The sequence below is a fragment of the Leptonychotes weddellii genome, chromosome 16 (assembly GCF_054177405.1).
Source record: "Leptonychotes weddellii isolate Sample4059 chromosome 16, ASM5417740v2, whole genome shotgun sequence".
Lineage (NCBI taxonomy): Eukaryota > Metazoa > Chordata > Mammalia > Carnivora > Phocidae > Leptonychotes > Leptonychotes weddellii.
In genome coordinates, this window is record NC_138384.1 from 24,067,093 (window position 1) to 24,123,062 (window position 55,970).

General features: G+C 43.9%; 1 protein-coding gene across 5 annotated transcripts; it reads left to right on the forward strand.

The window, feature by feature from the left end:
* Positions 1-10,406: 10,406 nt before the first annotated feature.
* On the forward strand, positions 10,407-48,866 carry CSNK2A2 (casein kinase 2 alpha 2). Of its 5 annotated transcripts, none has more exons than XM_081806515.1 (12): positions 10,407-10,611; positions 11,391-11,502; positions 20,905-21,006; positions 23,343-23,393; positions 32,428-32,487; positions 37,491-37,574; positions 38,384-38,494; positions 38,748-38,849; positions 39,382-39,482; positions 40,314-40,462; positions 42,574-42,668; positions 46,994-48,477. In XM_081806515.1, the coding sequence occupies exons 1-11, from the start codon at positions 10,508-10,510 to the stop codon at positions 42,648-42,650; spliced, it is 1,053 nt and encodes a 350-aa protein (XP_081662641.1). In that variant the 5' UTR covers positions 10,407-10,507; the 3' UTR covers positions 42,651-42,668; positions 46,994-48,477. The 5 variants fall into 5 exon arrangements, with proteins under 5 accessions (XP_081662641.1, XP_081662643.1, XP_081662642.1 ...); XM_081806517.1 differs by lacking the exon at positions 46,994-48,477 and adding an exon at positions 45,653-46,871; XM_081806516.1 differs by lacking the exon at positions 46,994-48,477 and adding an exon at positions 43,296-44,169.
* Positions 48,867-55,970: the final 7,104 nt, after the last annotated feature.

Here is a 55,970-nt window from a genome sequence, read left to right on the forward strand (position 1 = left end):
TTGCAGTCAGAGCAATCCTTTACCAAAGGACATCCCTCCTATATTTGAAATGCTCTGTTGGCTTCCTATCTTTGTCACTATCAAAACCAAAGTCCTTACAGTGGTCTACAAAGCGCTACCTGAACTACCTTCTCTTACCTGGCTGACCTCATCTGCCCACTGGCTCAGCCACAGGAGTCCGGCTGCTCAGGGTCACCGCAGTGACTGCAGTGCTTTGCCTAGAACACCGTTCTCCCGGAATCTGCATGGCTTCTGCCCTCATTTCCTTCCAGTCTCAGCTTAAATGTCACCTCCTCAGAGAGACCTTTCTTAGCACACCCTCCTCCACCTAAAAGAGCCCTGCATGCGCCAGATTGCCCACGGTCAGAAAAGAGAGTTAGGAATATAGAAAGGGAGAAGACGAGAATGAATTTTATGGCGATAGATTGGAATCAGAGATATGGAGTGAACTCACGGTTTTCAATAGACATGGATATATATAGAAATAAATACAGATGGAAATGGGTGTGTGTGTGTGTGCACGCACGCGCGCATACGTATGTTCTCTAGCTCAGGCCACTGGAGAAGGCCTGGGAGCAACAGTCCAATAACAGTGAACACACCTCATGTCCAGATCTTCACTTCCAAATATTATTCTCCACTAAAAGGAATCAGGACCCCCTTGGAGAAATGGTTGATTCCAGGCCTGGGGCAGGGAAAGTTCAAGAAAAGCCTGGAACATTCTTTGTGCCAAAAACTAAGAAAGTGCTGGGGTGCCTGGGGGGCTCATTTGGTTGCATGTCTGCCTTCAGCTCGGGTCATGATCCCAGGGTCCTGGGATCGAGTCCCGCATCAGGCTCCCTGCTCAGCAGGGATCCTGCTTCTCCCTCTCTCCACTCATGCTCTCTCTGTCTCTCTCAAACAAATAAATATCAAAAAAACAAAAACAAAAACAAAAACCCGCTAAGAAAGCGCTCAAAGGATGGTGTGGCACATCAAAAGGATACAGGATCTAGCTTGAAGGGTCTCCCACTAGCCAAATAAAGGACAGCTTGAACATCAACATAACTAATGACAAGAATCGATTCTAACTCACTGAATAAACTAGAAATCCGAGAGTCCCTGTCAACACGAATAAATAAAAAGTTTGATGAAGACCAGGATAATTACACAGTTTTCAAAATAGCTCCCCATAAAATAGTTCCCTGTAAAATAGTTCTTAAAAAGGTAAAAAGAGTAACTTTACAATGGAGAAATCTGGCAGATGCTAGTCAAGTGATTGAAGTTAATACCCCAAGTAATGGAACAAATAGAAATTGTCCACCATCTGATAGGAGGCAATGAGAAGTACACAGCATTATTTCCATGATTATATATATATATATAATATAATATATATAACATATATATATCTGTATGTATTTTTCTGTGACATATATGTTATTTTGGTGATTATATACATATTTTTCCTGTGATATGTATTATTTCTATGATTTCTGCCAAAGATATATAACCTAAATCAAATCATGAAAAAACACTGGATAACCCCAAATTGAGGAACAGATTACAAAATAACTGATAATCATCTTCGACAAGAAATGGAGGAACTGCTCTAAACCGAGATGAATGAGCGAGGACTCCGTAGCTATGTGTGGCACTGGATGTTAATTAGACTTCATACAATCATTGTTTCATGGTACATACATGTATTGAATCATTATGTCGTACGCCTGAAACTAATACTAATAATATGTCAATATATCTCGATTTAAAAAAAAACAAACATGCCAACTAACTGTGGTTCCGTGGTTCTGGAGGGGGATGTTTTGGCTCTAAAGGACATTATTGGGGCAAATGGCAAAATTAGAACACGGTCTAAGGATTAGGGTGTTGCAGAATAACATGATTCTTGTTCGAATTAGGGGGAGTCCCTGCTTGACTCCACGATGGTTCCACAATGCCACCGATGTCTTATGGGCAGGGCCTCCTTATCCCAACCATCTGTGCCACTGTCATCTATGTCCCCTCCTCTACTTTCTCGGTGAAGGGATTGATCCCCACCTTAGGGGTGTGGAGTTTGGATTCTCTTCTTGGGCTTGGATGGTGCTTTCTGGGGCTGGCAGTTCCTCTGTGCAGACTTCTTTTGTCCTCTGTGCCCACGTGGGCATCTGAGCTGCCAGGCTTGCACATTCCCAGGGCCCATTGCTAGCATCTGGGCTTCCCAGGTCATCTTCCAGTCAAACAGGAAGACTTCTGCAAGTACCCAGAAATGATGCGTTTCCTAAAACAAAAAGTAGAGCCTGTAGGTGCAACATCTTTTAGTTTTGTTGTTGTTGTTGTTTGTGTGTGTGTTTTTAAATCCTTGATAGAGTCACTAGTATCTACTGGGGAAATAAAAAGCTATGAAATCTCAGGCTCAGAATCTTCTAAACAGATACCCTAAGACGGGGAAGAGTGGGGGTTAGAACCTAGGGGGGAAAGCCCAATGTCAGGAGGTTCCTTCATATTCTTTTGCCTCCAACAATTAGAGCAGCTGGTCCTTTTGGAGAGCAAATTTTTCTACTTTAAAATAACACCAACTGCAAAGTGATAAGCAAATATCTGTGATTTCTAGTGGTGACAGACTCTCAGGTACAGCTCGTGTGCTTGGCTTTTATTTTTGTTTTTGAGTGTTTACTATATCCATCATGGAAAGAAATGCGAAATTTCATTTAAAGGTTTGTGAATAAAGATGAAATTATTTTCATCTAAGTTTATGAACACACTGAGTCCTAGCCACTGACCCAGGTTAAGGATCCTGAGTTATCACGTGGTGAGTCTGACAGCCCAGAAATCCCTTCAGAAAATGGGCTTAAATCAGGGCAAAGGCTATGGGCGCCCAGACAGGAGGCTAGAAGGGAGCTGTCATCTGGACAGAAAGCCAACTGGCTTGGTGACAGAAGGGGCATGAAAGGTGATGGTTGATTCTGGACAATTTGGAAGAGCAGTTGGGCAGGAAGCAGATGAATGTCTGCGAAGTACAATGGCCTTACCGTAGGCTAGGGGCCTGCTACCTTAGAGGTTAGCCCACTTCCCTCCAAATGCTTCCCACTACCTCCCAGACCAGGTGTGGCCCCCAGGGAAAGTACCATCTACCCTCCAAAATACCCCTCCCCCATCCAGGATTAAGGACCCATTCTGCAAGACCTCTTAGTCCTGACCCTCTTGAAATACAAATCCCTTTTAGAGAGCTGTTATTCACAGTTTAGCCCAAATGAGTTTATCCATCCTTCCCTGAGAGTATTAGGAGAATTTGAGTTCACTGAGCTTCTGAGAATAGGTGGGTATTGAGGGATGGGGGCTAAAAGTGTGCCCTCTTTCCCAGTCTGGCAACGTTGAATAAAAGGGGACCTCACTGGAGCACCAGCCAAAAATTTCTGTTTCTATCACTTCTAGCCTGGGCAGGCTCTGCCCTATCCTCCCCGTTCCCCCACCCCAGTCCCCTCAGAGGCACTTTCTGGGTGGAGAGCTGAGTGGGTCACCCTTTAAGGATAATCAGGAGAAAAAAAAGAATCAAAAAGTGATAGCTCTAAGTAAATTGCATATAAATGTACCCAGGTGAAGTGCAGCCAGTGGGGGCCTAATTAACCTATTTTATTCACCTGTCTGGAGCCTCAAAGACCTTGACATGAGGATCCAGCATTCCCTGTAGACTCCTTGGTTACAGAGAGAATTTAAGACCCTACTGCCCTACCCTCTATTCCCTTCCCAACTGGCGAAAAGCCCCCATTAACTCACAAGTTGTTGGGAGAAAGGCTAGGATAGTCAACAACCTGTAAACATTGGTTATTTTTTCTGATTATAAAAGACTCAAAGGCACTTTAGTGTATTTCCTTCCAGTTCTTTTCCTATGCATTTGTTACATGCCCGAGAACTTACCTGCTAAATCTATACATACACTCCAGTAATCCTGCTTTTGAAACTAAGCGAAGCAATACAAAAGAACATGCATGTAGTCTCTGTCCTTACTGAACAGCAAAGGGCCTTGAAAGATACACGCCAACTTGTGGGAATGTGAAAGGCAAAGAAGAGCAACTCTCGGGTCATGGACTTGTGCACTTACCGGTAAATGTTTAGTAACCACATACTACTGAGTGAGTTTCCTATTGCTGCCATGACAAATCACTGCACTTAGTGGCATAAAACAACACAAATTTATAATCTTAGCGTTCAAGAGCTCAGAAGTCCGAAATGGATCTCGTTCGACTAAAATCAGTGTTGGCCGGGCTGGATTCCTTCTGGAGGCTCTAGGTGAGATTTTCATGTCTTTGCCTTTTCCCAGCTTCTAAAGGCTGCCCACAATCCTTGGCCCATGGCCCCCTTCCTTCTTTAAAGCCAGCAGGCCCACCCTCCTGACCTCTGTTTCCATCACCACATCTACCTCTGATGCTTCTGCCTCCCTCTTCCCTTTAAGGATCCCTACAACATTAAACCTACCTGGATATAATGCAGGATAATTTCTCCATCTCAAAATCCTGCATTTATTTTTTTTAAGATTTTTTTTTTATTCGACAGAGAGAGAGAGAGAGCACAAGCAGGGGGAGCAGCAGACAGAGGGAGAGGGAGAAGGAGGCTCCCCGCTGAGCAGAGAACCCCACGTGGGGCTCTATCCCAGGACCCTGGGATCATGACCTGAGCTGAAGGCAGACGCTTAACCGAATGAGCCACACAGGTGCCCCTCAAAATCCTGCATTTAATCACATCTGCAAAGTCTCTTTTTCTGAGTAAGGTAACATAGTCACATATTCACAGGCTACAGAGATTTGGAAGCAGATTATCTTTGGGGAACAAGGTGGGGAAGGTGGCATTATTCTGTTTACCACCATTACTTATGTAACTTTTATAAAACCTTTTTCGGGGTGCCTGGATGGCTCAGTCAGTTAAGCGTCTGACTCTGGATTTCAGCTCATGTCATGATCTCAGGGTTGTGGGATCAAGCGCCGAGTCAGGCTCCAACCTTGGCGTGGAGTCTTCTTGTCCTTCTCCCTCTACTCCTTCCCCCCTATTTGTGCTCGTGCTCGTGCGTGCATGCACTCTCTCTCTCAAATAAATAAATAAAATCTTTTTAAAAAATAAATAAACCTTATTAAAAAGCCTTATATAATAAAATTTTTCTCATCACTAAAAGTTCAGGATAATCATAATTTTTCATGGTGCCTAATATTGTACTGCAAGAGATATAACACAATTTATTTAAGTGGTCCTGCAATTTGGGATATTTGGGTTGTTTTGTCTTTCATGATTTTCATGATGAATGTCTTTGGTTCTTTCGGGAGGGGGATATATAGAATTAGAAAAGGGTTACAGAAATGGAGTTGGTGGTCAGAAAAGTCTTGGTTCAGATCCAGACTCTGCCTCAATTCTCCATGTCATTAGAGTCTTGGTTTCCTCGACTGTAAAAACAGGATCCTTACAACTTCAACCTCAGCATTTTTTTAACAGCTTTCTTGAGCTATAATTCACATACCATATAATTCAACCATTTAAAGTACAAATTCAGTGGGTTTTAGTCTCAGGGTTTTTGCAGGATTCAGTGATATTGAACACATGAATTGTCACCACTCTTAATATTTCTTTGATCGTAATTTATATTATTTTCTTGGACTAAGTTCTTAGAACTAGCCCTATGAGATAAAAGCCTGTAACTCTCTCAAATGTTCTAGAAATAGACCTTGTGAAGATAGATGTTCTTCTGAGGGTTTTATATTTTTGTGGTGTGTGTGTGTGTGTGTGTGTGTGTGTTTACATAGAATTTGGGAGCATAAGAGTTGGTATGAAATTGTTGGCCTATTTGACCCAAGATGCTCTCTTTCATTCTCCCTTGTGTAATCCTGGATTGTACTCACCCCTAAACCCACACACACGGTAATTAGGAGAAGTCGATTATGGTTTACTGTCACCCAACCCTGCAGAGCCACCGGCCTGTCCCTCTTCATATCCTGGTGAGACTTACTCCAGTGAGGACTGCATTGGTACCATCCCCAACTGCCAATCTTAATTCACACCAAGCACACCGTATGGTGGGCTGGCAGGAAGGAGAGGTGGTTGGTCTCCACCAAGGCCATGGGGAACCCAACCTACCTACCACCAACACATCATAAAAACATACTCAGTGCTGCCGTGGGAGGACTGGCTGCAGGTTTCAGGGCTGAGTTAGCGAAGTGTTAGCCAAATCCAGGAGCATATTGCACCAGAGTGATGTGTGGGTGAATCCTCGGCATCCCAGCACGTGTGAGAGCAGGTTACGTGAGAAGGGTGTGGGTTAGGTGGTGAGGGAAGAGAGGAAGGTGCAGAGAGGGTGTGTGGGGTCAGAGGTGGGAGGGGGTGGGGGCAAGGAATGGGGCCCCCACTGGGGTTGGACCTTGGACCTAGTAGTCAGACCAGGGGTTTGGAACCATTTTTGGGTCACAGCTTCTTTTGAGAATCTGATGGATGCTAAGGAAAGAATGCACACACATACACACACCCACGCATGCGCAGTTACCCACACATTTTGCCTACTGTGTCAGGGATTCCTGGAACCCAGGAAGCCCATCCAGAGGCTCAGGATTAAGAACCTCTGGCCTAAACTAGTTCACAGGGACTTGTCAGAAAAAAATCCAAACGCTGCGTTAAGAGCTGGAGAATGTTTGTGCCTTCTTGCGTGGAAGACATTTAGAGAGGTTTGCCGGTTTGGGACTTAAATTCCAAAGTCTACTTACTCCATAAATGCTTTATTTATCTTCTTCCAGCTTTTGTTTTGAAAATTTTCAAATCTACCGAAAAGTTGTGACCTCATGCAGTCTTCAACTATATTCTACAATTGTCAACATCTTTGCCTAATTGCACTCCTCTTCCCATGTATGCTTGTGCTCTAGGGAACCCACGTTTTTCTGGAGAACCATTTGAGAATAAATTGCAGATATTATGATACTTCATTCTAAACACTTGGCATGTAACTCTTAAGATCAAGAGACTCTCCTGCATAACCACAAGATAATCCTCACACTCACAAAATTTAACATTGATGCAACGCTATTATGTAACGTACATCCTATATTCAAATTGCCCCAGTAGTCCCATTCATTAGGGTCCTTTTTGCTGTATTTCTCCTTCCTCCCCTCCCTCCCTCCCTCCCTCCTTTCCTTCTTACCTTTTTCATTCAGGATTGAATCCAGAATTACACAGTTCTCTCTCTCAGGCTCCTTTAGTCAAGAGCACTACTCCAAAGTTTTGTTTTCTTTTGTGTTGTTTTCTCTTGTGACATTGACAGTTTTGAAGAGTACCAGACTTCGCTATTTTGCAGAATGTTTCCCAGTTTGGATTTGTCTGTGTCCTCATAACGAGATTCAAGGTAAGCATTTTGGGCAGATGCCATGTCCCTTCTTGGTGCATCACATCACAGGGTCTGTTGATCCCTTACTGATGATGTTAAATTTGACTTGACTTAAATTTGGTTAAAGCAGTGACCTCCACTTCCTAATTAGTTAGTGACCTATGGGGTTACACTGTATTCGTGGAAAGCCTTAAATGTGGCGAATGCTGGTGAGCCAGTGGTGAGCATCCAGATTCAGTTCTTGCTCTCATGCTGTTTTACACTGGAGGAAAAAGAATTACAGGGGCGCCTGGGTGGCTCAGTCATTAAGCGTCTGCCTTCGGCTCAGGTCATGATCCCAGGGTCCTGGGATCGAGCCCTGCATCTGGCTCCCTGCTCGGCGGGAAGCCTGCTTCTTCCTCTCCGGCTCCCCCTGTTTACGTTCCCTCTCTCGCTGTCTCTCTCTCTGTCAAAAAATAAATAAAAATCTTTAAAAAAAAAAAAAAAGAAAAAGAATTACAATTACAAAATAAGCAGTTTTCTGAAGGATAGAGTGCTAAGATAGAGAAGTATCAACTCTACCATTTAAAGTGAACTTAAAGGGGTGCCTGGCTGGCTGGCTCAGTCCATAGAGATGCGACTCTTGATTTTGGGGTTTTGAGTTGAACCCCACGTTGGGTGTAGAGCTTACTTTAAAAAAAAGGTACAGGGCGCCTGGGTGGCTCAGTTGGTTAGGCGACTGCCTTCGGCTCGGGTCATGGTCCTGGAGTCCCGGGATCGAGTCCCGCATCGGGCTCCCTGCTCGGCAGGGAGTCTGCTTCTCCCTCTGGCCCTCCTCCCTCTCATGCTCTCTGTCTCTCATTCTCTCTCTCTCAAATAAATAAAATCTTAAAAAAATAAAAAATAAAAAAAAGGTACAGATTTAAATAAAAAATCCATTAAAATTTTTTTTAATATGGGGCACCTGGGTGGCCCAGTCACTTGAGCGTCCAACTCCTGATTTCAGCTCAGGTCATGGTCTCAGGGTTGCAAGACTGAGCCCCGTGTCAGGCTCCATGCTCAGCCAGGAGTCTGCTTAAGATTCTCCCACTCCCTCTCCCTCTGCCCCACTCAAATAAATAAATAAATAAATAAATCTTTAAAAAAAATTTTTTTTTTAGTAATCTCTACACCCAACGTGGGGCTTGAACTCACAATCCTGAGATTGCGGGCCTGCTCTTCCAATTGAGCCAGCCAGGTGCACCTAAATAAAAAAAAAAATCCATTAAAAAATAATAAAACTTTTTAAAAAAATTATAAAATGAACTTAAAAAGAGTTTGGGAAGATGGCGGAGTAGGAGGACCTTGAGCTCACGCCATTCCATGTTTACAACTAGATATAATCTACATCCAAGGAAATAAAATGAGCCTAAAAGGTGAGACTTGAGGAGGAGAAAGAAGGCAGGCATGGGAAGGTGGGGATGGAGGGAGAGGAGGCAGCCATGGCCAAGCTTGGAGGGTGGAAGGAACCAAAAGCTGACCACATGGTGGTCTCAGGGAGGGAAAAGTGATAGGAAAAAGGCTCCGGGTCTGCTAATAATGGTACTGAGCACTTCGTTTTAAGTGTTTTACATGGTTTGCCTTTTCTAAGTCTCCCTATAGCCCTGTGAAGAAGGCCATTACTGTTTTTATGCTGTAAAATCTGCAGCACAGAGAAGCTAAGTTATCAGCCCAAGGTCACACAGTTTATAAGCAACACAGCTAGGATGGGATTTGACTCTACAGTCTATGCTCTTAACTATATCAAGAAGGAGAAGCAGGGTCTCACCTAGAAAACAATATAAAGACGAGTCAGAGCCGTCTGGACTGAGTCAGAAGTGCTGTTGATAAAGGATATGGAATGGGAAAGCAAGATAAAAGAAAGACCCAGAAGATCAAAGAGAGAAGAGTGTTAGGAGCTAAAAAGCAACATAATAAAATAGGACAAAGTTTGGTTGGCCACCTCAATCCATGCCCAAAGGCTCGCCGGTCCCTTCAGGCAGGACTCACTATTCTTCTTCCGCTCTGTCCTCCCCCGCAAAACAGGACATTTTCATAGCCTCAAAGTGTCTCCCCACAGACTGCTTATGAACTTCAAAGGGAAAAATAGGAACTTTACAACGAGCTACCTGGCCCACTCCATCTTAACCAAGTGACAGAAGTAAGCATTCAGCGGGTTCTCAGGGAAGGCTCTGGAAGGGAATTAGGGGCAAGTGAAAGAGAAGGGTTTTGTGAGGAAGGCTCTGGTTGAAGGGCGAAGGGGAAGTCTTGAGGTTGAGGAATCCATGGGTGATAGCGCAGGGTCCATTGGAGAAAGAGGGGGTGTCTCCGGGAGAGAGGGAGAAATCTTGAGGTGGGGGACGTTCTCGGTGGTAAGAGAGTCATTGGGGAGGGGCTTGATGGGGACGGGTTGGTTGACAGGAGGGTCAGAGCGGGGTCGGTACGGGGCGGGCAAACTCTGGATGACGAGAGGGTGGAGGGCTTGAGGTAAGGGTCTCGCCAGGACAGTCCTGAAAGGGCCCGCGACCTGCAAGGCTCAAAGGCAGCGGTCCGCGCGTGGCGGAAGCCCTGTGGCGGGCGCACCACGCCGCACCTCTGCGGGGCAGCTCTGGGAGGGGGCTCGCGGTGGCGGGCGGCCGGAGGCGGGGCCGGGGGCGGGGCCGGCGCCGCCCGGCCGGTCCCCCCGCGCTGCAGGGGGCGCTGTGAGGCTGGGCGGCCCCGGGCCGGGCGGCGGCCGCTCCTAGTGAGCGCGGCCCCTTTTCCGGGTTTCCTCCTCCTCCTCCTCCTTCTTCTCCTCCTCCTCCTCCTCCTTCTTCGCCGCCGCCGCCGCCGCTGCCCCTTTCCCGGCCGGCGGCCGCCGCTGCTGGTGCCGCCGCCGCAGCCGCCGCCGCAGCCGTCGCCTCGGGGCCGCGAGCCGAGCGGAGGCCGACGCGGAGCGCGAGCGCCGCCCGCCTCGCCGCCCCGCCGGCCGCTCCAGGGCCCGGCCGGCTCGGCCGGCGCCCCCAGCGCCCCCAGCCCGCCCGCCCCCGCGGGCCCGGCCTGGCGTGGCCCCCCGCCGCCGCGCTCCTCCTCCTCCTCCGGCGCCCCGCGGCCCGCCGCCTCCTCCGCCCGCCGCCCCGCGCCCCCCGCCGCGCCGCCGCCCTCTGCGCCCCGCGGCGCCCCCCGGTCCCGCCCGCCATGCCCGGCCCGGCCGCGGGCAGCAGGGCCCGGGTCTACGCCGAGGTGAACAGCCTGAGGAGCCGCGAGTACTGGGACTATGAGGCTCACGTTCCGAGCTGGGGGTAAAGCCGCCGCCCCCACCCCGCCCGGCCGCCCCCCGGCGCAAACCGCACTGGCCCCCACCCCGCGCGGTCTGCCTCCCCAGCAGCCCCGCCGCTGGCCGGCGCTTTCTCGGGTCTGGGGTGGGGGAGGCAGAGCCCCCCCCCCCCCCCGCCGCTGCACATGTCCTCGTCTCCTTGTCCCCCCTTCTCCCCGTCTTGCGCACCCCTCTCTCCCCCTTACGCCAAAGAATGCTTTCTTACTGAGAAGTGGACCGGAGCTTAATGAAAATGAGAGAGCAGCCCTTCCTCCTTACACTTCTGGGTTTCTATTTGGGGTGGGCAGTCAGCAGCTGTCCTCTGGAGCTATTAAAATTCTCTTTTTAGTTTTTGAAATGAGGCTGGGTGGGAGGAAATCTCTTAAAGACATCCACATTCTCAAAGCAGGCGCTGTCTACCTTTGGGGTGTGAGGTATAAGGCAGTTGCTGTGGAGCCCCAGGCAGTGGGGCACCCTCTGAGCCTCCAGGATGGATGCTTTGCTCACCCTTCTAGATTGGCTCAGAGCCGTGCCTTCCTGCCTCTGCTCCCCAAGTTGTGATTGACCAATTAGGTTAGGAGCTGTGAGCAGAGTGAAAGGAGCCAAGTTTATGTTGTGGCTTTCATTTAGGGAATGAGTTATGTCCTGACGTATAGATGTTTCCAATGCTTGATTAATGGAAGTGACTGGATGGGGGTGTAGAGTGGGCATAGGCTTGGTTAATCCCAAGTCCTGGCATTTATGTGTCACTCTTGCCTTTCACAGTAATCAAGATGATTACCAGCTGGTTCGAAAACTTGGTCGGGGAAAGTATAGTGAAGTATTTGAGGCCATTAACATCACCAACAATGAGAGAGTGGTTGTAAAAATTCTCAAGGTGAGTGCCTTATGAGTGGCATTAAAAATCTTGTGCATGGGTCCCGAGGTAAACTCGAGCCACATTGTAGAATGAGCAGTGCAAGCTCTCATTTCACACATCTTCTGTCTGATGTCCCTTTGCTACTCCTCCCACCTGTTTTCCTTCTTCCTTTGAAGAAAGTATGTAGACCTGTTTGAAATCAAAGCATGATCGTTGAGGAACGTACTTGTCCTGAAATGTCATTGTGGGCTCCCAAAGTGAAAATTCCAAAGGGGTCCATTTGTTACAAAAAGAAATAGGGATTCGTATGAAAGAAAAGTTTTTCCAGTGAAGATCCCATCAATTCAAGGGCTCCTTGAGCACGGAGTTTGTTACCCTTGGTGCTTAAAATGATTCCAGAAAGAAAGTTGGAAGAAATTAGGGCAGCTCCAAAGATGAGTTTGAAGCTTGGGTAGAAACACCTCAGTGGATGATCAGTTGATTCGTCTCCTTTGGCAGTAAAAGTGTGTCAGGTGGGGTTGGATATGGTGAACCAATAGTGCCCAGAAGGTTCATTGTTGCTTATCAAATAGTAAAAGTGAAATTGGGAACAGTAGAAGAGTACGCTTACAATCGCTAAAATTAATAGTTGAAACAAACAGTCTTTGTGTCTGGTTTAGTTGCGCAAAGTTTGATATTTTGTTGTCTCTTCGCTGAAGACAGGATCTTAATGAGCATGAAGAGTTGGCTAAATTCTCCTTCAGGTAGCTGGTTGGATGGCTTTAATAATATTTTATAGGGTGTACTAAAAAAAAAGGGTAATTCTAGACTCCGTGAAGGGTCTTCATCGTTGCCAGATCATTTAATGTGTGTGCATGTCATTCAGTGAAATATCGAAAACACTAAAGAATGATTAATATAAGCACTTTTGCATATACAAGATTTCCAGTGTGGCCATTTTGGAGAAGCTCCGTGAATAAGGATATGGAATTGGAAAGCTGTTTTTGTGTCTTAAGGATAGAGTTAGGGCAGCTGTGTCCCTGGTTAGTATGAGGGGTCAGGCTTACGCTGTCTGAAAATCAGTTTTCAGAAAAGTGATCAGCTCTGTTACTCAGTACCATCTGAGCCTAGTGATGCAGAAGCAGAGTTGCAGTAGACAGAAGTAGGCAAAGTTATCTGTGCCCTCAGAGGCACTGGGGGTGAGAAGTGAGGAATTGATACTGAAGATGTGGAGTTTGACTTTCCTCTTCCCCAAATGTGAATTGGACCTGAAAAGTCACATGGTCGTCTTTTTTTTTTTTTCTTTACAAGCATAAATATTTAAAGAAATGTTCCCTTCAGGGAAGTCACCTGGGTAAGCCATATGATTTTTTCCTTTATACATAAGCATAAATGTTTTTAATGTAAGCTGCTTAAAATCTTTCTAGGAAGTGAGCAAGGCATAAATTGAACTTAGGAATATCCATATTCCACTGCTGTGCATTTGGAAGAATGAACTGCTGACTCCAGAACAATTTCAGAAAAATAACTAAACTTTTATGCAATAGCAACATTTTTAGAATACGTGTGTAACTTCCTGTGGTGTCTTTTTTGGAGGAATGGCCTTTAGGTATATATATAAGTGACAGCACATTCATGCAAGAGAACATCGAGTTGCTCTTTAGTCTTCCTTCTAGAGATCTTCATAGCATCCATTCCTGGATAGTTTTCCCCCTAAAGATTCACAGGATATGTTTAGGGAACCCAACGTGGAAACTAAGGTTATTTTTACAGACAAGAAACCTAGGCACAGGAAAACTTACCTGATACCACTATGTAGAAATGACCCTTAGCCAGAACTGTTTCCTACGTCTTCCTCTCTTTCCTCATTTTAGCATGGGTTTGTAAGATCTTCAGGATAAGTTCCCGTGTTCTGGAATAAGACTTGGGAGGCCCCTTGGATGCTCTAGTTAATGAAGTGTTCCTTGTATCTTTTCCATACAAGTTCTTTTCAGGGTACAGCCTGAACCAGCTTCGTTGCCACTGGTGAAAACCACCCTCACTTTTTTTTTTCAAAGCCCTGTGGCATTTCTATCCAGATTTTGTTCTATCTGAAGGATGGGGTAAGAATCTACTAATGGTATTGTGGTTTTCTCGTTTTCACAGGCTGCATTAAATTGGATTAAAAGTATTGTTTGTTTGTTTGTTTTTAAAAAAGGACAGGGTCTTGATCCCAAGTTGTGCACCCCTATTCAGATAAGTTATGACTAATATCTTCTGTTATGGTGTTTGGTCATAGGACATTAGGTCCTTAACAGAGTACCAGCTGCTCATAATTTAGAGGAATTTAGAAAAAACTTCCTCTTCATAAAAGGCCTACTGTATTTCAACGGCAGGAAGGAACTTATGTATTCATGTACACACAGTGACTGAGATGGAAGGTATATTCCTTGAAGACAGGGCTGTCTTCCCTTTTGGTCGATAACATTTTCCTTCAGTTCTTTCCAGTATATGAGGATGGTCAGATGGTGAATGACCACAGAGGAATTCTATCACTTAATTTGTATCCATGGATTTTTTTTTTTAGTATTTTTTTTTTGGTCAAAACATATTGGAGCTCTTAAGAGGTTTTAGGAATTTAGAAGTTGGTGAGCAAAATTTTACTGTCTATTTTGAAGTGAAATTCTGAAGTTGAAATTTTTAAAATGTTCCAGTCAATAGGAAGGTTATATCTTTTTTGGCCAAAATTGTTTTGAGGAGAAAAAAAAAAGAGAGCGTTGATGAGAAGGGTTAACAGGAGGGCAGAAATCCACTTTAGTGCTGAAAGTTTCATCTTTTGATTCCGAACAATCCATTGCTCAGTCCCTTTGTAGTACCTCTTAGGAAGGTATACATAGAAATAAAAGCATTTGGCCATTTCGGACAACTTGTAGCATTTTGTGGGCACCACCTATGTGTGGATTTCAGCTCTTCTTGGGATCCTTCAAGTGAAAACTACTATTTCCTAAATAGAATTAAGAGCAATACTGTTTTTAAATAAACGTGTACAGTGTTTTGAACCCATGCTGCCCTGACTTGGAAATTCTCATATAAGAGAATGAGTTGGTAGTCTGTTGATAGTCTTATTTCATAAAGAGTTGGGCAAATCCATTTTTCCCCCGGAGGTCAGTTCTCAAGATTAAAACAGGGAATGGTGGTAATACAAGTTACTTTTTAAGTGGGCTTAGCATATTTGTGGATGTTTCTAAAATGTGCGGTGAGGAAGTGGTGTTAAAAGAAGGATGGGAGGCCTGCCAGTGACCCGTCTTGTGGGGTTACTTCAGAGTGAGCAGGCGACTTCTAGGTTGTGTCAAAGTGATGTTCGCTCATGCTGGTGCAGGGCTTTCTCCTTTATTTCTGCTTTCTCCGGTGGTAGTTTTTTTCCCCTCCAGGTACTTTGTTAGGCAAATGTACCAAGACATCATCTTCCTGAAGCAAGACATTAGTATTAATTTATCTGAAGTTTTTGTGATTTTTTTTTTTTTAGTTCCCACAAATGTCTTATGGTATAAAAGTAGTTAAAATGGTATTATGAAAGTGTTACTAACATCAAAAACAGTATAAATTTTTAAAATTATGTGTGAACTAGTCAGTGCTGTTTCTTTTTTCTTTTAAGATTTTATTTATTTGGGGCGCCTGGATGGCTCAGTCGTTAGGCATCTGCCTTCGGCTCAGGTCATGATCCCAGAGTCCTGGGATCGGGCCCCGCATCAGGCTCCCCCCTCAGCGAGGAGACTGCTTCTCCCTCTCCCTCTCCCTGCTGCTCCACCTACTTGTGCTTGCTCTCTGTCAAATAAATAAATAAAATATTTTTTTAAAAAACTTTTATTTGATAGAGAAGAGAGAGAGATCGCATGCGCGCGTGCAAGTGCAAGCAGGGTGGGGAAGGGCAGAGGGAGAGATAATATCAAGCAGACTCCTCACTGAGTGCAGAACCTGATGTGGAGCTCCATCTCAACGACCCTGAGATCATGACCTGAACTGAAACCTAGAGTCAGATACCCAACCAACTGAGCCACCCAGGCGCCTTAGTCATTGCTGTTTCCAGTATTGTGGTTGTAGGGTCTGAGCTTGAGAGAGTGGTGAAACAGAATCATGAAATAAGGGAGCAGAGAAACCTTAAAACCCAAACCCTTTTTACAGATAAACTGAGACCCAGAGCATGCAGTTTGCTCAGAGTCACATGGTTAGGGGGTGGAAGCACTAGGGTCCTGGTCCTCTGCCCCTATCATGGATCTTGTAGATGTGAGAAGCAGTTTGGACATTTGCTGGGTATTTGGCTTCTTGAGGTGTTGAACTGTACTGGAAAGATGGATAAACACTCACTAGAAGTCAAATGAATTTGTTTCTAATGGTTTTGGGGATTGGGATTCTTCTGGAAGGAAATGCTTGACTTGGACAGGTACTAGATGGAGTGCGGAACAGATGAATACCCAGAGAACTGTAGGGACCCAGCCAGGGGCTCTCTGGTTTGGGTCTGCAGCAGCGTGGTGAAGGCATAAGTGAAATGTTATTTTGCTCTCTTGGTTTGAAGCCACAATAACCAGTGTGTTTATACTTTTTTAACCCATACAGTTCCCTCATCATGATGACTTGCCAAATTTGGGTGCTAACAGCTTTATCCCTCTAATACATTAGGGTTGGAGAGTGAGCCATTTGTAAAAAGACTATCTTGACATAGAGGACCCATTTTCATGTGTACATTGTGGCTGTAGATAGTTTCTAGAGCCTGATTTTAGCATCCGCCCCCTCATGATAAGGGCAGTATAGTGTAAAGAAGTGCTGTAAATGGAGGGCAGGGGACTTGGGTTCTAGAACCAGCATCCTCATTTATACCCATTTGACTCTTCGTATCAATAAAATGGATATATGTTTCTTGTGGAACTCACAGGTTGTTGGGAGAATTAAATGAGATCTGGAGAGATGGGGAGGTAGATGACAGCGTTTGAGTCATCTACACAGGGCTCCTTTCCAGAAAGTGGCCCTGGAAGTAGACTGCCTGCAATCAGATGGGCATTCCCAACACTCTGCAGCTCTGTGACCTTGAGCAGTTATTTAAACTCTGCCTCAGCGTCCTCATGTAAAAGTGCACCAATAGTAACTCTTAAAATACTATTAAAAGTGGATTAAATGTGCTTAAAACAGTGCCTGGCACTTAGAAAGCAGTAAGGTATGGTTCTAATAACAATATTTCAGTTGGGCCATGTGAATGATTTCAGAGGGCAAAACCAGTAGTAGAAAGGACTGTACCACTCTCTTGATGAGATTCAAAAGGCCTGCTGTATGCCTTGCTTTTTTAAATTAAAACATACCCACCCCCCTGACAATAAACAGTCTCAAGGAGTCGATAACGTAACTGGAAATATGGGACTTTAAAGATTAAGGGAAGAGTTGCTGTGAACAATTAATATTGCTAAGGTAATGTTTATATTTGGGTCAGTTGCAGTGGATTTGAGAGATGCTCCCAAGGTAGTAAAATAAATGCTGTCATCGAGGCTGAACTTTTCTTCCTTACTCTGTCCTTCATTCCTGGCAACCAGTGTTCATTATGATTGTTTACTGCAGGTCACGAAACTAATCTCTCTGTTGTCACCGTGCACTGGAATAAAAGTGATTCCAGATTTGGAAGTTCTACGCCACCCTCCTGCCTGTCTTGAATTTATTAATTCAGTTGTGCTTAGAAAGAAATGAAAATGGGACTTTGCCTGTTAACATTTGCTGGGACTTATTGAGGTCCTAATTCTTATGCCCTTTGTATATGTTAGTTCACAAATTCAATCACAATCAAATGCTAGTAGTTGAAATCATTCTCAGATCTGGCTTCTTAAAAATCAGCCTTAAGTAAATAGGACCGATCACTGACTTCATTAACTAAGCAGCCCATCACTAAGTTTCTCTTTTAAGTTTTTCAATGTTGGTCAATAGGGAGAGAGAAGTAGTATCTTAACTCTTGGATTATGTTGAACAAGGTTGTCCTGAATAGCTGGGACTCTCCACCATGTGGGCTGAAACCTTTGGGAAAGTTCCTTCCTTCCACCCGCTCACTTTTCCTCTCTTTCTTTCTCTTTCTCTCTTTCTTGTTTTTTCCTTCCCTCCCTCCCTTTCCTTCCTCTCCTAAGCTCATGCACAGAAAATTTCAAATTGAGTTTTTTCCTTTTAAACATTCTCTCTACGTGTGTGCCAGAATTCATTACTGAAACTTGATTTAATACTTTAATTTCTTTCTTTCTTTTTTTTAGCGTTTTGCCATTTTGCTCTACTAGACTTTGAGTAGAAAAGAATATTGGGAAACAGCTGAACTGACTCATTTTGAATCTTTTTTTTTTTTTTTAAAGATTTTATTTGTTTATTTGACAGAGAGAGACACAGCGAGAGAGGGAACACAAGCAGGGGGAGTGGGAGAGGGAGAAGCAGGCCTCCCGCGGAGCAGGGAGCCTGATGCAGGGCTCGATCCCAGGACCCTGGGATCATGACCTGAGCTGAAGGCAGACGCTTAACAACTGAGCCACCCAGGCGCCGCCATTTTGAATCTTTTAAACAGATATTCTCTGAATTGAAATAAATGAACCTTAACTGGGAGAGACTTTGTGTAGCAGGATGAAATGATGAGACTGTGATGGAAGTGTGTATTTTCTCTGTGTAGCTGCAGGTGGATGAATGCAAACGCTGGGCTACAGGCTCAAAGCATTCTTATTTTCATAAAATCCTTGATCTGTTTTCCATAGGATGTGAAGGGTCTTCCTTTATGAATTCTAACCTTTTCTCTTAATTCTGTTTACAGCATTAAAATGATCACTTTCATTCCCAGGGAGCTCATTGGTTTTTTAGCTTCTAGAGCATCTCCCAGGTTCGGAAGAATAAGCTTGAGGCTAAAGGGAGTTCCCTGTGGTCTGGTTCCTGTAGAGAATAGACGTCCATGCTTTGGAGGAGTATCCTGGGCTGTAGGTCACTTTCTTTTTTATAATCTCTTGGTCTTTTGTCAGGATGTGAGGACTCCAGGTGCTGTGTGAGTCCGTTGTGCCACTTGAGAATTGCCCTGCTGTCCCCAGTCTCTAGGTGAGGAAGTTGTTGGACAGGTGACAGTTGGGTAGCAAAATACGCTCCCTTGCTCCCTAAATTACCTGAGGACGTAATGAGAGATACCTTAATCTCAGTGGCATTGTCCAGGAACCGTGTGCCTACCTGACTTGTTGCTGACTAACAAGAGGGCAAAGCAAGACTTTATACGGGGCGTTGTCGTAAAGGCAACTTACTTAGTGGGTTAACCCTGTACTAATTCACCATTAGGGGGAGAGCAAGGTTTTCGGTGTATACAGATCTCTGGCTCTGGTGTATTTTTTCCTCTGTGACCACTCTCACAGATCTGTAACTGCTTTCCAACTCTAGAATTTTCTTACATTGAATATACTGGTAGCATTGGCTGAATTTATAGATACAATAGCCAGCTTTTATTCTTCTTTTAACTTTTTGACATAACTTTAGACTTAAAAGTTACAAGAATCCCCATATATCTTTCACCCAGATTTCTCAGATGTTAACATTTGCTTTATGCCTTCTCTCTCTCATATATAAACACACGTATATGTGTGTATAAACGTATGTAATTATGTAAATCACAGTGCTCCTTACTGTAGTATTTCCTAAAAACAAGGACAATTCTTATATAACCCCACAGTGCCATGATCAAAGATCAGAAACTAACATTGGTACAATGCTGTTAGCTAATCTACGGCCCCTGTTCTCATTTGCCAGTTGTCTAATGTTTTTATAGTAAAAATCCCAGGTCATGTGTTACATTCAGTTGTCATATCTTTTTAATCTGGAACAGTTGTTCATTCTGTTTCCTGACATTGACATTTTTGAAGCTTACTTATTCTGTAGTGTGTCCTTCTCTGGCTGTTTTTTTGATCAAGTTGTACTTCATGTTTGAGTGCTTTATTTCCCCCAAAGTCTTAAGCTCCCTAATTATGAAAAAGGGAATGAGTACGATTCCTAAGTGGAAGTGGGAGAGAGAGACAGTAGCCAGATCTACTCTCCCGGGAACCCTGACAAAGCAGAGTGGACATGAGTGTGGCAGCTGGCTTGGAAGAATGCAGCTAGATTCCAGCCTGTCAGTCAAGCACCCTGTTAGAGGTGATGCAGGTGCTCTGTGTTTCATAATCTCCCTCTATTTTGTTATGTGTTCAAAGCTGTAGCTTAGTGACCAGCAAAAGATGACGGTGTCTTTGGCATGTATATATCTCTCCCCTCCCACCACCACACACACGCAGGCTTTTAAAATCTTATTTCATTGAAAACCCATTGGACACTCTTTGCCTGTGCTAGCAGAACTGTGTCTAGTGTCTTGGTGAAAGAATACTCCTTTTCCTTAGTCCGCTTTCTGTCATAGCCACACTTGGGAAATGAGAGCACTGTGGCCAAGAGGGAGGCCTACAGCGTCACTGTCTAGATCGGAATCCTGCCCCCACCCTTCACTGTCAGCTGTGGGACCTTGGGCAAAGGGTTCAACTAGGCTGAGTCCAGTACCTAGGAATTGTGTGGTTTGTCACTAACTAAAAACGAGAAAATAATAAAGTTCCCGTTTATGGAGTGCTTACTACATGCCAGTCAAGTGTTCTAAGTACTTTAATAAAATGTAATTGATTGTGATGTGTCTCTTGTTCCAGAACTACTTACATTCTTCAAATTCTTTAAGACAAGAAGTAACACGTGTAATGCTAGTATTTCTGATTGCAATCTTTAATTTTTCTATCCAGCAGATGGACAGGTTAGCAAGTAGCAGAGGTTTCCAGTCAGTACTGGATCAGAGATCCGTTTTCTCCTTTGCTGATCCATCATCTCTTTCTTTAGGAGTGGTATGTGTTGGGTAGTTTTAGTGGCTCTGGGCTGATTTCAGATTCTAGATGTTGAGGAAATGGGAGTGGCAACAGGAAATGGGAGCCAGCAGCTGGGAAACAAGTTTGTAACTTGATGTCAGTGAACTGGTCTTCGCTCCTGGAAGACAAAATTACATGTAACTCATTGGAAGAGCAGGTGTCTCACCATTTTGTTTCATTTTTTTCCGTTTGCAAGTGCATGATAATACAGCTGTTCAGAGCTATAACGCGCATGCCATTTGGCAGTTATCTAGAAAGCATTTTATTTTTAAAGTATGACATGGGTGTTCAAAATTTGTAAGTGCCCTAAATGTAACTACCTAAAGATCTGACACATATGCTATATGAGTCTGTATTTAACTTAATCTTAAACGTTCTCAAGGGCAGGCCCCACTTTTATCTTGATTTCTTTTTTCTAATTTAGACACACTCTCTTGACATGTGTACAAGATAGCGCAATAGCCACTCGATTAGCTGATGTCGTTGTAAGGTTTTATTTATTAACTTCAAAAGGAATCTCACTTCTGATTACTCTTGTGTATTTAAGCCAGTGAAGAAAAAGAAGATAAAACGAGAGGTTAAGATTCTGGAGAACCTTCGTGGTGGAACAAATATCATTAAGCTGATCGACACTGTGAAGGACCCTGTGGTAGGTGCCTGACGGTTGGGGGAGAAGGAGAAAGTGAGTGCGTGCGTGCCTGTGTGTGTGACACAGAATGTCAAAATAATGAGAAACATTACATAGTGGGAATGACTGTGTTCATCTTTACTACTGAGTAGTTTTGAAAACTAGAAAAAAATCATGGTGGCCCAAAGATGAAGAAGTTTATGGAACCTAAAAGTGTGTATAGAAAAATCCCTATCCCAAGTTTATTACCTCGTTCTGATTCAGCCCACAAATGTTTGCTGAATGTCTTCTTTAAGCCCTTTTCTTCCAGTTTTGAAAGCTTATTGCCACCAATTAGCCTTATTTTGCTTCACTTAAGTAAGCCTGACATCTGAAAGTCTGGGCTTACAGAAGGAAATACCGAATATCTCCACGTGGACACCTGGCATAGAGATCACAGCCCACAGACCCTTTGAGGACGGCATCTTGCTGTTTCTCATCCTAGGCCTTAATTCACTGTCTATCCCAGGGGCTCACATTGTATATGCTGATACAACTAAACTATTTTTGTTAAAAATGCTTACTTTGTAGCCATTTTAGATGTGCTCTTTAATTTTGTTTTCTCTTCTTGGGGAGTAAACTTAAGTTTATGATTAGTTACAGTTTTTATGTACCACCTCCCATCCCATTTCTGTTCTTCCTCTGTTCTACCTCACCTATTTTCCTATCTTCCCATGCCAGTGTTTCGTGTAAGAGGGAGGTCTTCGCTTCTGTCTGCTGAAGACATCATAAAGAAACAATGTGCTAGCGAACATGCATTGACCTCTTACTCTGTGCCGGCACTGTTCTGGACCTCACACAGTCCAGCAATCCACTGGAGTAGGTGCTGTTACTGGCCACATTGTTACATTGTACAGATAGGACAACTGAAGGCTAGGGAGGTTCAGTAATGTGCTCAAGATTACACAGGATCATTAAGCTGAAGAATAAGGAAAATTTTGCCTTTGGGACCCTAAAAAGACTGAGAAGAATGGTTGTATGCTAGATTCTAGCTAATTGGCATTAAAAATATATCCCGCCTGAGGAGCTCAGATCGATTTTAGAATGACTAACTCCGGACTCCATCATCTGTGAAAACGGCCTGCAGTGTGAGCCAGCACATATTACTGGTGTAGCAGCGGCCTCTGCATTTTGGCTTTTTTTTTTAAGTTAATAGAACTTAGTGATACTTGTCTTACTGATACTGTAATGTGTTGCTTAAGGCATGTGTGTGTTTTATATAAAATGGAACACAAGTAAATTAAGATTGGATGCAAACCAAGGGGCGAGCCCTCCTCCTCTAACTTGTAGGGATATGGGCTCATTCCCAGGCAGTAGAGATCTGGTGGTCTTGACGAAGCCCCGTCCCTTCGGGCTAGTGAGGAACCCTTTGACCAGCGCTGCTGGGACTGCTGCTTGTTCTGACAAAGCCCCGTGTGCACGTACTGTACCCTGTTTCCTAGGTAACTTTCACCTGCTTCCTTGAGCAAAACTTCCCAGCCATAAAGATTTCCAAGGTGATTTTCTTTCTATAACCCTTTAAGCCCCTGCTTTTCTCTTAATTTTGAAAGCTTATTACTGCTAATGAGCATTATTTTACCTTACTTAAGTAAATCTGACGTTTGAAAAATTTATACAAGGAAATATTAGACATTTGGTACTCATTGCATTAAATGATTTTGGGGGTTGGGGGGGAGACACATCTACCTTGTAAATTGAGACATTCTCTAGTGGTCTCTAACCAAGGCAGTAATTTCACATTATAGCCTCCTGATAATCATAGATATTTTCCTTTTGGATCCTGAAAAGGCCTATGATAGATTCCCAAGACGTATGATAATTCTGTAAAATGCATCTGGCTCGCTAAACCAAGATGAAAACATGTCACTACTTTTGTGGTTGGCAGACTAGAACACTGCAGAGTATAATTCTTCACATAATGTGCCAGGCCCACTGACAGGTTGGTCAGAGAATACATCTCCTTTAAAAAAAAAAAAAAAAGAAGAAGAACCTTATGAAAAATGTCAACTATTTACGAAAGTAAAGTGAATTAGATAATGAACCTCCCTGGACACATCACTCAACTTTAGCAGTGCCGCAACCTCGTGGCCAACTTTGTTTCATCCCCCTGCCACCCACTTTCCCACCACCCACCCTCCCCACTTACTTCGAAGCAAATTCCAGACTCATAGTCTCAAGAGAATACTTTCTTAATAGGCTCTCCCTGATGAGTGAATCCCGTTTTCATTTAAGTGGGATTTGGGGATGGATCGGTACAACAGAAACAAAGCATGTTTATTGTTTGAATACTTACAAGGCATTACTATTCTCTCTTGCAGTCAAAGACCCCAGCTTTGGTATTTGAATATATCAATAATACAGATTTTAAGGTGCGTATATGCTTTTTCTTTCTGGCATGGGGTTAATGGGGGATGGGCAGGTGGCGATAAGTACTGTGGATGCTCCAGAACAAAAGGAGGCCAGGAAAAGTCATTGGTGAGAGTGGGAAGTAACAAATCGGATTCCTTACCGCGTGAGTATAGGATGCAGAAAGTGGGTAGGGTTCTTGTATTTGGTGAAATTACTCATCACCCTTTGCCTTGCTTACTCTGGGAATAGCTGCTGGGCTGGGTCTAAGTTAATGCCTCATCTATAACACTCCTGTTTTAGACAGCATTGTTTTAAGTAGATATTTGATTTGCATAGGAGTCTTCCCTTGTTGATGTGGTAAACAGATACAGGGCTCATGTGAAAAGAAGCAGGACATGGGATTCAAGCTGTCAGAGTGTGTGTGTTCACGAACACTGTATACAAAGCAAATGACACAGAAAAGGTAGTTAAATGTCGCTGTGCTTTAGAAAATCCCTATCCTGGGTTATTTACATTTCTTATAATGAATGTTAATTTAGACTTAAAGTGTTCTTCTAAAAGCATGGTTTTAAGCTGGTTTTTTCATGAGTTTTTTTTATTAATCGTTCAGACACTACAACCTTAACTTCTGGTAAGGTTTTTGGGGCCAGTTATTCTGGACATGGTAGAGTGTAATATGAAAACCAATATAAGAACAAAATAGTGGTGTTGATTTTGAGGGGTGTTTGGAGAACTTTTAGATGATTATAACACTCTGTCAATGAATCAAAGACTTGTGATTTTGTTGTGATGGAAGTTAGGGCCAAAACCACATCAGCAGTTGAAAAATGCTGGTATCAGGAGTGAAGCTTTTGGGTGAAAATAAAAGAGCTTTATCTCACATTTAATTTTTCTTAGGTAATCACTCTAAAACAACTCTAAAATAGGGTTAATTAGTGGAAAATAAATAAACGGGACTATAATTTATGAAACAATAAGTAAGTTTTATATATAGTGTAGCTTTTCCATGTGTAACAAGTTTCCTTGTTAGTCTGACTCCTTACAGGTGAAGTCAACAGTGAGCTCTTAACAGTAGGATGTAAATGTTTTCATCAGCCTGACGGTGCTTAGCCAGTAGAGTTTTTTGTGATACACATGGTTGATCCCAGTTTTGCCGTGAATGACCCAAGTTTATCAAGGTGTGTGCATTTCTTAGTGAAACCGAACATTTTCCTGAATACCAAAGTTTAAAAGCTGGTCTTAATGAAACTTCATATGAAATGCCTAAGTTTTAAATGCTACTGCTTCCTTAATGAGTTTTTACCAGTTGTCTGGCCACACATACAAAATTTTCACTTTAGCATTTTGTGTTTCTTAAATTGACAGCTGCCCTGTGGATTTAACAGCATGCAGAAGATGGGTTAGCAGAAATTTTTAACTCCTTGGAGAAATCTTACTTCTTTTGCATCTTAACTCTCAAAGGGGATGGTTTAATGGCACACATTCTCTAGGAGCTTCCTTTAAAGACATCATGGAAAATTCATGTTTTTTGAGGCTCTCATATCTGAAAACATTTTTATTTTATCTTCCTAATTAATGGACTTGCCATGGCATAGAATTCTGGGTTGTAACTAATAATTTTCTCAGAATTTTGAAGAGCTTTTTCCATTATCACCACTGAAGCCATTCTGGTTTCACCTTACGTGATCTGGTTTGGGTTTTGGTTTTTTCTTTGGAAAGCTTTTAGAATTTTCTCTTCAGTCGCAGTCTGTGAAATTTCACAATGATGTTCCTTCGAATGGGTCACTTTTATCTTTTGTTCTGGACACTTGCTGGGCTTTTTCAATCTAGAAACTCATGTCCTTCCGTTTTAGAACAGTATTTTTAACATTCTTTGATTTTCTTCCCTTTCTTCTTTGTTCTCACTTTCTAGAACTCATTCAAATGTTAGACTTCATCTCTTAGCTCTATTCTGTTCTCAGAACTTTTAAAAGTAGTATCCTGTTCTTTTATGTAATATCTTCTATTCTCTCACTGAGAATGTGTGGGTTTTCTCTTCCCCCCCCCTTGATGTTTTCTTCTTGTGCTGTTTTCTCAGTTTTTCTTTCAAATTCTTTTTTGTGTGTGTGTTCTTCTTTTTGTCTCTGTTGCAATTGTCTGAAATGTCATGGTTTTTGACTGTCTCCTCTTATGAGTTATGAAATTACTGATGACTGCTTATCAGCTCCTTTCTGGAGGATGTGAGCCTGGCTGCAAGCCTCCCGGCCTCCAGCGGAGGAGCCCTGTGGGGAATGTTAACGTGCACTTTCACGTAATTCCCCATTTCCAGTGTGGTGTTTTAAACTTGTTTTCTTGTTTTCAGCTGAATCTGTTGACTCTCTTTCATTGATACCTGGGGTCACCGATTCCTGAGCCTTTCGGTAGTTCTTCCACGTGCAGTTGTCTGCTTCTGGACCCCCTCTGCTCTTGGCAGAATTTGGTCTGCTATGTCAGTTGGACATTTTTATCTTGCTTCAAGATGTCATCTCTTCCATTCTGTTAGTTATTGGGAGTGAATCCCCCAAACCCCACTCCTTTTACTGTTACTTTAGAGGAGCGTCAAGAAGAAGCAGGGTAGGATGTGTTTGGTCTGCGGTATCACACCAGAGGGCCCCCGTGAGTGGTCAAGCAAGCCCTGCCATTTTAGTCAACTTACAAGATTGTTAAATATTAGGTAGCCGATGTGTGTTTTGGAAGAGCAAATCATGACAAGATGGTCATTTTCTGCTCCAGGTAGTATGACAGGCCGCAGATAGGGAAGTCAGCTAGTTTAATGTCCTCATGCCCTTCAGGCTTTTTATTTTGTCCTGTGTCTATCTTATTAGAAAAGCTTGTTTTTATTTTTTTCATTTTACTGTTAAGTGTATCAGGAGCTGGATTTAAGGTATCGCTCAGAGGAGGTTTGTCCCAGGTTTAGTATCAGAGGTGAATCAGCAGTGATACAGCCCGCAGCCTGTTCTTTTCAGAATTTTTTATGGATGTAATTGATCATAAATTTTTATCCATAATTTCCTTTTATTGTAGATTCCTGATTATCCTAACTTCATAAAATAAGTTGGGGAGCTCTTCCTTTCTAGTCTCTGAAAGTTTATATGAAATAGGGATTATCTACTTGTCTTTTGGGAGAGAAGGGAGACTTTGGACTATACTTGCCTTTTCAGAATGTACATACATCTAAATGAAAGGCTTCTCCTGGTTTTTTGTCTCTTCGTGAGTTTGTTTGAATGATAACGATTTCTAAGGTCCACTTTCAATTTTATTTACATAAAGTTAATAGAATTCTCTTAGGGCTTAAAGACTTTAATGTGTTTATAATTATGTTTTCATTTACATTTTCAACATTATTTGGGCTTTTTTCTCTTTTCAAAAAATTACCAGTATTGCTAGAGATCTCTTTTACTAATACTTTCAAAGAACCAGCTTTTGGTGTTATTGCTCAAATGTTTCCTTGTTTCTGCTCCTATCTTAATTATTTTCTTTCTTCCTCCCTTCTTTCTTCCTCAACATTTTCATTCTTGGGTTTTCATTGTTTTCCCCCTAACTTCTTGAGTGGAAGTCTGCTCATTTCATGTGTTCCTATCTTTCTTGATTGGTGGTGTGGGCTTTAAGTCGTGCAACATCAAGCACCGCCTTAGCTACATTCCATGGTTATGGAACTCACTTCTGTATCGTTTTCATATTAGAAGTACAAATTCCAGGAGCGCCTGGGTCGCTCAGTCCCTTAAGCAGCTAGTCTCTTGGTTTTAGCTCAGATAGTGATCTCAGGGTCGTGGGATGGAGCCCTGTATCGGGCTCAGCGCTCAGCTCAGAGTCTGCTCCTCTTTCCCCTCCCTCTCTGCCTCCTCTCCTTCTCCTCCCCTGCGCACGCTCTCTCTCTCTCAAATAAATAAATAAAATCTTTATTTTAAAAAGAAGTACAAATTCCAAACTCGGGAATTTGAGTTTTTCTCCCCCAACTTTGTACTTTGCAATATTTTATTTATTTTTTTTTTGAAGATTTTATTTATTTATTTGACAGAGAGAGACACAGTGAGAGAGAGGGAACACAAGCAGGGGGAGTGGGAGAGGGAGAAGCAGGCTTCCCGCGGAGCAGGGAGCCCGATGCGGGGCTCCATCCCAGGACCCTGGGATCATGACCTGAGCTGAAGGCAGACGCTTAACGACTGAGCCACCCAGGCGCCCCTGTACTTTGAAATATTTTAAACCTACTGAAAATCGGAAGGAGTAGCACAATTAATACCCTCATGTTTTTCCCCTAGATTTACCAGTTGCTAATAATTACCACACTGGCTATTCGTTCTCGTCCCGTCCCCACCCTCCCCTCTTTATCTCTTTTTTGTTGAAATCCTCTCAAAGTAAGTTGTACGCATCGTGACACTTCACTTCTAAATATACGAGCGCTGGAGCTAGATGGGACCTTTTCCTACCTGCCAGTACTGTTAGCACAAGAAGACACAATACTTCTACGATAATGACATCTGATACACGGTACAGAGTCCATATTCAAGAGTTTCCTGGTAATTACTGTCCTAGGAATGTCCTTCATAGCTGTGTGCTCGTGAATAATGCGATGGAGGAGCCACGTGGTTTTTCAACAAAAATATTCTTTTATTGTTGCTTCCTAATGTGGCTGCACTGTGTCCAGAGGAACATGACCCATATAATGTTAGTTCTTTGGACTTTGTTGACAGTTGCTTTGTGACTCTAGTGCATGGCCATTTTTTATATCAAGCTTGTTAATTCAGTTCAGATCTTCTATGGCCTTACTCATTTTTCCCCTTGATACTTCATTTTATGGTGGAGGTACTGGTTCGGTTGATTTCTCCTTGAAATCATCAGTTATGCTTCATATGTGTCAAAGCGATCATAAAAGATACATTGTGACACTTAGAAAAAAAGACAAAACTTCCAAAGGAGTAGGAAAAGCCAGTCTCTAATAGTTGAAATGAACAGTTACAGAAAACTCTCAAACTTGACATTTTCTCAAGGAAGCTAAAGTACAGTATGTGGCAGTTTTCTATGCTTTTGGAAGAATATAAATAAAAATAAATACACATTTTAAGCAAAATATATCATCTGGACATTTTAAAGATTGGTAAGGCATCCTGAATAGACTGCGTTTGAGAAGATGTAGGCCCATATTGCTCTGTGGTGAATTTCTTTTTTTTTTTTAAAGATTTTATTTTATTTATTTATTTATTTGACAGAGAGATAGAGAGAGAGCACAAGTAGGCAGAGAGGCAGGCAGAGGGAGAGGGAGAAGCAGACTCTCCACCGAGCAGGGAGCCCAACGTGGGGCTCGATCCCAGGACCCTGGGATCATGACCCAAGCCGAAGGCAGCCGCCCAACCGACTGAGCCACCCAGGCGCCCTGCTCTGTGGTGAATTTCTAAATCACCCCCATAGAGGTGGGCCTTGACTAGCTGATGTCTTGAGGCCTTGTTAATGCTGTTAGTAGTTCGACGTGGAGAGGATCTTCTTAGAAGACATGTTCAAGTGATTAGTAATAACTTTGATTTGCTTGATTAGTGATTTGTTCTGCTTCCTTAAATTTCTGAAAATATTGACCTTGGTTTTATTCTGGATCTTGGGGTTACATGTTAATGCCAATGCTGATGAGACTGCCTTAAGCACCTTTCACTTTATATCCCACTCCCCCTGGCTTTTTTCTTCTCCCTACGTGGGGACCACTGGGATTTCTGGACACAGACTGAGCTGTGTGGGTGAGGGAATGTGCACGCTCTGTGTGCACGGTGAGAGTTTGCTGTGTGGGTGATTCCCACATGTGGCTGGGAACCTTCTTGAGCTGCGTAGTCCTCCTGAATGACAGTCCTCGGGGATGGGGCTTTGGAACCTGTAGCTGATTGTGATGCAGCCGAAGTATACCCACAGTCTCTGAGGACCGATGACCATACAGCAAGAATGAGGCCCACATGGGCATACAGCGAGAGTGAGCCGTTCCTATCTGGGTGGTGGTTTTAGACCAAGGAGGTTCTGAGGCTGTTGACCAAATTGCCTTTTTTCCATTGTCCTCCTCAAAGTTTCTGAGGTTAATAAAAAGTCCCAGGATATTTCCACCTTGGGTCTTTTGAGCCATCCTGGAGTAGACCTGATTTCTGAGAAAATACCATGTGTTTGAGGCTTTGTAACCAGACTAGGATTGGTGAATAGTTTCTTCCTCAGCACCTTTGTAATCTTCTGGGAAGCATAGGCTTGTTTTGCTTTCGATAAGTCACTTATTTCATGAAAATATAAGCAAAGCTAACTTCTTGCCAACACTTTGCAGTTGGTTGGTTAACAATGTTCTCCACATAGCTGGCCAAGAAGAATGGAGGGAAAGTATGGTTCTTGTGAAATTTCCCTTTATAACTTGTCATGGACTCTTCACACTTGTGTTTCCTGGAAGACAGTTTTAATTTTGTTCCATTGACTGGTGAACATTATCAAAAACAAATATTTAGCGATTGCCTTCTGGGTACAAGCTGAGAGCCACCATTGATGGGGTGGGGTATATACCGTGTATGGTGCTCCTCTGTTGTGTTATCCGAGCACTTAGAATATGGACCAGATTGTATGGTGGCCCCTTGCATACTTGGGGGAAGGAAAGCAAAGATCTTGAGTCAACAAGTTGGTGACTACCACCAGCCACAGCACCCATTTTTCCCCATTGTATGTGTGCCTGATCCGTGGGGACGCTGACATGGGACTTGGGGTGTGGGCAGAGTGGAGCAGCCTCTTGTTGCTCACAGCCAAGTGAGGTTATCTTGAGAACCTCAGGTCACTGCCAGTACCTGAGTGCGGAACATTAACTCTGGGGACGTGGTTGCTGCCCATGTCCTCTGAACACCCCAGAGGACAATAAATAGGGGGTTCAGAGAAGGAAGGGGCCACTGTCAGCTCTCTTGACTTACAGGCTAAGGGAGAGGGGCAGGGTCTTCTAGACTTGGGGGGGAGGTGGGGACACTGGAGAAGGAAGAATGGGGAGGCCGGGCAAGCAGATTTGTTGGCATTAGGGACGCCCCAGGGCGGCAATGGAGACAGAGTGCAAAAGTCGTAAGAAGCCAGACTGTGGACCCTGGTGAGTCCTGAATTTTAGGCCCAGGTGGTAAAATGTTACACATGTAGTTTGGTCTCCTCCTACCCAGATCTCCTGAGAAATGAGAGTGAATGTCAGCCTGTCATTTGGGACTTCATAATGTATTAGGCCTAACCACTATATTCATTTAGTGTTTTATATTACATAAAAATTGATATTGGTTGGAGTAGCTAGAAATACTATATTGGCAGGCCAAGGACATTTATTGTTATGCCTTAACACGAATCATTTACACAGATGTTTGATATAGATACCACATGATAGGAGATAAAAGTCCAAATGATAAAATAGCCCATAATTATTCTCTGGAAATAAAATAATCCAATCCTCTGAGGGTTAGAAAATGCTCGCTTCACTTTCATGGCCTGTTTATTGACTTGAGGTTCAACTTGGCACAGTCTCTGGGAGCGATCTTAATTCTCAGAGGAAGAGATGATTTGACACCCAAAGAGATGGTATCTTCAGCCAGTGTCTGTACATACTGGTTGTTGGTATGCTGGCTGAGAAGTCTTCCTTGCTGTTCAGAGCTAGAGGAGAACAGAACACTTGGGTGTTTGGCTGTTACGCAGTCAAATCCCTCCTGAGCAGAAGTGGTGGTGTGTTTGTGCTGTTGTTTCCGAGTGTAGTTCCTTCCCAGCCCAGGCACCACGAGTAGACTGGTCTGTATGGTCTCATTCCCTCTGCTGCCCTGAGCTGGCTTGTGCCTGGGGCTGATGAAGGCAAATATTTTTACTAAGCTAGAGGGAGAACTACTTTTATTCAGCAGAGCAAATTTGAGAAAGAAGCTCAATCCTGGTGTTCTTAGAAGATGTTAGATTTGATTCTTGGCAAATTATCTTTTTGAACAGGTAATATATTTACATGGATCTAAAATATAAAATGGTATGCAATGAAAAATCTCCTTTATTTCCCTGTGCTCTAGCTGTCCATCCCCCACACGCATATATATGAAGCCAGGTTTTCATGTTTTTATATCATTCTTACAACTACAAACAAACAGGGCTGTGTAGTTTTGCGACCCCCTCACACAGACACATTGTATAGCCCGGTCAGTGCTCCTTAAAGAGCTCTCCTCTATTGCCAGTCTTCCAATAAAGAAACAAAGCATGTTTAATAAAGTTGTGCTGATTAATTTTATAGAAAGTGCTGCTTTGGACTGATGGGGAAACAGATCTACTTGGAATTGAATACCAAAAATAATAGTATTAGTATAGTTTCTGATGAAGGTTTGTGATGATTTTAATGAACCTGGATGTATTAAGGCTACTCTGCCTCTTAGAAATGGAAATTAAAAAAAAAAAAAACCTCCCAGTGGGTGTGTCTTTGTCCCAGTATGAGAACTCTTTGTGTGTCCTTTTGGCCTGGATCATTTTCAGTCCCTGGCTCCCTTTTTTTCTCTCTCTCACTCCCCTACTCCTTTCTTAAGTCTCCTAGAGCTGGAGCAGTCACTTTCTTCCTGTTTCTTTTATGAGCAGACAGACTGTTGACACTTTTTACCACATGGGCCTTTGAAGTTCTTCAAGTTTTGCTCTCCACTCAGAACTTAGTTCTCTAACGGACACTGTGCTGCTTCAGTGGGGTTAGTTTGTTTAAGTGTAGTGAGAATATGAGGACAATTGGACAACTTGGACTTCATCTCCATAATAATGTAATTTGGGGTGTTGAAATCATGGAGCACTGAACATGTTTTTAAAAGATCCACGTTGAATTAAATGTTTCTCTCCCTTGGAATTCCCCCCCCGCCCCCCAAAAAAGACAAAAGTATTACAGCCTCGTCCTTGGTCTTTGTCCCCATTTGTTCCAGATCAGGTAGTAAAAAAAAAGTCCTCGGGTTCTTTAGTGACTTAAGCTGTAAGTGTACAGAGAATGATGACCAGTATTTGGGATGACAAGATGCGATGAGACTATATTAACTTTCTCTTTTCTGAAATCTGTTTCAGCAACTTTACCAGATCCTGACAGATTTTGATATCCGGTTTTATATGTATGAGCTACTTAAGGTAAGTGGCATTCATAAGCAGTGAATTTTTTCAGGTGTATTTGTTAAAGAAGTTTTTGAGAGGATGAAGGGAACTCAGGCACTCTTGATACTTAGAGAATTTAGTGAGATTTTTGTTTTGTTTTGTTTTCGTTTTTGTTTTTAATTTTTTTTTAAAGTAGGCTCCATGCCCATCATGGGCTTAAAATCAAGACCCTGAGATCTAGAGTCACATCATCTACTGACTGAGCCAGCCAGGCGCCCCAAGGCGTTTTTTTTTGTTTTGTTTTCTTTTTAACTTACATTGAGATCTCTTATGGGATCTTTACATAGAAACTTTCCAGTGGAACTGAGAAAGATGGCCAAGTCAAGAGATACCAGGAACATTATGTGAGAAATCAGAGGCTCCTCTCATAGCTCTTGTTGGCCCTTGGGTTTTCTTTTTGCTGCTTAATTAATACTATTAGTTTTCACTGTATAACACATCACCCAGAACTTAACAGTTTTTCAAAAAATTATTCATTATTTCTCCAAATTTTGTGGGTGAGTCTTTTTTCTGGGTCAACTTGACTGGGGCACATTGGTCCAGGATGGCCTCATTCACATATCTGGGATGGCAGCTGGAATACCTGAAGGCTCGTTCTGCAGGGGGTTAGTCTAAGTTGCTTCTTCCCATGGTGGTCTTAGGGTTCCTAGTAGCACGAGAGGGCAAAGTTTGATGTGTAAGCGCTTTTCAATTCTCTGCTTGTATCATTGTCTCCTAATGCCCTGTTGGCCAAAGCAAATCCTGGCCAAGCCTAGATTCAAGGAAGGGGGAAGTAGACTTCACCTTTTGATGGGCAGAGCATTAAAATCACAGTGTGGAGGGACATGCCTACTGGGAGGGCAAGAATTTGTGGCCATCTTTCTCTCGCCATCACTCAGAATCCCCTTACCAGTCTACCCTCCAGCCCTGACTGACCTGGACACGAAGGGAGAGGTGATGGGTGGTCCTTCTAGCAGACTTAGTAATCTCCTTAGGTGGAAATTTTGAAGCATTACTGGTTGATGGAGGAATGATCTTTTTTAGTTTGTCTAGGTAAACAGTTAAAGAATTCTAAAATGGCTTGTAAAATGGAATAGACTAATGGCTCCTAATTTGTTTTGAGTCGTGGATCACTAGGAATCTAATGAGAACATATAAACTCCCCCCACCAAATGCCTGTATAAATATATGGTATTACATAAAGTATTATGGGGGGTGTGGCTCTCAATTTAAGAACCTCTGAAAGATAGACATGACTAAGTTATTGGCATTATTGAAGAAGATTGCCAAGATGGAGTTTTGATGGGATTGTGAACAGTTACTTGAACAAAATCCCAAGTTTAATTAAGGCTAAGCTTTAGGGAATGGGGGTTTGAAGAACTAGCTCTGTGAGGTAAATGTATTTTCTTAGAAGTGCTTATACAAACCACTTGTCATTAGTACCAAGGTGGCGGATTTAAGAGTCCACTCTTACAACTAATGGGTCTTTCCTTTGTCAATAAGATCAGAAACATGTGAAGGTAAAGCTTGGTTCATCACACCTTTCTGCATGTCCTCTCCAGACCAGAATGGAAGGCATCAGTGGGGAAGGGGTTTGCAGTGCTGTGGTCTTACGAGCTGTCTGGCTAGCTCCTTCCCTGCGGGTGCTTTCCTGAGAACCCCCTGCATCCACCCAATGAGAGCCGCAATCCAAATCTCACAATTGGTTATTTTTTTTAAAGTAAGGTGTTAAGATTTTGTGGTTTTCACTTAGCACACCAAAAATGAAGATTGAGAACCTAGCACAGTTGTGCTTAGGTCAAGTGAAGACATCCCGATAATGCAGGTCTTCACAGGCTGGTCATTCAGACAGTGCTGCGTGTCTGATTACCCTTCTGCTTTTCAGAGGTAGCGGCTAGGCAGTAGGGACCTTCTTTCTGCTAATGAGGCACAGAACCCCAGAGGAAGCTTGAAAAATGTCTTTCATGCTTAACGGTCAGATAATACCAGATTTTGAAACTGAAATAACTCCCCTAAGGAATTTAAAAGCATGTCCGTGACTCCACAGGGAGTCCGACTAGTGAACTTGGCAAAAGAATCAATTCCTTTACTGTACTTGTTCAGCCTCTGCTCTCCTCAAGTGTTTCTCACATCCCAGGTATTATGGTCCTAATTAGTTAATTCCTTTGGGCAAAGACTAGGCAAAATAACAGAATCAACACTTGCTAAATTTCCTCTTTGTGGGGGGGAACAAAATGGGGATGAGGAAGAGGAAATCTGCTTCATGGAAAATGTAGAAGAAATTGAGACGAGGGCTATTGAGTGGTTCCTGGGTACACAGTGCGGTCTCCTGATTCAGATCTGGGGAGGTCTATCCCCAGGAGCCCTGGTTTCGTAAGGCACTGCCACAGAGCCATTGTGGAATCTTGCTACACCTGTTGTTGTGAAACAAAACAAGGACAAAAGTCAAATTGAAGTAGAACTTCCATAAATGAATAAATCTTTTTTTTTTTTTTAAAGATTTTATTTATTTGACAGAGAGAGACCCAGAGGGAGAGGGAACACAAGCAGGGGGAGTGGGAGAGGGAGAAGCAGGCTTCCTGCCCTGCCAAGCAGGAAGCCCGATGTGGGGCTCCATCCCAGGACCCTGGGATCATGACCTGAGCCAAAGGCAGACGCTTAATGACTGAGCCACCCAGGCGCCCCCATAAATGAATAAATCTTAAGTGTACAGGTTTTTGAGTTTTTACATAAGTGAAACCTTCACCGAGATTTATATATTGCTATGCTGCTGTCCAGTACAGTAGCTGTTGCCCACAGGTAGCTATTTAAATTTTAATTAAAATTTAAAATTCTGTTCCTTAATCACAGTAGCCACATTTCAAGTGTTCAAAGGCCTCACGTGGCTAGTGGCTACCACGTTAGATGGTGCAGATACAGAATATTCCTGTCATTGCAGAAAGTTCTGTTGGACAGGGCTGGTAGAGAATATTATGAATACCCCAGAAGGCTCTCATACGCCCCTTCTCTTCAGGATCCCCTTTTCTGAAGATATTCTTCTCACTCCTACCACCATAGTTTAGTTTTGGCTGTTTTTTAACCTTCATATATAAAGCATCATACACTGTCTACTTTTTTGTGTCTGGGGAAAGCAAAATTTGTTTATTCCTGGAATGCTGATCCTAGGGATCATTTCTGACCTAGTCCAGTGGTTCTCAACCAGGTCAATTTGGCAAAATCTGGAACCATTTTTGGTTGTCACAATTGGGGAAGAGTGCTACTGGCATCTGGTGGGAAGAGGCCAGGGATTCCTTTAAACATCCTGCAGTGTGCAGGACAGCTCCCCACAACAAAGAATTATCCAGAGTTCAAAATGTCCAAAATGTCAGCAGTGCCGAGGTGGAAAAACCTTATCTTGTCCTGTGGAAAACTCCCCTAAAAGCACTCCGTGCCAAGCACATAGTAGGAAGCACAAGATGATGGGTTGCTGTGATTATTATTACCTAAGGAGTAAATCATGGCACTCAGATAGGCTGCAGTGCTTTTTAAGACAAGCCAGAGGGTCTAATTTGAAACGTATGGGAATGGTTACTATGTTCAGAAAGGGAGAATTAGAAGCAAGTATTTGTATTATCTAAAACAAACCACCCAAAGAAAAAATGGTAAAAAAAAAAAAAAGGTAAAGATTTGAATCCATATTTGTCCAAAGAAGATACAGGATGATCACTAACACCCAAAAAGATGTCAATTTGATGACCCAGTTAGGAAATACAATTCAAATCCACAGTGAGGTCCCACTTCAGACCCACCAGAATGGCGGTAATCCCAAGGGTGAAACAGTTACAAGTTGTTGGCGAGAATGTAGCAAAACTGGAACCTTCCTGTGTGACTGCTGGGGATGTGAAATGGAGCAGGCACTTTGGAAAACAATTAGGCAGACTCTTAAAAAGTTTGATGTAAACTAACAGCTCAGCACTTCCACCCTCAAGAATCTCTGTAAGAGAAATGAAAGCCTGGGCCCTCTCAGAGACCTGTATGTAAATATTCATAAGCAGCGTTATTCATGATAGCCCCAAACTGGAAACAACCCAGATGTCCATCAACTAGTACAGCCCTACAGTGGAATACTACTCAGCAAGAAAAGGGGAACACAGATGAATCTCGGCAACATTATGCTGAGGGAAAGAATACTGTATATTGTATTATTTCATTTTATGAATGCCCAGAAAAGGGAGATCGGTAGTAACAGCAGGTTTGTGGTTACAGCTGAGGTAGGGGGCAAGGGGGGATGGGGATTGATCACAGGCAAGCTGAAGGGGAATTCTTGGGATGGTGGCAGAGTTCCAAGACTGGATTGTGGTGCTGGTCACACAACTCTGTGAATGTGCTGCTAAAAGAAATCATTGACTTGTACGCTTAAAATCTTATCTGCATATCATCTATCTTGTAGGAAGCAATATCTTCCCTTAGAGTAAAAATAGAATTCTTAAAGGCCCCTGGCTCAGGGGTTGTTTTTAAAAGAAAATACTAATACTAGAGTACTTGGTAATCTCGAAGGTCCACATGGGGGACTGGGCTAAAAGACAAGCCACGTTGAATGACACGTTGTGATGTCATTCTTCATCCCCACCAGGGACTGTTGCGTGCCATTTGAACCATGGTGAGAGGGACTCTAGTGAGTTTCCCAGATCTGGTTTTAAACCCATCGAGTTAGACCAACAGATTAATGTAGGATTTCTAAATCCAGGTGGCTGGTGAAGTGTTACCTACTAACACCTAAGTAGGAAGAATCTCCGTGTCCCCTTCCTAACATAGCCCCCTTTCCACCAGCTGCCAGCCTAGTGTGCACAGAGAGCAAGGGGGGGCCTTCTGAAGCATGCCTGATCTCCTCTGTTACAGACAGTAAGCTGCCCCTTGGGAGACTGTATCCAAGTCAACCTGTCACAAATAATAGGAATATGCTTGCATTGGGGGTTGGTAGATGGTTTGCTTACTTTTCTGTGTGCTTTCTTATCTCATAGGCTCTGGATTACTGCCACAGCAAGGGAATCATGCACAGGGATGTGAAACCTCACAATGTCATGATAGATCACCAGCAGAAGAAGGTACCATTGCCGCCAGGAAGCAACAAGGCTTTCCGTGGGAAGCCTAGGGCAGACCACAACACTGGCCAGTACCTAGGTGGTACTGCAGACCCGTTGACTACTTTCTTCGGCAGACTTGTGTTACTGTTACCTCTTCAGTCTCCAGTGTTGCTTTCTACTTTGCATAAGCACGGTACACAAGGAAAGCAGACAGCTGAGCCTCACTGTAGTCCCTTGTTTGTTTTGGTCATGGTTTTCCGGAGGGCCTCGCAAAGAAACTCCAGCTGATGGTTTCTACTTCTTCTAATGATCCTCAGACCAATCTATCTGCCTGGCCTTAAAAGTACACTTGAGTCCCTCCTGTTTTTGATACCCAATTCTGGTTGTCCCTGGTTGGTGAGTAAACAAATCAGCTACTAGGAGGTGAACGAAAAGCTGGAGCAGTGCTTCAATCCTGGACTGGGGCCTGCGTCCCCAACCCTTTCAGTTGTGGCTAGAGCTTATAATGGAGGTTGTTAATGACGGGGAAGTGTGTTACACACGCCAGTGATACAGACACAGAGTGAAAAGCTTAAGCTTGATTGATCTGAAGAGGATGATAAGCCAGGATCATTTAAATTTTAAAAAAAGAAAAAGCACATAAGATTCTGAGTGTTCTGCTCTAGAAGTGACCTCTTCCACAGTTGCTGAAAGTGTAATTTTTGCCAGTGCACTTGCTAACATTTTTCATGTGGCCCACGTAATTGTTAGCTAGTGTGATGTGGCCTTGTTCTAAGGCACGGGCGTCTAGAATCACTCCTTTACGTGTTTGATTTCTGTCATGTTTGTAGCTGCGACTGATAGACTGGGGTCTGGCAGAGTTCTACCATCCTGCTCAGGAGTACAATGTCCGTGTAGCCTCGAGGTACTTCAAGGGCCCAGAGCTCCTTGTGGACTATCAGGTAAAACTCTTAGCCAAGCACCTCCGCCGCCTTTGTGTGTTTCCTTAGGACTTCTCATTTGCTGTTTAGTCAGTCAGTTTGGATATATTCAAAAGCCCAGCCTGAAGCGATAATTTCAGACTTTTCTCTGTGACTTTTTTTTTATTCCTTTGAATTCTAAAATATGTGCAAAGGTCAACTAAAGACTAGAAATCCAGATCAGAGAAACGCATTTGTAATACCCTTCACTGACAGGCTGACCTTATTTCCCCAGATGTATGATTACAGCTTGGACATGTGGAGTTTGGGCTGTATGTTAGCAAGCATGATCTTTCGAAAGGAGCCCTTCTTTCATGGACAGGACAATTACGACCAGGTGAGCAAACACTGACTGGCTCTTCCCCCATGTGGGGGCAGATGCCAAGAAAATGGAGTCCTATGACAGGGATGCTGTCCTCGAGCCACTAAATATCACTCGACGTCTGCACAGAAGTTTTCCTTCAGGATAAAGAGTTTCATGACATTTTGTCTGTGGTTACCAGGTCCCCAAATGTAGAGAAAGATAAAGCTCTCTTATGCCCAACTTCAGAGTGAGTCTGTGAGGAAGTCAGGCAGTCCTTGTCTAACAAAACCAGACTGTAGTCATTAGATTGTGATACCCCCACAATTGGTCAACTTCTGGGAGATTATTGTTGTAAGTTGTTACCATTTTAAAGGCAGTTTGGAAATTGGATTTCTGTGAACATCGTGTCCTGGGGTCTGCCGCCTGTCGGCCCCAGGCTCCAGCCTACATCTGGTCCCTGAGGACTCAGTGATGTGGAAGTCCTCGATGCCTTGGAATAGCATCCTCAACAGGCTTGCAGTGAGCTCTGTGCTCAGTGATTTGGTCAGTTTGTTTTGTGTTTCAGCTTGTTCGCATTGCCAAGGTTCTGGGTACAGATGAGCTGTATGGGTATCTGAAGAAGTATCACATAGACCTAGATCCGCACTTCAACGATATCCTGGGACAGTAAGTAAGAGAGAGGGCGAGAGAACGAGGGTTTTAGCGTACCCCATTTCAGAAGTGTGACTGTTCACCAAAATCGCTTGCTAATCATAGCAAAATTAAAATCTCCTCCTTTCTTCCCGTATTTTTTTTTTTAACTTGCTTTGAGGTATTTGGGAATTGTTTACATGTGTCTTCTGATCATTGTACTTCTCTAAGAGATAACCTGTCAGTAGAAAACGGAAGACAAAATTCTGTTAGAGAAAAAAGCTTTCTGATACAGCATATGCTTATTTTAATGGAAAATCTTAGAAAGCTGTGATTCTTTTTTGAGTAAGAGATTTATAGTTTTTTCTTGTTCTGTGTAATGTATTTTCTACAAGGTAGCAAATTTTAAAGCCTATTTGCAGGTACAGTGCAATAGTGTTGATGCAATAGTGTTGAAAAGTAAATGCGCTGACAATTTTCAAACAGTGTTTTATGGAGCCTCTATGTTTCTGAGGCTAGCTCTCTAAATATTTCTGCTGAACAACAAAAATAACTCTGTCCCCTCTGTGCCTTGCCAGAATGGACTAAAAGCCTGAGGCATAAGAAGTGATTTAAGAAGGTGCCACAAATTCTAAATCAGATGTCGAAGTTTTCACTCCTTTTATTTATCAGTCTGAGAGCACGGTTTTTGTTTCAGGATGCTGCAAGTGGCCCTGTGGGGGTGGGGCAGATACCAGTGAGAAGGAGATTTAACGAGCTTGAAATCAGCGCAGTCAGTATTCTAAGATTTTGTTGCCTTTAGCCCTAGTAACATCAGGATTCTTGTTGAATAGACTCTCGGTACTAATGCTTCCCTTTCCTTCTCAGACATTCACGGAAACGCTGGGAAAACTTTATCCATAGTGAGAACAGACACCTCGTCAGCCCCGAGGCTCTAGATCTTCTGGACAAACTTCTGCGATACGACCATCAACAGAGACTGACTGCCAAAGAGGCCATGGAGCACCCGTACTTCTGTGAGTTTCCAGGGATGTAATTTATTAAAGGAAAAGTTCTTCTGTTCTTTATCTTTGAGGCCAGTCAAGAGAATTCTAGGTATTTGGATTGACTCTTCCTTGGAATTTGGCCTCATTAGTTCTAGACTGTTGAGACAGCTTTGCAGTTCCGTTTTTTGATCTGCAGAGGTGTTTGTCCACTGCCTTAGCTCCACTTGAGTCTGGTCTGCGGACCATTCCCTGTGGCCCTGAGTTGATAGATCACAAGTACCTAAACGTTGTTTTCAAATATATACGTCTGTGTGGAAACCTAATCAAAGATATTTTCCCCTCAAAAAACAAGTAGTTAGTTAAAAGTAATGAGGTGACCGTAGTATATATATGTTTTGTTTTTTTTTTTAAAGATTTTATTTATTTATTTGACAGAGAGAGACACAGCGAAAGAGAGAACACAAGCAGGGGGAGTGGGAGAGGGAGAAGCAGGCTTCCTGCGCAGCAGGGAGCCTGATGCGGGGCTCGATCCCAGGAGCCTGATGCGGGGCTCGATCCCAGGACCCTGGGATCATGACCTGAGTCGAAGGCAGATGCTTAACGACTGAGCCACTCAGGCGCCCCCGTAGTATATTTTTTTTTTTAAAGATTTTATTTATTTGACAGAGAGAGATACAGCGAGAGAGGGAACACAAGCAGCGGGAGTGGGAGAGGGAGAAGCAGGCTTCCCGTGGAGCAAGGAGCCCGATGCGGGGCTCGATCCCAGGACCCTGGGATCACGACCTGAGCCGAAGGCAGACGCTTAACGACTGAGCCACCCAGGCGCCCCCCCCCGTAGTATATTTTTAAAGAAGGAAATGAGTTAAATAAATAAAAGGAACTTGAGGAAAGGAAAGCAGGTGTGGAAAGACCCCACTAAGGCGCCTGGGTGGCTCAGTTGGTTAAGCGTCTGCCTTCAGCTCAGGTCATGATCCCAGGGTTCTGGGATCGAGCCCCGTGTCAGGCTCCCTGCTCAGCAGGAAGCCTGCTTCTCCCTCTGCCCCTCCCCCCTCTCATGTTCTCTCTCATTCTCTCAAAGAAATAAATAAAAGATTAAAAAAAAAAGGACCCCACTAAAATCCTACCTCAGTTAAAGATTTTTTAGGCCTCACTTCCAAGTGTGTGTATTGTATTCAATGCCTGTGGTTGCGTATTGTCTGCATGTGTACGGCCCTTCCCCCCGAAATAAAGTATGTCTCAAATAAACTTTCCCCTTAATTGCTGGCAACGTAAGATGACTTAGTCCAGGCACAGAGGAGACTGGGGATAAAGGTTATGGGACCTGTCTCAGCTCACTCTCTGAATGGAGAAGAAAACCTTCAGCCTGTCTGTTGGCTTGTCCAGTATGGGATCTTCCTTTCTTTTCTTTCCGTCTGGAGATTAAGCAGATCTTACCTGAATAATATAAATCTTGAACCTGCCCGCCCATAAGCATTAGTAGACAACAAATTGGAAAGGTTTTACCCTTTGGCCTTCTAGACCTCGGACAAGTGCACCTCAGGGGTCCTCTTTCCAATTTCTGGCACCGAAAGCTATTTTCACCCTTTGAGTTAGATCCAATTAAGAATTCTGGTGTTTGCAATATGTAATTCATGATCCGTCCACTTTTCTGAATACACATCTTCTGTATTAAAAAAAAAAAAAGTGTTTCAAATGACTGTCGCTTAAAATTGATAGGTCTTCTAATGGCTCTTTTCATTTCTTTGCTCCAAAGTGCTCATTACCGCACATGATTTGAAGAAATTGGGGGTTGGATCTGACATTAGTATTCAAGGAAAATAACACATAAGAACATTAGTAGTGATTTTGAACAGTGGGAAGTCAGTGTTTGTGGGCCTCTCTTCTCCAGGAGTCTCCATAGTTGAACTTGCCCTCTGAGGGAAGTGCAAGAGTTGACTAGAAGAGCAGACTCCCCTGATTATTTTTCAGTGTCTGATTTTTCTCTCACCTTAGTTCTGTAATTTCTTTTGTCCTTCTGACCCTGGCTTTCTCGTCAGTCTGTCAGTCTCGCTCTATCCCACTGCGGAAGGGGGTTTGTCATGATGGTGTCTCCCACACCTTCCAGCCCGGATTCGCCTGACTTCCATCCTGTTTTCTTGCAGACCCCGTGGTGAAGGAGCAGTCCCAGCCCTCTGCAGACAATGCTGTGCTTTCCAGTGGCCTCACGGCAGCCCGGTGAACACTTGGAAGGCGACGGGTAATGCGGCATTGATGCTTGCCAATAAATCCAACCAACCAAACACAAATCTGGAAGGAAAACTACAATGTGATAAAAAGAAATTCTAGTCATTCCTTCTAAATGCAAAGAAGAGTAAAGACCTGTCTGTCAAAAAGCAAGAAATCCCCCAGTACTAGTTTGCAGGGAGCTGCCGCTACGGCAGCGTGACGATGCACATAGTTCAGGACCTGAGGGAACGCTCCCTTTGGAATGCATGGGAGATGAGAGACTCGGAGTTGTTGTACATTTACCTTTATTTAACAGGAGACCACTGTTGAATTAACCCGTTCAGTCAACAAGCTCTGAATATCTGACTTCCTATCTATTCCACTGTGGTCTGGGTTTCCTTCGGTGAGATTCAGCCTCAAGTTTTAGCAAAACGTCAGCAGTCTATACTGACACACCAGCCTCATTTACGAAAAGGAGATATTAAAACAGTGACAGTATTTTTTTTTTTTTAAGCTCTTTTACAAATTCATGTTTTATGTATTTTTTTATGACATGAGCTCTCTAGGAAATGTACGTCATCCCTGCAGTTTTCTTCTGAGTGTATTCATTTGGGAGCAAACTGCAGTCACTCACAAGAGGCCCCTTTGCCGTCAGCAGGCATCACTTGAAACCTTGTGACGCCGTGAACAGGTCCATCTGTCTCCTCAGAAGTTTGATGCGAAGTGCATAACTTGGAGCTCACTGTAACCTTCGTTGATTTGCCTAACCATAAAATCTTGTTGCTATTTTTTCCGTGTAGCCTTTTTTTTCCTTTTGCAGCCTTGTAAGGAAAACCTCACCATTTCCCAGCACATACATCCCAGTGTGTGTGCCTGTTTTCGTGCACCTCTCTGAAACAGAGGCTTTTTGGTCACAACCATAATGAAAGCTGGAAAGTCGGTCTTCAGGCAGGTTAGGGAATAAGAAACATCCTATTAGAATGTATTTAGGAATGACCTACTGGGTGAGAAAAATGTACTCCCACCCCCCACCACCACCCTTTTTTGCCTCTTTTTATCCCCACAAGAAGCAATTTCCCTCTGTAATCAGGGTAAGCTGCATCTTGACACTCCGAGAGGTCATGTGTGAACGTGATGGCAGAGCTGTCCTTCTCATGTGCAGGGACTGGGGTCATGTGTGCAGGGCCAGCCTGTTCCCCAAAGCCTGAGCAGAGCATCATACGAGGGGCCTGGGGGGTTAGTTGGAGTTCCTAGAGCCAGTGTCAAAGCTCGGGATCCGTTGTGCCAGCCTCGTGTCAGCAAAGGAAGCTAGATTCTGCTTTGAGAAGAAAATAGTCAAGCTGATTTCATTTTGGGGACTTGTCACCAGTCTGGTTTGCAAGCAGTCCCCTCCCCCAGCGGCAGAACCATGCCACAGCTGTGGGGACTTTACAGCTAGGCTAGAGCTCGAGGTGTCTATCCACATCAGACCATAGGATTTCTTTATTAGCTATTTAATAATGCCATACATTTTTATAAGGTTAGATTGTTTGTTTGAAAACATCTGTTTACATTCCATATTCCAATAAAATCGTATTGGTATTGGTAGCAGGTCCTATCTCTAAATGTAGATTGTATTTTTGTCATTTGGTCGGTGGGAATTTAAAATGCAAATAAAACTCTTAACTAGAGTTGAGCTTACAGATTGAAAATTAAAAATAAGACCCCAAAGCCAGAAAATGCATTCAGTTAAGATTCTCATACCAATACTACCTGCCTGTATTGCACATTCTGTATATTGAGGTATACATTTGTTCTACTTGAAAATCAAAGCCACGGCATGAGCTCTCAGCTGGACCTGTATTGGCATGTCAGGCCAAGGAAGCCTTCTGATGTGCCCTTCTAGGCAACACTGTTGGCAATTATCAGGGAGATGTGCCACTTTGTGTCTTTTTTGCCCCCTACCTCTCATCTCCTCCTCTGTCACTCACTCTCTCCCCTCCCATCTTTTTTTTTTTTTTTTTTTTTTAAGTTGCCTGTCTGGACCAGGCAGGGGGAGCATACCGGAGGGTCTCGGTGAAGTAGTAACCCTATTTCTTTCCCTTGGGCTCCCCAGAGGCAGTGAAAGCACCTAGAGGAGTATAGTCAGGTGATGGACGTACCGTCTCTCTCCGTTGATCACGGGTTAGTCGGTGCAGACACAGCGGACCTGCCTTTCCTGGGGCTCCGTGACTGCAGCTTTGGCACGGGAGTAATTCTGGTTTTTGTGCATGGTTTGCTTCTCCACCACCTATGCTTTCCACTTCTCTTCCTGCCTTAGCATGACTGAGTTTAAAATGCCTGCCCCTTTCTGAGTCTGGTCTTGACACCTAGCTGGCTGGCTGGCTGGCTGTAGGTTGTTCTTTACCAAACTGAAGTGAGTCCAGTCCAGACCTTTTCTCTTACCCATCTCCAGAGCCATTTTGTGGTCAGATGGACCTAGCTCCCCCCGAGATTTCAGAGTACTTAACCTAGGCTAGGAGATGGTCATGGAGAGTTCCAAAAGTGGGCGGGGGGAGGGGGCAGGGAAAGAAGAAGGAGAGAGAGAGTGTGTGTGAGTGAGTGAGTGAGTGTGTGTGAATGAATGAGTGGGAGTCTCCTCTCAGACTCAGCTCTGGTATATTGACCCACCCAATACGCTTTTCGGTCAGCAGATTTATTTCTTAAGTTCATCTCAGTATTTTTGATTAGCCATTTTGTTTGCTTTGTTACCTTCTAACTGGTTAAAAGTGCCTATGATGAGGACTTCGTTATTTCCTAAAGAAAAGCAAAAAATGTGGGGAACAGGGTAGTGTTACACTATCATCTCAGGTCCTGCCTGTGTTCGACAACATAGGCCTGGTATGGTGAGAACAAAGAGTTCTTATGCCAAATACAGATCGGTCTGTCAGGGCTGATGGGCCACAAGTGAGCGTAAGTGCAAGGCTTGGCTTCAGCTGACAAGTCCCATGGCGAGAGCAGAACTGATGAGATGCCAAGTGATCTTTTCATCTGCAGGTTGCTTGCAGTTCGCTCTCCCCTGGATCGTATCAGCTGCCCGCTCCTGTGCCGTCCCTGTGGGAGGGGACTGGGTGGGAGAAGCCAACCGGACAGTGCAGACCAAGCATTCCTGGGTCTTCTCACCGATGACAGCAGGGCCGATGGCGGCTCTCGGAGGCAGGCGCCTACGCACCAGCCACCACGCCAGGTCTAACAGACATTTTCTAGCACATGACTGCTCACAAGGCTCAAAGCTGCTGTGTTCCCTTGCAGAGAACGAGGGGACTCAGACTGCTTGGCTGGAGAAGGCAGAAGAGCTTGTAATCCTTGGGGGCTCAGGCAGGAGGTGGTTAAAAGAAAGGGAACCAATAAGAAAAACAGTCAAAGGGTAGATCTTGAGGGAGCGTGACGTCTTGAGAGAGTTAGGGGACACCACCTTCATGAGCTGGAATTGGGTCCTGAAATAGGCACGACGCCTGGAGTGGTTCCAGCGGGACCGGAAGGTGGTGCCCTCGAGGCAGATGCCCAGTCCCAGAGAGCTGGCGGCCGTGGGTCTCAGCCCACACCAACTCAGGGAAATGACTTAAATTCTCCCAGGTGCTGTAGTAAGGATGGAAGCAAAACTATTTGGGGAACACAAGCAGCAACTGGAAGAATTTTTATATATGCATTGAAATGGTTCTAAGAGAGCCCACTTAGCCGTTTCCCTTAATGCCAGTTCAGACCGCACGATTTGTTTAGAAACCTGTGTTACTGCATGAGCACCCACAGGAAAAAGCAAACTTCCCGCCTACAAATAAATAGGGGTGGATAATAATGGAGCAGAGTTAAGGTCATTGAAATCTAAGCCATTCCAAAAGCAAAAGCAGGGTCCACAGGAGCACACGAGAAGCCAGAGTTTGTCAGCGAGCTTAATCAATCTAAGATGGCATAACGTCCTGCTTTTAAAAAACTAACCCCAGGGTGGGAGTGGGGGAGGGGAGCTGGTGGTGCAACATCTGGCCAAGAAAACCAGTAATATACTTTTGAGCTCTATGGATGTGTTCATGGAAACAACTACGAGCAGGTGCCGAGGAGGCTGGGGAAAGTGATGTGATGGGTTATACAGCTGATGAGATGAGTACTTCTTTGTAGAGACTCAACAATGTGCTACAAATGTGATACTTAATCCTGAACTGCATGTATTGGGGATTGTTAAAAAAAACTTTCATTGAATCAATAAATTAACAGTTTTGCACTTGCTGGCTTTTCTTGCTGTAAATGGTGACTAAGAGGTTGGGACAGAAATCTTGACACCCCATGGAAAGCTTGGATAAATCTTCAAGACCCGTGGAGCCAACTCTCTCCTTCTGTTTGCAGAAAAGCACCACTGCCTGGGTTGTGATCCTTTCCAAGTGACCACTTGCGACACACTTGGCCACCTCTTTGTATCCCTGGATGACTGATGTATGACTGATGCCCTGCTGCCCTTAGATGAAAGACAAATGCCGTGTTCAAGCTTGTTTTCATAAATAAAAATGTTGATAACCACCACCTTCCCAAGCGGGAGACCAGCCACTGCTCTGGGGACCTTAGGCTTGCATTTCCTGTGTCTTGGGGGAGAGGCGGGGTACACCTTGAACTGCAAAGATGCATGTATGGGGGATGCAGTGAATCCCCACCTTCGTGTGGAACTTTGCTTTATTGAGAGAGGCGGGGCCAGAGTGGTATCCCGGTGGGGTGCGTGCAGTTCCTTGGTACTTGCTTCCCCCTTGGGCACCTGCTTCTGGGATTGGCCCATTTCAGTGCGCAACTTTCACCTCTGTGGCAGAGTGCTCTGCGTTGATGAACATCTCTCTCCGCCCCCATTCCGTGCATCACAAGCAGGCAAACGCTATTGTGTGTCTGCATTTGGCAGATGGTGGTGTCTTTAATTAGTGTGCTTTTCCCTGACGGATCCCTCTGTGGCGCTGGACGCTTGGAAATCAGTTGCTGAAGTGCTTAAAGGCAAATAGTCCTTCCTTTCTTAACCTTCCGCACCATGTGGCCTTTATCAAGAACGTAGAACCCTTCCTTGATCCAGGGAAAGTTTTCATGAAACGTTTCTTTGACGGCTTCCCGGGGGCACAGTCCTTTCTCTCATTGCTGTAGTGCCGATCTCTGAGACACTGCTTCTAGAATTCTGTTGCTGGCCTCTCACCGCCCACTTCACTGTGCTGGACATGGAAGGAGAAATGGGGTTTTCAGGCCATGCCACACTGCTGCTCCCAGGGGAGAGTTAAAAAATATTTGAGCTCCCTTTTTGCTCTTTGTTTATTAGTGGACTCGGCGCTTTCCTGGCGTAAATACAGTCATCTGATTATTAGTCCCGAGATGTCCTCAGTAAATTGGGTCAGGACTGACGGGGATCTGGGGTTGGACTGCTGAGCTTGTGGCTCGGCTGGCGCAGAATGGTCAAGAGGCCTCTGTGCTTCTAAATCCATGTTCTGGACCCAAGAGGTGGGGAGGAGGCCTGGGGGACACACTCGATATCCGGAACTTTCCCTTTGCTCTTCCCGGAAGACCATGCCTAAGACCGCCTCTGTGAGTGGTGATCACAGGAGGAAGAGGGTATTGCTTGAAACCTGAGACCATAAAGTTAGCTCTTACTAGGTTTTCCACAAAGTGGCATGGGAAAGTCCAACTTGCACAGTGCTCCCAGCACTTCCAGAGAAGGAAGCCACAGGCAAGTGAAGGCCTGTCCTCACTCCGGGTCAGATTGATTAATGCCGTCTTTCCCCTCCTCCCGTCTCTCTCCCCAGGTCTGTTGCGGTTCCTCCCACTTTTCCATAAGCAGAACAAGAACCAAATCAAACGTCTTAACGTGTGTAGAGAGATCACGTTCCGTGAGCAGACACAAAATGGTGGCAGGTTTGGCCAGCACGAACCAGACCAACCGAAGGGCAGCCCACCACCGTATATCAAACCTCACTTCTGAATGTAAAAGGTTCACACGCCTTTGGCTTCCTGTTGACTTCCTCCTGACCCAGAAAGCATGGGAAATGTGAAGGGTATGCAAAATGGTTGTTGGTTACTGTTGCCCCCCTGCGCCCCCTTGACTCAGCCTGTGGCCACCTGTTTTTCCAGCAGACCACGGTAACTAGCCAACCACAGACTCCACAGTGGGGACACGGGGGCAACATATGGCATGACGGGCAGTTACATATTATAATTTTAAAAGTATATATTATTGAATAAAAGGTTTTAAAAGAAATGTATGGAGAGTTTTCAGTGTGGAAGGGGCCATGAACCGAGACCCGTGGCCACAGAGGACTGAGTGAAATAGAAGAGCATTCGTGCCAGGTTCTAGCCAGAGGAAAGCAGGGGGAGTTCCGGGGGTGAGGAGGGTCAGTTTGAAGGAAGCTCTTGACCAGAGATGAGAAGTTGAACAGGTATCGTGAACTACTCCTGGGAATGGGGCAAACTGCAGGTGACTGCAGTAGACGGGGCGAGCCAGGAGAGCCATGTTTTGCCTTGACCCTTCCTTCTAACCCAGTGACTAGATGGTAAACAAATGTCACCTCTAGTGATCTCCGGGGGATGCCTTAGCCCCTTATTTGCTTTCCTCTTGCTGGGGTCTCCATAGTTCATTCTACCTCCCCATCCGGCCCTTCTTCCCTGTGGCCCCTTCTGGAAAAGCGTCTTACCTTGGAGGCTGGTTGAGTCTGCGGTTGTGCAGCAGGGAACGGGTCAGGGGTCTCAGGTCCAGATCCAAGGGCTGCTTCTTGTGGCCTTCAGAAGCTCCCATGAGCTGGAAGGAAAAGCGGCCTGGTCGGCTGTGAGAGAGGGTACGATGGAAGCACCGGTTAGATTTGTTAAGTGAAAACGAGACCCGCTTTACAAACCAGCCTTCCCCAGCTTCCTCGGGCCTGCCGTCCAGGACAGCCGTGCCGCGGGGAGGTAAAAGCAGCCTCAACCTGGTGGCCGCCCAGCTTTGCCTCTGGCTGTGGCCTGCGCCCTCCCACAGCCGGTCGCGAGCAGGAGTGCCGGGCAGACCCCGATGCCCACACGCCTAGTTCCCCACAAAAGCCACTTGGTCCCACAACATTCCTTCTTCTGTCTTTGCTGCTTGTCCTGAACAGGTGACTGTGGGAACCCAGGTGTGGACACTCACAGTTTCTGAAGCAGTTGTAGGGGGAAAGCAAAGAGGCCCCTCGGGGTCACCACGGCGTCAGTGTCCCTTGGAGCAGCCTCTGTCGTATCCAAGCAGTTCCACAGGTGTGGGAGCCCGAGACTGTGCCTGGCCCCCGGACACCAGCGAGGAGGGCCCACAGGCCCACTGCCAGCAGACTTTGTAAGGCCAACAGGACGCCGAGCGGATGGACTTGGGACTTTTCCAACAGCATCGCGGGCCTGGTTTTCTCAAGCAGGCTCTCTCACGCGGCCCTTTTGACTCAAGTCTCTGCAAATTTCTCGTGGGAGACGGTATCTCCATACCTCGACATAATGAGCACACCCCCGAAGCTCCTACAGACATGGTGCTTTGTGTGTGCACGTTTATCTACATGGCACATCACCTCCGTGTTTACCTGCCGGCATTTGAGAGCCTTCCCAGATGAGAAGGGTCTCTTCAGAGTAGATGTTGTTGATGGACTTGGGAATTCTTAGGTGCCATGCAGAACTTGAATGCTAGCTCCCCATTTATCTTCTCAACCAAGGTGCTCTTTAACTTCCCCGTGGGAAAGTCTTGTTTTCCAGACACCTCTCAAGCGTATCAGATAAGTGTCTTTTTTGTCGATGATTACTACTGGGTGGGAGAGAGTTTGTGGAATGAAGGGAAAGGAGAAGTTTTTGCTTAGGCTTTTTTGACCTTGAGAGAAGGGGACAAGGGACCTGCTTACCCAAAAACAGTCTATAAAGCTCATCCACAACATGCTTGGAAATCCAGAACATCGATGGACATCTTTTCAATGCTCCTGCTTGAGTTTGGGCTGTTTAATGTTTGTTTAACTTTCCTGACCACCAAAGTAATAATATGCTCATGGCAAAAAATTCAAATGTTACCTAAAGGTCAGTCATGAAACCTTCCCCCCACCGCACCCCCCCATCCCATCACATACACACACATACGAAAACTCTTTCCTCTGGAGGTAGCTGTGGTTACATCTGGCGTATATCTTGCGATTTTTTTTCCTTCATGTTTACTAACAGTTAAAAAATCATGATGATTTTTATTTTTACAGATATGTCACCAGGCTATACATTCTTTTTTTGCAACTTGTGCTTTTCCTGAGTTGTGACAATTTCACTGTTAGCACGTATAGATCTACCTCACCCGTTCTCGTGGCTGGGTAGTGTCCCGGTGTGTGACGTACCAAAGGCAAAGCAGTCTGATGATAGACTCTCAGCAGAGCTATTCCCAGTACTGCTGCAGTGAACACATTTGCACATACATTTTTACACAGTACATTGTGTTTGTGAGATAAAATCCTAAAAAGGAATTACTGTGCCATATGTTTTGTTTTGTCTTAGGCATTGCCATGATTCAGAGAAAGCAGCCTTCTCTTTCCTTCCCTCACTGGTGTAGGTTGGAACCGTGATGCCTTTAGCCATGGAATTCTTGTGGGGCTCTGTTAGGCGCTTGGGACACGGTGCCCAGAGTTGTTGAGCTTTCCATCAAAGCAGGAATGTTTGAAACCTGGAAAAAAAAAAAAAAGGTGTTGGCGCTCCCATAAGAAAGTTATAAAATGAAAAATTAATAAATGTAATTACATGTCTTTCCAATCCTATGAGCTTCATTGTTATTTGCTTTAAAAAAATATTTTTCTCATGATAGTGAAGTGTCGCAATCACCAAATCAAGTAATTTCAAAAGCAATTTTTAAAGATCTTTTCAAGAAAATACAGGGAAAAAGTTACCTTAAATATGAAAAATGGCTACGTTTTAATATATTTGAAATGCTATGGGGAAGCCTTCAAAAGTAAGCATGCAGAGGGGGCGCCTGGGTGGCGCAGTCGTTAAGCGTCTGCCTTCGGTTCAGGTCATGATCTCGGGGTCCTGGGATCGAGTCCCACATCGGGCTCCCTGCTCGGCGGGGAGCCTGCTTTTCCCTCTTCCACTCCCCCTGCTTGTGTTCCCTCTCTCGCTGTGTCTCTCTCTGTCAAATAAATAAATAAATCTTTAAAAAAAAAAAAAGCATGCAGGGGGCTGGCAAGTGTTACAAAATATCCCTGGGCAGAGGGGTGGGTATAGAATGGTGGAGCAACACTTTGAGGAATATGCAGCAAGCTTTTAAAATGTCCATTTCAAACGCATGGTGCTAAGTGAAGAAGCCAGACTCAAAAGGCTACTTACTAATTCCATTTATATGACATTCTGGGAAAGGCAAAATGTAGGAAATGGAGAACAGAACTGTGGTTGCCAGGGATTCATCATGGCGGTTGGGGGGTGATAACAGGAGAAAATTTGGGGGTTGATGGAACTGTCTGTATCCTAAATATGGCGATGGTTATATGACTCGGTGCCTTTGTCAAAACTGTACACCCCCCCCAAAAAGGTACATTTTACTGTATGAATTAAAAAATAAATTTTAAAAATAACGTGCAGGGGCCCAACAGAGTCCCATTTGAACTTCACTCTCAGATGAGCAGGAGCCTTATCTGCCCACCACTGCATAACTTTTACTGAAGTCGTCAGGACTGATGGTCTTTGGATATAACTGCTGGTGCTGGCGTGCAGTGGTGCTCCATCCACTAGCTGAACACCCAGTTCCAAGACACACTTCCATCTTTGCTCCCAGCTAAAGGGTGATTCTCCAGGCACAACTACTCCCCTCGTTGCTATACCTTCCCATCCTGATCAGCAAGGAGGGGTAGGGCATAAACTCTGCCTTGCAGTGTGTGGCAAGTCCCTTGTGTCTCTCGGAGGCCAGTGTTCAGAGTTTCTGGGCTCTGACAGGAACGAACACTGTCCACTGGGTTCTGCTGTCTGACCAGAGACTTCGCACACTGAAAAGGTATTAAAAACACAATTACTGGTGTTTCTAATACCTTAGTTATTAAAGCTGTACATTTAAAATCTACTTTGTGTTCTTAACATTAATTTCCAAATCTTGTTCTAACTACAAACTCGTTAGTTTTGTATATGAACACTTTTGCTTATTCCTGGATTAATGCTCAATCCACTCAAAACTCTAATGGGTTACACTGTAAACATTGCTTGTACACTTAATCTAGTTTCCTTAGACATTTCAAAGTCAACCACATATTTAATCTGTTTGATTTCCATAAACATTTCCATTAGCTAATAAGAAAGACCTAAAATTGGGTGAAGTCTTCCTAAGCATTCAAATATGAACATCCTTAAACTCATAGATTTAATAAATCAAAATCTTTAAACAGTGTTTATAAACTTAAAATGTCTTCAACATTTTTAAAAATTAAAATCATAGATCTAATTTCACATTCCTTTAAGTATTTCAAATGAAATTTAAAGTATCAGATTCTCTAATACATTTATCTTAAATAACAAAATACCACAATAATCAGAAACTTATTCCTCACTTTGACATGGGTTACTGATATCATGGGTTTGATTTACTTGCCATAATCTCTGAGTATGTTTTGATATCCTACCAAGGTAACCTATCTAAACTGAGGACTGTGATACATTCATGGTTCGAGATTCTGGGCTGGTCAAGTACTGGTTGCTATTTCTACAATGGTTTTACCCAAATTTCAAGTCAACAAACTAAGCCCCTTGCAATAGTAATGGGGTTTTCAAGACCACCCCTATCTTGTACCTCACTCGATGATGGTTAGGATTGTTACCTCTTCTGAAGTTCTTAATGGCCTGATTTGCATCAGTTGAGCTTCCTCAACCACTACCCAGATCGGAATCCCTTTACTGCCTCAGTAAATTCTGCTTCCTTTCTATGTATTACTTTCTTAACTGACTCATCCACCCCATTCTAATTATAGAAATCATTGAAGGAAGCAACTCATTAGCAAGATTTTTCTTGTTTTGTCATTACATGACTTCTTGTTGATGAAGGGAAAACAATCTTAAAGAATTATAGTGTTTAATGCATTTTTCTGTGAGAGACATCTGTGGTTTTAGGTTAATTTGGGCTGCATTACCTTTGAAACAAAAGTAAATGTCAGAGATGACCATTTGGCTCTGGTCTACTCATCCATCCAGCCTGTGTCTGCCATGATGGTGGTACCGTGTACATGCTAAGATACATGCACAGAAGAAGACAGTCTGCATCTGAAAAAAGCATACCAAATTTAAGTCTACAATGGAGCCAACTCACTAATTTATGTTCTCCAAACCTTGGATCAAATCATCTTTACTGTAGCCAAGGTCATAATCACAATCAACTCTGAAATCCAATATAAGAAAGAACTGAACACAGTTCAGGCAGACACTTACTGAGAATGGGTAGTTAGGAGAAGCAAACACTCATTTTCTCCATCAGCTTGCTCATTGATCGGCTATCTGTTCAAGGCCCTTGGGCCCACACTTGCTCAAGGTGTTCCATTTTAGCTGAGGAGAATGCATGGTTAATGAGAGAAATGTGAGCAGGCAAATGGGATAGGTGAGCCCCAATTCAGAGCAGAAGGAGATTTCTATTGGCTGGATGGGTGTGGAGCTACTGAGACCAGAAGAGACAGAGCCTATGCTGGGCCTGCAGTGACCAGGATCACTGGTCTGATTCACTGATTCAGCACATACTTACTGCATTCCCACTTTTTGCAAGCGCTTGGATTGGGTACTGGGAATACATCTATAAGCAAGACAGATCAAATTCTTTCTTCCAGAAGAACAAAATCAGGGGAAGGGAGATAGCAATAAGTAACTATATAGACAATGAAGTGATGGTAAGTGCTATAAAAAAATAATAAAGTGGGGTAGGGGGACAAATAGTTGGAGTTGGGGGGGTGCCATTTCAGGTTGGTTGTCAAAGAAGTCCTCTCTGATGAGTTAGTATAGTGAGTTGAATAGTTTCTCCTCAAAATTCACGTCCACCCAGAACATCAGAAATGGGCATTTATTTGGAAAGAGGGCCTTTGTGGATGCAATAAGTTGAAGGTCTCAAGATGATGTCCTACTGGATTCAAGGTGGGCACTAAATCCAATAATTTGCGTGCTTATAAGAGGAGAGGACCCAGAGAAAAGCTATGTCAAAATGGCAGAGAGATTAGGGAGTGATGCTTGCCACAAGCCAAGGAACACCTAGGGCCATCAGAAGCTGGAAGAGGTGGGCGCCTGGGTGGCTCAGTTGGTTAAGCGACTGCCTTCGGCTCAGGTCATGATCCTGGAGTCTCTGGATCGAGTCCCGCATCGGGCTCCCTGCTGAGCAGGGAGTCTGCTTCTCCCTCTGACCCTCCTCCCTCTCATGCTCTCAGTCTCTCATTCTCTCTCTCGCAAATAAATAAAATCTTAAAAAAAAAAAAAATTAAAAAAAAAAGAAGCTGGAAGAGGCAAAGCAGGATCCCTGAAAATTTTAATAACAATCAAGGGATAAATTGTTCACCGGCCTAAAGTATATAGAGTCCCCAGAAGTCATCCAAAAATAACAGTTTCATATAAAAAAATTTGATTTTCTGCTCTAATAAGATCCATATATTCCCGCCCCCCCCAACCACCACCACCATGTCTGGAAATTCTGCTTAGATTGTTCACAGGGTTGCTGTGAGAATTAAATGATTTAGTAAAGGCTAAAGCTCTTAGTATAGTGCCTGATACCTAATAAATGCTCAGATGATCTTAGCCATTTGTAGCTGTTTTGATGATGTTAACAGCAAACTCCTTTTCCGTCAGCCACAATACCCAGCACAGGCCTGGACACACAGTATGATATTGAGGTAGATGCTCAGGAGTGGTTCGTCTCCAACATTTGGGATTTCTTCCACACGCGCAATAGCAGAGCTTATTTTATGTCTTTTTAAAAATGGTCTAAGTATTAATTGATTTAAAACAGCTGTTGATTCAACTCAAACAACTCAACTTTATTTTGTTTAATTTTATTAATTTCTGCTTTTATCTTAATGTTCAGCCTTTTTTGTTTGCTCGTGCATTCCTGGTAATACATTTTCCCGAGAGCACTGGTTTGCATCCCACAAGATAACGCGATATATTCACAGTGACTCTGTTGATAATTAAAGCAATGATGCATATAAGGCGCTTAGCATAGTGAGTGCACAATAATGGACGGCTGCTTTAACCTTATCCCGCTCTTGGCCAACATCTATTTGACATTCTTGGGATACCAGGTAAGCAGTTGCTTAGCCAAGCCACCTTACGCGCCTTTCTCCACTTTTCTTTTGCCCTTGTAACTCCTCCCAGTCCCTTAAGGGGCGGGGCCAGGTCTTCA

Coding starts and splice junctions, on each gene's coding strand:
- CSNK2A2 (XM_081806515.1), top strand. CDS start 10,508: ATGCCCGGCCCGGCCGCGGGCAGCAGGGCCCGGGTCTACGCCGAGGTG. Junction 37,575..38,383: donor TAGATCACCAGCAGAAGAAG/GTACCATTGCCG, acceptor TCATGTTTGTAG/CTGCGACTGATAGACTGGGG. Junction 38,850..39,381: donor GACAGGACAATTACGACCAG/GTGAGCAAACAC, acceptor TTTGTGTTTCAG/CTTGTTCGCATTGCCAAGGT.